The 71,886-nt window shown below is 40.3% G+C and overlaps 5 protein-coding genes and 1 long non-coding RNA gene across 7 annotated transcripts; 4 read left to right on the top strand and 2 right to left on the bottom strand.

Moving 5' to 3' along the window:
* Positions 1–954: 954 nt before the first annotated feature.
* Positions 955–3,081, bottom strand: LOC121970299 (pentatricopeptide repeat-containing protein At4g37170-like). The gene has a single exon (XM_042520909.1). It carries the CDS (start codon positions 3,059–3,061, stop codon positions 1,049–1,051), a length of 2,013 nt encoding a protein of 670 aa, XP_042376843.1. The 5' UTR covers positions 3,062–3,081; the 3' UTR covers positions 955–1,048.
* A 35,070-nt stretch (positions 3,082–38,151) lies between these two features.
* On the top strand, positions 38,152–39,703 carry LOC121970298 (solute carrier family 25 member 44-like). The gene is made up of 2 exons (XM_042520908.1): positions 38,152–38,295; positions 38,383–39,703. Exon 2 carries the CDS (start codon positions 38,432–38,434, stop codon positions 39,440–39,442), a length of 1,011 nt encoding a protein of 336 aa, XP_042376842.1. The 5' UTR covers positions 38,152–38,295; positions 38,383–38,431; the 3' UTR covers positions 39,443–39,703.
* A 7,666-nt stretch (positions 39,704–47,369) lies between these two features.
* Positions 47,370–49,391, bottom strand: LOC121970297. The gene is made up of 2 exons (XR_006108888.1): positions 48,336–49,391; positions 47,370–47,562 (listed from the first exon to the last, which is right to left on the bottom strand). It is a non-coding gene; the product is annotated as an uncharacterized LOC121970297 (long non-coding RNA).
* A 179-nt stretch (positions 49,392–49,570) lies between these two features.
* LOC121970296 lies at positions 49,571–53,965 on the top strand. Its single transcript, XM_042520906.1, has 5 exons — positions 49,571–50,283; positions 50,520–50,594; positions 52,415–52,554; positions 53,201–53,338; positions 53,630–53,965. The coding sequence occupies exons 1-5, from the start codon at positions 49,866–49,868 to the stop codon at positions 53,843–53,845; spliced, it is 987 nt and encodes a 328-aa protein (XP_042376840.1). The 5' UTR covers positions 49,571–49,865; the 3' UTR covers positions 53,846–53,965.
* Positions 53,966–56,069: 2,104 nt separating this feature from the next.
* Positions 56,070–58,417, top strand: LOC121970295 (F-box/kelch-repeat protein SKIP11-like). Of its 2 annotated transcripts, none has more exons than XM_042520904.1 (2): positions 56,070–56,355; positions 56,520–58,417. In XM_042520904.1, the coding sequence occupies exon 2, from the start codon at positions 56,719–56,721 to the stop codon at positions 58,012–58,014; it is 1,296 nt and encodes a 431-aa protein (XP_042376838.1). In that variant the 5' UTR covers positions 56,070–56,355; positions 56,520–56,718; the 3' UTR covers positions 58,015–58,417. The 2 variants fall into 2 exon arrangements, with proteins under 2 accessions (XP_042376838.1, XP_042376839.1); XM_042520905.1 differs by having other exon boundaries at positions 56,070–56,424.
* A 3,961-nt stretch (positions 58,418–62,378) lies between these two features.
* On the top strand, positions 62,379–63,163 carry LOC121973474 (transcription factor ILI3-like). The gene is made up of 2 exons (XM_042524895.1): positions 62,379–62,547; positions 62,685–63,163. Exons 1-2 carry the CDS (start codon positions 62,443–62,445, stop codon positions 62,838–62,840), a joined length of 261 nt encoding a protein of 86 aa, XP_042380829.1. The 5' UTR covers positions 62,379–62,442; the 3' UTR covers positions 62,841–63,163.
* Positions 63,164–71,886: the final 8,723 nt, after the last annotated feature.

Genomic DNA, 71,886 nt, shown 5'->3' with positions numbered 1-71,886 from the left:
ATGGATTAAAGTTGAACATATTACAAGTGAAATTGAAATTGAAACTATTTTTTAAGAAAAACATATCATTCGAAGAAAGAGATAATTTGATGAGATAAACAGTGAAGAAGTGACACAATCTCCTAAAGAATCTTTTCAAGTTAATTTCTTCCTATTTATAATTGATCAAGCTCAGAAGAAACGTTTGGATTTTTATTTAGTTTGGAGAGATTGAAGTCTATTGTTGATAATAGTCTCTTGCACTCATGTGTCAATTTTCAAAATTCTTTAACGCATGATGGATTAGATTTATATCTAGAATTAAAGTTGTTATGATACTCATTACTAAGAGAATCAAAAAGAGCGATTGATGTGAATTATTTGAAGAAAATACATGATTATTATCCAAATACTTACATTGCTTATCGGATTTTGCTAACTATATCAATTACAGTTGCATCTACCAAAAAGAATTTTCTAAATTGAAATTGATCAAAACTTATCTTCGATCAACTATGTTACAAGAAAAACTAATGATTTGACTATGCTATTTATCAAGAAAAAAATGGATGAGAAAATTGATTATATAAACTTAATCAATACTTTCATTTTAGAAACTAAGAGGCGAGCGATTATATATACTGATTCGGAATGAATTTTATATTTTATTTGAATTATATTGCTTATGACATTTTATTTTTGATGATATTTATTGTATATTTCTAAAATTCATGTTAAAAAACGGTTATATTTATATTAATTAAAATATATATAAAGAATATATAAATATCTAGCTGTGAGGGCACCGTTTTTTATGCTGGCCTCATGCCCCTAAATCACAGGTCGGACATGGGTGAAGGTCGTACTTCATCAGAAAATAAGCATATCCGAAATCTTGTCAGGTTCATTTTTCTTGTCGATCTTCATGACTCATTTATTTGCTAAGCATGTTGGTAATTGGTAAACAACAGAATATTTGTTTCCAATCAAACTAAAAAGATAAAATGATAAATAGCTCAAGTTACCAATTGATCCTTTCATTCACCAAAAAGAACGATAAATGGCTCAATTACCAATAATCTCTGCAGGAACACATCCCTTCCTTGAAGTGATGGAACCTACTTGAATCCCTCACTATGATTATTCTTCGACTAATCCGAGAAATAAACTTGATAGCAGTATGGCAATCTCCACAAATTCGTAGATTCTTAAAAACTTTGATAGGCGTATCCTGTGGAGTAGCAATGATCCCAAATACAACTGAGAGCTTTTCACTATGATACGCTAAGTTCTCTTCCTTCTGCTCATCTTCCACATCATGCAGAACATAATCTGTGTCCGGGACATATCCTTCCTCTTTCATTCTCTTATTGAACTTGTCCAATTGCATATAAATATCCTCTGTCATAGGGTGTGACTTATCTCCCACTAAGAACACGTGAAATTTTCTCTTAACCTCAATCCAACTTGATCCAGGCTTCTTGATCACTCCTAACTGGTCCATTGTCTTTCTGACTTTCTCCACTTCATCCCACATGCCAGCAGCCGCATAAATGTTAGCTAAAGTTACATAACTCGCTGCATTCTCAGGTTCTAAGTCAAACAATGCTTCAGCAGCCCGTTTTCCCAATCTAAGATTCTTATGAAGCCTACAACCACCAAGCAACGAGGCCCAGAGGAATTTATCAGGCTTCATTGGCATCTTCTCTATAATCTCCTCAGCTTCCTCAAATCGACCAGCCCGGCTGAGAAGATCAACAACACAAGCATAGTGATCTGAAGTGTGCTCCAGTGAGTGCTCATCTTTTATGGAATGAAATATTCTTAGACCTTTATCGATAAATCCTGCATGAGCACAAGCTGAAAGTACTCCAATGAATACTATTTGGTCTGGTTTGGTACCTGATTTTAACAATAAATCAAAGAATCTTGTTGCCTCCTCTGAATGGCCATTTTGAGCACATCCACAAATTATCGAAGTCCATGAGACCAAGTCTGGCCGAGACATCCCTTTGAAGACAACACTGGCCTTTTCGATATTTCCACATTTTGAGTACATGTGCACAAGAGCACTCACTGAGAATGACAATGGATCATATCCAATCCTTGTCATGTACCCATGGACCTGCCTTCCTAAGCCTTCCATAGCTAAATGCGAGCACGCATCTAAAACTCCTGCAAAAGTGAACTCATTTGGTTGGACGCCTAATCTTAACATCTGCGAAAACAGATAAAACCCCTCCATCCTCTGTCCGCTATCGAAGTACCTCCCAATCATAGTTGTCCAGGAAACAACATCTTTATCAGCAATCCGATCGAACACATGTCGTGCATCATTAATACATCCACATTTGGCGTACATATCCGAAAGTGCACTCCAGACGATCGCGTCCGAGTCAAAGCCCATTCGAACTATGTGGCAATGTATCTCCTTTCCATGCCGGAGGCAAGGGACAGCAGTGGCAGCAGCAAGGGCGCTGGAAGCTGTGAATCTATTACTAAAGATTGCACCTTTTCCGTTACTTGCCCTCAGCATACTGCGGTAGAAGTGGAGTGCCTCTCCCGGGAGGCCACGCCTAGAGTGCGCGGACAAAATGGTACTCCAAGAAAAGTGATCCCTATCGGGCATGCGGTCAAAAAGCCTCTTTGCCTCATCGAGGTCCCCGGCGAAGGAATACCCGGCGAGAAGAGTGTTCCAGGAGCAGACGTCCCTCTGGGGCAATGAGTCGAACAGGAGGCGTGCATCGGGGAGGGCGCCAGACTTGGCAAGCAGGTCGAGAAGGCGGTTGGCGAGGACGAGGGGGAGGGAGACGCCGGAGGAAATAGCGGCGGAGGCGATGCGTCGGGCGGAAGAGGAGATGTCGAGGCGGCGGGGGGCGCTGGGGGGTAGGCGGCGCTGGCAGGAGAGGAGATCGATGGCTTCGGAGAAGAGACCTCGGTCGCAGAGGAGAGTGATAGGATCTTGCGCGGGAGAGAGGGAGAAAGAGGGTGGAGGTCGGGAGGGAGAAGGTAAGGCGGCGGCGGCTGAGTAGGAGACGGTTTTAGAGAGGGAGCAGAGGCGGAGGAGAGGAAGGGGCTTCATGGAAGTCGGTGAACGCGGACGCTAATGGGCGGTGCTACACTGCGCCAATATATATAGATAAACCTGACTTAAAACATAGGTCCTTAAGGTATATTGTCACAGGGGTAATTTCTAACTTAAAAATTTCCTACGTGGTAATCAAGCACCCCACTTGATTCAGTCTTCCAGATGCACCACCAATGTGTTAAAGAATGCACAAGACAAGCATGAATAAGACAAGCCAAACGTATAGGAAAACTCCCAACCTTTTTGTATTAACACTCAAAGGATTACAAGTGACTCTCTTGGCAGAATGCTCATACAATCTCTCTTGTCTTGCCTTTGTCACACCCATGTCTATTTATAATCCATAGGCAAGGTTGGTTTGGCAGTTTACAAACAGTTGCATGATAGTTGCCTCAACTACCATGCCACATGTCTCAAACCGCCAGCCACCTCATTACTGCCTTGGCGCCATGTCAAAGGCTAGCATGCACCCCTGTGCTTTGTCCATGGTTCTACTTCATGGGCTTGGGCCGAAGTAGCCCCTTTGCTGCATCTTTTCTCATGCTGCATTGCATGTACCCGCTGCATGCTATGGCTCACGAATTCTGCAAGTCATGCTTGGCCAAATGCTCTGATTCCGCGTGTCCGCTCTTCGCAACTGTTTGCCACCATCAAGTCGACCTCCCCCTCGACTTGTGCTTGGACAACGCCCGCACACTGCCACAAATCCACCCGTTGTTTGGCATGTCTTGCCCACTATGCTGGATCCAAGGAGCAACGAGTCAATCATTGCGCCCAGCCATGCCGTCGAGTCTAAGGGGCTAACAAACCACCCCCACCAGAAGAAGTCGATGTCCTCATTGATTGCTTCTGTAAGTATGATTGATTGCTTCTCGAATTGCCATAGAATAACATCTCTTTCCCATGTAGCCTCAGACTTGGGTTTTCCCTTCCGCATAACCAAGAATTCTGTTCTTCTATTCTTTTTGCTCATCCCAAATGTTCTATGGTTCAGGATCTCCGCAACATCATCGCTGAATTGTTTCCTTACAACCGGCGGAGCTCTCTTGGCACAACTTCTTGATGGATCCATGTCATCTGCATGATACTTCTTCAAGAAACTTATATGGAATGTAGGATGTACCTTTAACCTTTCAGGCAAGTTCAACCTGTAAGCCACATTCCCAACCTTCTCTACTATTTCGAAGGGTCCGTCGTACTTGGCAATTAGCCCCCGGTGAGCATTCTTGCTGCTTATTCTCTCTTCCAGATTTGAGGAGTAAGTTTCAATAATACCTCGTCCCCAACAGAGAATTCCAAGGATCTTCTTTTCTTGTCAACATACTTCTTCATCCTTCTAGCCGCTTTTCTTAGATTGTCTTGGGCTTCTTCAAGCAACTCCTGTTTTTCCCTTGCATATCTATAGGCTGCAGGGCACTTTCCTCCAGAGTTTTGCTTGACTATGTCCATAGGAGTTGTTGTCTGCTCGCCCAGTACTATTTCAAAGGGACTTTTTTCCGTGGCTGAGGACTTGTGCATATTGTAGCAGAATTGTGCACTGTCCAACAACCCCAACCAGTTCTTTTGACTTGTTGTCACGTAATGCCGCAAGTATTCTTCGAGTACATGGTTGATTCTTTCGGTTTGTCCATCCGTTTGCGGATGATTTGCCGTGGAAAATTTCAGATCGGTCCCCATCATATTGAACAAGGCCATCCAAAATCTCCCCGTGAATCGAGTGTCTCTGTCTTTCACAATGTCATTAGGCAAGCCAAAGAACTTTACCACATGACAATAAAATAATTCCGCAGCAACATCTGAGGGGCAAGCCGAAGGAGCCGCAATGAATATAACATACTTTGAGAATCTGTCCACCACCACCATGATGGAAGACATGTCATCCACCTTCGGGAAGCCACTGATGAAGTCCATAGAGACAGAAAGCCAAGGTTTCTCCGGAATGGGTAGCGGCTGAAGTAATCCCACCTCCTTTTTTCTTTCCGTCTTGTCTTGTTGGCACACAAGATAAGTTTTGTCGTAAGCTTCTACGTCATTCTCCATCTTTGGCCATATGTAAGAACGGGCCAACAAAGCCAGCATCCGCTCGACACCTGGATGTCCAGCCCATTGTGGGTCATGAGTCTCTTTTAGCAACTCTTTCCGCAGACCACCTGTTGCAGACACGAAGACTCCCCCCCCCCCTTGTAAATTAGAAGATCGTCCTCGATCCAGTACCGCCGTATGATCCCGTCTCTTACTTGCTGCACCAACTTCCCATAAGTTGTGTCACTTGCAGCAACAGCCATAATTTTGTCCAACATATCAGATTCTACTCTTGAGATAGAGTAGAAAGTAGCAAAAACTTCCTTCCGACTCAATGCATCGGCCACTTGATTATGTTTTCCAGGTTTGTGCTCCCAAGCAAAGTCGTATTCAGCCAAGAATTCTTGCCAATGGACCTGCTTAGGAGATAATTTCTTTTGGGATGCAAAGAAAGTGCTAGCAACATTATCAGTTCTGACCAGAAATCTTGTTCCTAGCAAGTATCCCGCCAAACCTGTAGGCAATGAACTACTGCCACCATCTCTTTCTCACGGTTAGAGTATTTTTGTTCCGCTGCATTGAGTTTTCTGCTTTCAAAGGCAACGGGATGGCCTTCCTGCACCTGTTGGATCGTAGACGTTCGATAGAGAGGGGGGGTGAATATCGATTATAAAAAATTCGTCGATAAGAGTAAGCGCGGCGGAAAAAGTAAGCTATGCTAACACAGACCAATTTTACTTGGTTCGGAACCTGTGTCGACTCCTACTCCAAGGCCCGCACTCGTTGAGTGCTTTCGATGGGCAATCACTAGCAGTTCGAAAATTATTACAAACTAAGTGTTGAAATGCTGATGAAAATAAAAGCAATATCGACAAAGGAATAAATCGAAAAGGAAAAAGTGCGTTGTCGGAACTCCGTTAGCGTCGCAGGAGCGCAGAGCAGCAGAGCAAGCAGTAGAAGATCTTTTTGTCAGTTGTTGTTTTTAGGCTCCACCTCTAACCCTCCTTTTATATGAGGCTCGGGGCACCCCGGATCCCTTCCGGGCGCCCGGACCTCCTTTCTCCAGAGATTTCTTCTCCTGCAAGACAAGGTTAGTCCGAGGCAAATATATAATATGTTTCCTGCAAAACAAAGTGTTAGCACAGTTTATAAATTCAATATCAAGAGTATGACTTAGATTCTGTCTTTCCGAGACCGGAATCTAGTCACGATCTCGACTTAGATATCTGAAATGGATCTAAGCTGGATCGACGCCTAATGTTCCCTTCCCGGGAACGCGTCCTCACAGTCACTCCCTTCCAGTGACTTACCTTTACTCATCTGCCAGACGTCCGGTCAGCCCTTCAACCCGTCTGGACTTCTCCCCAGCTATCCGGTCAGCCCGTCGACCTAGCTGGACTTCGTGTTAAGCGTCCGGTCAGTCCGTCGACCCATTTGGACTTCGTGCCAAGCGTCCGGTCAGCCCGTCGACCCGCTTGGACTTCGTGTCAAACATCCGGTCAGCCCATCAACCTGTCTGGACTTAGCCTGTACACTCGATCAGAGTGTTAGATAACGACAAACCTAACTTAACCTGATTTGTCATTCATCAAAACTTGAGTTAGATCGTTAGTGCTAACCGCACCAACAATCTCCCCCTTTTTGATGGAATGACAACCTGGTTAAGTTAGTGAAAATATATGAAAAAATCAAGCATGATTTTTGAGGTTTTTAAGGTTTTAAGTTAGTTTCTCAATTTTGCATTTAGTTGCTCTAACTTAACCACCTATCTCTCCCCCTTTGGCATTCATCAAATAAGGCAAGTAACCAATACTGAATTCAGATAGAGTAAAAGTTGTAAGAAATGATGTCAAGGTAACTTGGGGGAGTTTTAAATTTAAACACATAGTAATTTTTGCAAAATTGAATGAATTTGCAAACTCAAAGAGAAAGTTTTTTTTTAAAGCTAATTTTCAAGTATAAGTTTCGGGAAGTTAAGTTTAGATAGTCTAATTTTCAAACATAAGTGTTTAAGTTCCAAATGTAACGACCCGACCCATTTGGCGGCCCATTTGGCGACCCTCGGGTTGTCGACCGTCGATCGTCGGTCGTGTCGTTACTCACTAGGACTTTCCACCCCTGGCCAGTGGATTTTTGCCTCCTCCAGGATTCGAACTCTAGACCTCCAGGCTTAAGTACTAGAGTTTATGAATCATAGTAACCAAATGAAATATATCTCACTTGATTACCAGGATTCATAAACTCTAGTACTTAAGTCTGGAGATCTAGAGTTCGAATCCTGGGGGAGGCAAAAATCCACTTGCCAGGGGTGGAAAGTCCTAGTGCCTTTTTATTGTAACGACCCGACCCATTTGACGGCCCATTTGGCGACCCTCGGGTCGTCGACCGTCGACCGTCGGTCGTGTCGTTACTCACTAGGACTTTCCACCCCTGGTCAGTGGATATTTGCCTCCCCCAGGATTCGAACTCTAGACCTCCAGGCTTAAGTACTAGAGTTTATGAATCCTGGTAACCAAGTGAAATATATCTCACTTGATTACCAGGATTCATAAATTCTACTACTTAACCTGGAGGTCTAGAGTTCGAATCCTGGGGAAGGCAAAAATCCACTGTCAGGGGTGGAAAGTCCTAGTGAGTAACGACACGGCCAAGGATCGTCGGTCGACAACATTAGAGGTCGCCAAATGGACCGACAACATAAGGGTCGACGGTCGACGACATGAGGGTCGCCAAATGGGCCGCCAATGGGCCAAGAGGGTCGGGTCGTTACATGTCAGACGTCCGGTCAGCCCTTCGACCCGTCTGGACTTCTCGCCAGCTATCCGGTCAGCCCGTCGACCTAGCTGGACTTCGTGCCAAGCGTCCGGTCAGCCCGTCGACCCGCCTGGACTTCTCGCCAGCTATTCGGTCAGCCCGTCGACCTAGCTGGACTTCGTGCCAAGCGTCTAGTCAGCCCGTCGACCCGCTTGGACTTCGTGCCAGACATCCGGTCAGCCCGTCGACCTGTCTGGACTTAGCCTGTACACTCGATCAGAGTGTTAGATAACGACAAACCTAACTTAACCTGATTTGTCATTCATCAAAACCCGAGTTAGATTATTAGTGCTAACTGCACCAACAGAAGGAAGTTGGGTCGATGAGCTCCTGATTGTCTTGTGGGCACTTCGCACGACTCCAAAACAGGTGACCGGCGTAACATCATTCCAGCTAGTGTATGGAGGCAAAGCAGTGGTCCCCGTTGAAGTCGGAGTGGAGTCTGACCGAGTATAGCTCTACAACGAGGGGAACACCGAGCAGAGCCTAATAGAGCTCGACTTGGTGAACGAGGCATGGGATAAGGCTATCGTTCGGCTAACGACATACCCACAGAGGATGAGGCAAAACTACAACTGAAGGGTGATCCCGAGGTCCTTTAAGGTCGGTGATATGGTTTGGAAAAGAATAAAACTGGTCGGAGATGTCACCAAGCTTGAAACTCCCTGGGCAGGTCCCTTCAAAGTAGTGCAAAAGCTCCGCTCAGGATCATACTACCTGCAGGACGAAAATGGCAGACAACTCGAGCATCCTTGGAGCGCGAACCATCTTCAACCTTTTAGAGATGGGTGAGAGGTGCGTGAATGAGTCCCAATGTAAATGCATAAGTGTGCCTTGTGAATGCAGGAAAACTATGAATGAAAAATACGGAGTATTCCGGACTCTTATGTCGATCGGACTAGTATTCATCAACGGTCGAGCGGTGACCTTAAACCTATGTCTACGTCATTTAATGATCAAGCGGCGACCTTAAACCCAAGTCTACATTATTCAACTGTCGAGCGACAACCTTAAACTCATGTCTACACCATTCAACGATTGAGCGGGGACTTGAAACCCATGTCTATGTCATTCAACGGTCGAGCGGCGACCTTAAACTCATGTCTATGTCATTCAACGATCAAGCAGCGACCTTAAAGTAATGTCTACGTCATTCAACGGTCGAGCGGTAACCTTAAACCTATGTCTACATCATTCAATGGTTGAACGACAACCTGAAACCCATGTCTATGTTATTCAATGGTGGAGCGGTGACCTTAAACCTGTGTCTACGCCATTCAACGGTCGAGTGGCAACTTTAAACCCATGTCTACGTCATTCAATGGTCGAGCGACGACCTTAAACTCATGTCTACGTCATTCAACAGTTGAGCGGCGACCTTAAACTCATGTCTACACTATTCAACAGTCGAACGACGACTTTAAACCATGTCTACGCCATTCAACAGTCGAGCGGTGACTTGAAACTCATGTCTACGCTATTCAACGATTGAGCGGTGACTTTAAACCCAAGTCTATGTCATTCAATGATCGAATGACGACCTTAAACCCATGTCTAAGCCATTCAACGGTCAAACAGCGACCTTAAACCTATGTCTATGTCATTCAAAGGTCGAGCGACAACCTTAAACCCCTGTCTACATCAACGGTCAAGCGGCAATTTTAAACCCCTGCCTTCATCAATGGTCAAGCGGCGACCCTAAACTCGGGACTTCGATAAGAAATGGTACCGAAGAAAACGGCCAACCAGGAAACGCGCCACTCAAAAGTAATGTTTTTCGCTATAAGGTGGTCGTTTAGCAATCTTGAATTGATCGATCGGATATGAAAGTATAACTCCATCCAGAGAGAAAATGTCAAACGGGATAAGGCTACAAACGAATAAGAAAAAATCGTTGAACGAAGAATTGTGCATTAACACTTGGGAAAGTTCTTACAAGCTTTAGAAAGGCAGTACAAAATAAGGCAAAACTCGCACGAACGAGGTCACTCAATATAATCCAAAACATCGTAGGGCAGCGACTCGATCATCTTGTCCTGGCTGATGACCTTATTTGTCAGCGTGGTCAGAATGTAGCCACCATCCTTCAGTTGGTCGAGCATCCCGTCGATCGCGAGGTTGAAAAGGCGGAGAGCCAGATTGACGGCCTTGCCATTAAAGGTGTCCGAGTGGAGGTAGGCCCTCTTCATAATCTCGAATATGTTACACTTGACTCCCTGATAAGCCATTAGGGTCGCTTGGGAGGTCTCCAATTCCTCCTTCAACGCTACCAACTCTCCATCCTTCGCAGCAAGCTGGGTCTTTACGACAATCTGCTCAGCCGATCGACCCTCTCGCTCGACCTTCAGTGCGGCTTCAGCCTCCTTCAAGTTTTGCACTAAGAGCCGAGCCTCCTTGTTTTTGATCTGCCGAGTGTTGACCGAGTGGATCTTAGACTCAAAGGTACTAGCCTGTTTAGTGAGTCGAGCCAATTGCGTGGCCTACTCAACGCTTTTGCCCTTCTCCACCTCGAGCTGCTTGGAGCTCTTATTCAGATCAGCCTTAAGCTGGGTGATCTCAGCGTTCATCTACTCCAGGTGCTCATGAGAAGCAGTTTCCTTGCCGCTCAAAGTGCGCAGCTGCTCGAGTTCGTGTTCCAAAAATGTGAGCCTTTGGCACATGACCAGGCTCTCTACCCAAAACTATAAAGAAGAAATTTTATAGGTTGAGCGAGAGCAAACAAACATAAGCATAAAATACTTACCCCAGTAGACATCTGGGTATGACTGTTGGCAAGTACCCCAGGAGGCATGACCGTCGCACGAGCTTTGGCATCAGCTCATATCTGGATGAGCAGCCCTTGAATAATTATTTGGTGCTCGAGGGCCCGGGATGCGATCGTATGGGTCGAACCACTCATCTACTTGCAGATGGATGACTATCGTTATGTGGTGCTGGCCGCTCGGACTGGACGAGGTGGAGGTAGATCTACCGGCCGGCTGAGACGATGGTATCGGTTGGATGCGTGACTTTTGGGCCGCTAGAAGAGAGGGAGGCAGTATGAAAGCAATCGATGGTGCGCAGATGGTTCCTCATGGCAGTCCGGACCAGGATGGCGTCCGATCAAATGAAATTAAAGTATAGAGGATGATGACCGTTTGTTCAGGAGCAGGTGTAGAGGTCTCACTCCGCTTAGACGGAGGGTGTGAGCTGGCTCGGGTGGGGGTTGGCATAGCAGAAGTAACGGATCGGGAGGCGACTTCTAAGCGGCGCCTCTTCCGGCTTATCAACAGTTCTCCACAAGAGGCTAACTCTGAGGCTGCGTCGACTGGGAGTGCCAGAAGCCGCCCTGGTGGGGAGATCTGGTGCACCGGCTGCCCCACTACCAGCCATCCGGCTAGCTCCTCCTTCGCTCACCTGTAACAGCGCTCCCTGCTTTCATCGAACGGGTCCTCTTTAGAGCCAACCGGCTGTAAGCCTCGGCTCTCTAACTCTGCTATGCCCACAGCATTTATCTCCGCATCCGTGAGCTTGCATTTGTCAGCCAGACGGGCACGCAACATGATTTGAGCTGCAAAAGAAAGAGACAAATCAGTTAGATTCAAAGGTTGGGAGAAGAAAAAGCATACCTAGATTGGTCGGGAGCTTCGTGCAGATCGGGCTCAGGCCAAACACATAGAGGACGTCATCCAGTAGCAACTTGTGAATATAGTACTTCTGTCCAACCAAACTCGAGGCTGCGTGGAGGTAATCCGATCGGCTCTTGTACTTTTTGAGCGTCGGGGGGGTTCAGCACTTCAAGCTGCCAACCGGTCAGGAAATCTGGCCGCTTGGGAAGGTGAACGAAAAAATAGTAGTCCTTCCAATTTTTATTGGAGGACGACATCTTATCGAAGAAGACCAAGCCCACTCGGGCTTGGAATAAGAAGGTCCCCGGCTCGAACAATTTAGTATAATAGTAGTGGAAGAGCCGAGGGGTCAAAGGAATGTCGTGTAGGCGGAAAAGGACGACGATCCTGTACAGCAGCCTAAAAGAGTTCGGGACTAATTGATAGAGAGAAATACGAAAGAAGGGGTGGACAAGAAAACGCAGAACAACGGTGAATTGATCCCTAAAGAATCATAAACAACCCATTGGTGGTTCACGCGACCGGTCGGAAGCAGAGGGAATAATGATTTGATAGTCAGATGAAATCCTGTAAGCAACTCTCAAACTCTTAGTGCTGCCTTCGTCGAATCTGGACTCGATGGACGTGTACCAGAGCCCAGGGACGACAACGGGAGGTTGTGTGGAGCTTGCCATCATAAACAATGGAAACAAAGAGGTCAAAGAGGAATAATGAAAAGATTTGATTAAAAGGGTGAGGAGGCTTACGGGAAGGATTGTCGGAGAGAAAAAGGAAGTAAAGTGTCGCCAGGAAGGTTGAAGACGAAGAGATGCGAAGTGAGGAAGACGGCGACGCACGGGAGGTTTATAAACCTCGCGGACGATCAACTTCAGTCGTCCGATCCGAAGTTATGAAAACTTAGAAGAAGATCCAATCGTTGAATTTGAAAGGTTGCATGTCACGTCATCAGTAGATATCCACATGTCACGTCAAATGTGCGGCGGTAGAAAGTCGACACGTGGCGCTCAATCATCGGACGACATTAATGAGGCATAATTAAAAGGTATGGTCGCGTGCTCGATCATAATGAGAAGAGATTTGCACTGTCTTCCATAAATTTAGATGATGTCAGCGCACTCGGCCGAGGAGCACGGGGAGCAAGGAGAAAATTGTCGATCGGGCACGGATAAGTGATTATCACACAACCGAACGACAGAAAGACATTTTGCTTCGAAGGCTTGGGTCGAGCTACAGTAACAGACCCAGTCTAGCGACATAAGGGCGAACGACGTGGACATGTGCACCGATCAGAAACTTGAGTATATAGGTCGATCGAGTCTTAGAGTCGACGAAGACATCTTGTCTAATCAATCGAACTTACAGTTTCCTTCGACAAGACTTAAAGGAGAGGCTTGTGATGCGGCGATAGGAGAAGGCCCACCTGGAAGAGGGTCACTCGACGAGGAGGAGGTCAAAGTCAAGATCAACGCCCAAGTGTCAAAGGGTCTAACGGAGGATACATGCAACGACCAGTCAAGACAGGTAGGGCTCAATCAGCGGAAGACATGTCCGCCCGGATAAATCCTTCAGACTCGGGAGAATATCATAGGCAGACGCTCAAGTCATATTACCAAGACGCCGAGGGAGACCGGATAATTTGTCCAAATGGAGGAAGTTAAGTTACTACACACACCGCACGGAAGAGCAACTGAAATTGACAGATCGGAGGACTCCCGGCCGAGCGGATACCCGCTCGACCAAGCAGCGGGACCTGATCATGGACAGAGCGGAGTCTTGGGCCTCCTGGCTGAGCGGTTGATCCCCTCGCCCAAGCAGCAAGACTGCGGTTCTCGTGACATCCTATCATAGGGCATCGTGGAAGACGTGGCCACAAACATATTAGAAAACGTGATCATGAACATATCGGAGAACGTGCCCACACCTCGAGGAGCGTGCACGTCGCCCACCAGGGCTCTATATAAAGGAGGTCCATCATCAACGGAGGTACGTGTGATTAACTATTTGCACATAATTCTACTATTTCACTTCTTCTCCATATTTCAGTAACTAACTTGAGTGTTGGACGATCAACACTAGGAACCTCTTCCCTAACTCGACATTGACATCACCTATTTTACAGAGCGAAGTTGAGTCCATATTCAATTAATAAAATCACCACGAACATTAGCAATTGTATAAGAATTTTCCTCTCTTTTTTCTTTTTAGATACAAACAAAATATCAAATAGCGCTACCATCACAATTCATAAACCCGATTTATACACTTAACAAATCAAAAATATGAATATAGAATCGTAGATTTTTAATACTACATATCTGATTTATTATAAAAAAATTTTATGTACATAAATCAGGTTTCTAAATGGATAAATTAGGTTTTTAAGTGCATTTATTTAGATAAATAATAAATTATATACTTTGTCCGATTTTAGGTCTCATCATTGCACATTACACTATAGAATTAAATGAGCTTGATTGCTACCTAAGAATTATTGACAAATGACATAACTCAGTTTTATTTTCATATGTACTTAATATTTATTTATTATATTTATATAGATAATTGTCAAACTTTAAAATATCATCAAATTAAAATTAAATGATATAAATCAAATTTTATTATTTATTTAATTCTAAGTAATTTTATTTTGATAAAATAGTATAGAATTATATTTTTTATTATTTTAATATAAATATATTTGCTAAAAACTTATGATTCTGAATATACAAAATGTATAAAAAATATAAAAATTTATCCAATCTCAGTAATCGAAATGTGATAGATTTATTATTAATAATTAAAATTAAAACTTAGAAAATAATACACTTATATATATATATATATATATATATATATATATATACACCAGCACAATGAAAAATTATAAATACAAATTTAATAAAATTATTAATTAAAAAATTCAATTAGAGGAATAAATATTTCTGTAAATTTATTAATTGAAAAAAGTTCAATTAAAGGAATAAATAATTCTTTTCCAAATGATGAGACATTTTGCTGTGATTTATTATATTCAAAAATTATCGAAATGTAAAGTTGAGTTGGTTACTGTAAAATAGAGTTTGGTACGTTGGGTAAGGATTGATTCTCGGCAAAGTCGAATGAAAAATCCTTCTTCATATTGTTTAATTATATTTTTTTGATTTATTTTTTCACAAATAGTCGTGTGGTCATTAGGTGGTAAATTTCATCTTTTTTTATTATAATTATATTTAAGTATTATCAAATGGAGAAAAATATGATAGAAAATGATTAATATATTTAAAAGAATTAGATAAAATATTTTACTTTTGTTGTAAATTATTTAGTCAAAATAAATTATTAAAGGCTTAAAATTTTTGTTTGCCTAGGCCTCGTGGATATATTTAAAAGAATTAGTTAAAGTATTTTATTTTTATTATAAATTATTTAGTCAAAACAAATTATTAAAGGTCTAAAATTTTTATTTGCTTAGGGCCTCGTGGAACGTTAAAGACGACCCTGATTGAGAAGATTGAATACATTTATTTATTTATTTTTAAGTCGTCATGGTGAAAAAAACTTTAATATATATAATCAATTTATTTTAAGCTTAATAATATAACTCAGTTTAAAGAAAAAAAAATTACCTGGGACGACTCTTAAAGTGTCGCCCATGCCAAGTGGCTAGGATAAATTATATATATATATATATATATATATATATATATATATAATCGAGTATGAAGATAGATGTAATAGAGGATTCTGTTACATCTATCTTCGTACTCGATTATCCAAATATTCATATCTAATTAATCGATTATTTAATCAAGTTTAAAAAATCTTTCCATACCCTCCTCTAGTTAGGTCGAGTATTGGATCCTCCATAAGATTTAGGTGGTGTTTGGTTCTCTTCTAGGAATCGGAATGGGAATGAATATCATAGTATTGTGGAATAAAAATGGATATGAGCTTGGGTATCATTCCTAAAAATAATGTTTGGTTAGTTGAATATTTTCAATCGGAATGAACTTAAATTTTCTTTTTTACCCTTAGAGGAAAATAAGACAAAAAATTAGATGGAAGATAAAATTGAATGTGAGAGAAACATATGATGAAAGAGAAAATGTGATGAGAGAGAAAGTGTTGGGGGTAAGGATTGGGGGCCCACAGAGGAAGGGGTCAATGACACGGGAGAGTCAAAGGTCCGGCCAAGCAGGGAGGGAGCCTCCTGGCCAAGCGGCCTGAGTAGACCCCGGCCCGGCACGAAGACAGCTCGACCTTGGGTCGAGCTTCCAACACTCTCAAGCTCCTTTATAGAAGAACCGTTAGGCCGAGTAGTTGAGCTGCTAGGCCGAACGGCATAACAACTAGTCTGTGCCCCATCCGAGTATGCAACCGATCGGCCGGCTTACCTGGTCCGAGGTGCGTGTATACCCGGGCACCCAGGAGGTCGAACGATCAGCCCGACCGGCTTGGTTAAAGACAAAGGGTTTAGAAGAGGACAAAAGGGGCAGCTAGTGATATCATTCTCGAGACGTCTGCCGCCGACAAGCAGCATGGTCGGCGGTCGGGCCGTACCAAGGATCGTATAGAGGAAGTTTCCGCTGCCATGACAGAGATATGCTCGGACAATTGAGGTATGGCGTCAGGCATGCTTTTCTTACACAGTTATTCCAAGGTATGCTTTGAGGAAAGTGAATGTCTTGGGAAGCGTGTACGCGCCTCTCCGGGGTCCTATATAAAGACCCTTGGACTTCGACGGAGGTATGATTTTTTTTCTCTTGGTCTACTGTAGCCACAGTGTTTATTTTGCCTCTGTCTCTTCTTGCCATCGCCTGACTTGAGCGTCGGAGGGTCGTCGCCTGGAACCCCTTCTCGGCCCGACTTTGTTGCAGGTTCATCGGAGGCTACGTCGCTGCGAAGATCATCGGGAGGCAGCAGAGAGCGCCACGTGACGTCCCCAGTTTTCATCGACTCAGTGTGTGAACAAGATCAAATTGGCGCCGTCTGTGGGAACGCACCTGAATCCGAGCCGAGAAGATGGAAGAAGCTGGACGTCAACTCATGGTAACGCTCTCTCCCGAGTAGCTCGAAGCACTTATCCAAGCGCGAGCCACAAAGATGGTTGAGCAACAGCAGAAGGCCCAAGCAGAGAGGATAGCGCAACAGGCCGCCTCGGTCTCTGGAGGTCGAGCGGTCATGGAGGACCGGCCGGAACAATATTCTACGTGGGCTCAAAACAAAGGGCAGACCGGCACACCAGGAGACGCGCCGGCCAACCCCATTCTATTTCATCGGGCACTATTCCAGACTCCGTCGGAGCTGGCCCTAGCCAACCAGGGATCGTCCGATAAAGCGCCCGTGCGGGACGCCAGAAAGGGGAAAGCACCTGATCAAATTGGCGCCGTCTGTGGGAACGCACCTGAATCCGAGCCGAGAAGATGGAAGAAGCTGGATGACCGCACACCGTGATCATGGAGGACCGGCCGGAACAATATTCTACGTGGGCTCAAAACAAAGGGCAGACCGGCACACCAGGAGACGCGCCGGCCACCCCCATTCTATTTCATCGGGCACTATTCCAGACTCCGTCGGAGCTGGCCCTAGCCAACCAGGGATCGTCCGATAAAGCGCCCGTGCGGGACGCCAGAAAGGGGAAAGCACCGCGTACAGAGTCATCCCCCGAGCGGGTCAATCGCCAGTTCTCTGAGGCGATTTTACAAGACCCGCTCCCGAAGCATTACGCTCCAATATCGATCGGGGAGTATAATGGCGTAACTGATCTGGATGACCATCTCGGTAAGTTCGATAACGCTGCTACTCTTCATCAATACACCGACGGAGTTAAATGCAGAGTCTTCCTCACTACATTATCCGGCTCGGCTCAACGCTGGTTCCGGAGGTTACCGGACGGATCAATTAAGAGCTTCAGAGATTTCCCAACAGCATTCCTCCATCACTTTGCCAGCAGCCGACGTTATCAGAAGACTAGCGTTAGCCTCTTTTCCATGAAGCAAGGCTCGAAAGAAGCTCTCCGAGCCTACATACAGCGCTTCAACCAAGAAGCTTGTTAGAATGTATACTAAAAGCCTAGCTTTTGGTATAAAACATTTATCTAGAAATAAGAATCACATTGGTCAAATGTCTACATTTGTGATAAATGTAGTTGTTCAATTAATTTATACTGTAGATAACATAGTATGTGGTGTCACATGCAGAAGATGATGTTATCAGTACCTTATAAATTATAAACAGTAGCTCACGACCAAAATGGAAAGGAACAAACCATTAGAAGGTCGTAGTGTAATTAGGTATCAGTTTATCTTGACTGTATAATTACACTAGTACACTTAGAGTGTATTGAGTAGGACCATTTGAGGTCGTTTCTTTTATACTGACTTTATAAAGAAACAAAGACCTCGGTTATTATGGAAGTGTGTGCTCTTAATCCTAATATAATAACAAGCACATATATTTGATATTTATTTCTTTAATTTATCAATGAGTGAGATTTAGTTCGATGAATCAATAAGTCCGATAAGTTGGGAAATGACATCACTTATAGTGTGTGTTGTTGATTATAGAAGGAAACTGTGTCCTAGAGATACTAGGTTGATAATGTCCTCAAGAGGAGCTCATAAGGATTGTCATGTTAAACCCTGCAGGTGGACCTAGTCCGACATGATGATAAGGTTGAGTGGTACTACTCTTGGACTAAGATATTAATTAAATGAGTTGTCAGTAACTCACTTAATTAGTGGATATTCGATATCTTAAACACAGGGAGACTAACACACTCATAATAAGAAGGAGCCCAAAAATGTAATTTGAGATTGGTGCGGTAGTTCAATAATAGTTCTCTAGTGGAATGAATTATTATTGATAAAATTAAATTGTGTGTTCGGGGCGAACACGGGATGCTTAATTTTATCGGGAGACCAAAACCAATTCCTCCTCTCGGTCCCTATCGTAGCCTCTTATTTATACAGTACTATACCCACCTATACCCACCTTCTATACCCACCTAAAGGGGGCCGGCCAAGCTAGCTTGGGAACCAAGCTAGGGCCGGCCTAAACTAAAGTTGGGGTGGCCGGCCCTAGCCATTAGTGGAATTAAAAAAGAATTTTAATTTTAATTTTTATTATGTGGAAGATATAATTTATTAAAGAGAATTAAAATTAAATTATCTCTCTTGTAAAAGATCTACAAAAGATTAAAGAAAGAGATTAGATCTCTTTCCTTATTTGTAGATTGGTGAGATATTTTATTTTCTCTTTAAAAATTATTCACATGTTGTAAAATTAAAATTATTGAAATTTCTTTTTATCAACCATGAATAGATTTTGAAGAGAAATTTTAATTTTAAAAATTTCCGGAAACAAATTAGGAAGTTTTAATTGTTGATTGAAAATTGTCTAATTTGATTTCATGATGTGGCCGGCCATTAGAATTTAATTGGGGAAATTTTATTTTATTTTTCTCAATTAAATCATGTCAAGGAAATTAAGGAAATTTTATTGTAATTAGATTTCCTAATTTGCTTAGGCCAAGGAATATAAAAGAAGGGGTGAGGGTGCCTTCATGAGGAACAACCTCTATTATTTCTCTCCTTCTTTTGTCCCTTGGTGTGGCCGGCCATCATCCTCTCCCTCTCTTCCTCTTGTGGTGGCCGAACCTCTCTCTCCCCTTGGAGCTCTTGTGGTGGCCGGATACTACTTGGAGAAGAAGAAGAAGAAGGAGAGAAAGCTAGCATCTCTTGGAGCTTGGTTGGTGTTTTGATCTTCTTCCTTGGTGAAGCTTCCTTATTGTTGGCCGAACCTAGCTAGGAGGAGAAGAAGGTGGTTGGTGGTTTCTCATCTCGGAAGATCGTTGCCCACACAACGTCCGAGGTTAGAAGAGGAATACGGTAGAAGATCAAAAGGTCTTTCTAGAAGGTATAACTAGTAATTTTTCCTTTCCGCATCATGCTAGTTATTTATGGAAATAATACCAAATACAAGAGGCTTACGTTCTAGTATTTCGAATATGTTTTTCGAAGTTGTTTTCTTTTGTTTTTGTTTTTTTTTCCCTTGTGATTTGATTGTTCTTTTTGGTTAATCTAAAGTTATTTTAGGTAATTAAATATTAGATTTCTATAAAAGGTTTTGTCTAGTCGGTGGTGGTTGCTCCCATATCCAAGAAGGTCATGTGCCTCGCCACGTTAGTACTGGGAACCAATTATGAAAATTAATATTTAATGGAATTAATAACTTAAGGTGACTTGGGTCGAATGTGTTAAGTTCCGCAGGAGATCCAAGTCAAAACCTAAAAGAACAAATAGATTAAGTTTTGGATTAAACGTGTTAAGTTCCGCAGGCGATCCAAAATTTAATTTAAAAGAACACATGGTAGCTAGGAAAAGGTTCAGACCTTTGTACAAAATTTTTGTACAGTGGAACCTCTAGGTTTTCCGAGTAGCAACCAACAATTGGTATCAGAGCTAGGGTTTTGCCTCTGTGTATTTGGTATTAGTTTAATTATGCACATGTCATACATAATTTAGGCAGGTTAATAGTAGGATGTGCTAACTTTGTGGATGCAGGATCCAACTATTATGGCTTATAGTTATTATGTGTGTGATTGGACCCTTGGACATGTCAAGGGCATTTTATTGTGTGTGCATGATTGTATTATAAAATACAGCAGGAGCTGTATTTAGTTTTATTAGGATTTTATTTTTGATCTAGTTATATGTACATTCCTTTTATGGAATTTAGGATCGATGGATGTAAATTTTATTTTATGTTCGATCTAGTTTACATGTACATTCCTTCGAGAAATATAGGATCAAAATATAAAATTCTATTTATGTCGCGGATCGAATCTTGCAAAGCGTGGAACCTTCTAAGGACCAGAGGCGCAGCGGAACTAGGAGCAAGATGGATGCGACAGCTAGACCCGGTGGCAGTGGCCAAATATGGCAGCAGCTTGGGATGACAACACACAGAGGACAACAAGAGATAAAAGTCATAATAGTTGAAAATTAGATTTTCTATTTATTGCTTTTATATTGTGTTGTGTGTGCATGTTAGTTTACATATTTAGTAGGCTAGCATAGTTAAAATTCCTCATTTATAAATAACTAAGTGGGAGAGGAATTTTTAAGTAAATCCCATGGTCTCCATTACTGGTTTGTAAGTGATGCAAACAAGCTTGCGCGTTGGCTCTGAGTGTCTTCCTCCATAACGGATGAGCTTGTTTGTGGATCACTAGAACAGACTTCCATTTTTGGATGACTATAGGAAGTTAATTAAGAGCGTGTGATCTTCTCCAACGGAAGGGGCATAATCTTATTAATGGACTTAGTGTCAAGTAATGGTATACACTTAGACACATCTAATAGTATCCTCCCCATCGGAGCTATTATTTGTGTGACCAAATGATACCAACTATTAATTTTATTTGTCAAAAGTTAGGTTGACAAGATAATAAAATTAATGGGTTAAAACCCTCCTTTTACAAATGTTGAATTTGTATACGTCCACACTAACGTGGCATACAAAATTCACGGTGTTATGAGGTGTTTGTGAAATTAAAATAATATTGTTTGAGGAATCAATATTATTCAAAATTTTGAACCATCAGATGGATCATCAATGATTTTATTTAATTTAGAAAGTAAAGTTGACGAGATAATAAAATTAATGAATAAAATCTTCTCTTCGATTTTGTATACGTCCACACTATCGTGGCATACAAAATTCATGGGGATTTTTAAGGAGTTGATCTTGACCAAGTATTTTTGTGATTCTTAGGATTTAAAATGTTTGTCAGTAGTCATACTATAAGAAAGACTTAGTAATCCCACTTGTAATGATTGAAAATAGGACTTGGACATTAAGGTAAACTGTCTTCTTAGAACTAAGAACAATATATGTGTATTTAATTCATTAGTTGAAACATGTTTAGTGGTGTTATCTACCAGAACCTGGAGTGTAGATACAGATGCCATTAATCATGTCCGCAATTCATTGCAGGGTTCCAGGAAACCCGGCAACTAAATGAAAATTAAAACACTGTCTACATGGGCACTACTGTAAAAATAGTAGTTGTTGCAGTGGGAGATGTTTATCTTTTGATAAGAATAAAATATAGATTTTTGAGTAATTGTCTTTACGCACCAAGTTTAGAAAGAACTAGTTTTCAGTTTCTAAACTATTTAAAGAACTTGATATTCTGCCTCTTTTAATAACAAAGTTGTTATTAAGAAAAAGAGGGAAGTTATCTGTTCCGGTACATTGGTTGGCAATTTATAAATCCAATAACTCTCACGATGCAACAAATGGAAATTAGTAACACATCTTCTAACTTTAAGAGAAAGTAACCTTCGAAAATGAACCAATTATATCTTTGGCTTCTAAGGCTAGGTTATATTAACTTGAGTAGGATTCATTGGTAGCTGATGAACTTTTGGGTTCATTAGTAGTGGAAATCTTTCCAACCTACGAGTCTTACTTGGAAGGAAAAATAACCAAGAAGCTTTTAAGTCTAAGGGGTATGGAGTCAAAGATAGTTTGAAATTGGTTCATTCTGATTTGTGTGATCCTATGACCATCCAGACAAGAGGTAGTATTGAATATTTCGTCTATTTTATAGACAACTATTCAAGATACAAATAAATTTACTTAATGTACCGCAAGACTAAGTACTTTGATTAGTTCAAAGAGTACAAGGCTGATGCGGAGAAATGTTAAAGTAAAAGTCACTATGGTAAGATCGTAGTGGCAGGTACCTCTTGGGAGAATTTAGGAGTCACTTATCAGAAGTAGGGATTCAATCCCAACTAACTGCACCTGATATACCCCAACAGAATGGTGTAGAAAAAGGAAGGTATAAGACTCTTATGGAAATAAGTAGATTGATGAGTTATTTAGAATATTACCAAAATCATTTTAAGGATATACTCTGGAAACGGAAATGAATATAGTACCTTCCAAAGACATAACTCTCTACTCATATAGAATTGCTGAATAGGCGTAAGCCTATTTCGAAGCATATTCGGATTCGGGTAGTCCAGCACATATGCAGAAGAGAGACAATGATAAGTTGGACAGGAATTCACTTGTTTGTGGGTTATCCTAGAGAAATGAAAGTAGATTTATAGTCTTAAAAATCAGAAGGTCATTGTTAGCATCAATGACCGATTTTTAGAAAATGACTATGTAATAAACCATGTGCCCATAAGAAAATTTGTTCTTAAAGAAATAATAAAAGACATGTCTAATCTAGTACCAACTGTACAAGATGAGATACCACAAGGAAACTGCAACACATATCACAAATGATACACAATTACAGAAAGTGCCTTGTCGTAGTGGGAGGGTTGTTAGGCAACCTAAAAAGATTCATGTTTTGGGAGAGTTTTTGGACTCGATCCCTGGAGGACATGGACCTGATCTCCGGACATATGACGAAACACTCTAAGATAAAGATGCAACATCTTGGCAAAGAGTAATGAATAACAGAATTAGAATATATGTATTCTAATAAAATCTGGAAGCTTGTAGAACCACCAAATGGTGAAAAAACCTTTGGGTGTTAAAAGGTCTATAATAGGAAAAGAGGGATAGAAAGGAAGGTAGTAACTTTCAAAGCAAGGCTTGATGAAAAAGGAAACTTTTTCACTGGTATCCATGCTTAAGTCTATCCGGATTCTTTTATCTATTTGGCAAGTGGATGTCAACGTTCCTTAATGGAAGTCTTGATGAAAGCATCCATATAAAGCAACGAGAAGGGTTCATTGCAAAGGACTAAGAGTATCTTGTGTGCAAGCTCGGTCATCTATGGACTGAGGCAAAGCTTCGTTCTTGGAATATCCGGTTTATCAAGTAATCCAGACCTATGGATTTATTGAGTAAACGGATAAGTCTTGTGTATACAAAAGGTGTGATGGAAACGTGGTGGTATTTCTTGTACTATACGTAGATAACATTTTTGGTAGTTGGAAACAATATCAAAATGTTGTCAGAAGTAGGGGTATGGTTGTCCAAATAATTCGATATAAAGGACTTGGGAGAATGTATATATTCTTGAGATCAAAGTAATAAGGGATCGCAAGAAAAGAATATTTTACTTATCCCAAGCTTCATACATCGGAAAAATCCTTGCTCGTTTTAAGCATGCAAAACTCCAAGAAAGGTTTCTTACCTTTTCAGGATGGAGTAACTTTATCTAAAGATATGTCTCTGTAGACATCAAAGGAGATAAAGGAAATAAAGGCAGTTCTTTATGCTTCGGCTGTCGGAAGCCTAATGTATGCTATGCACGAGATCAGAAATCTGTTTTGCCAAGGGCATAGTTAGCAGATATCAAAGTAACCCTGGACAAGGACAGTGGACTGTAGTAAAGCATATATTGAAGTACCTTAGAGGCACTAGAGATTATATGCTAGCTCACAAGGCAGTTAATTTGGTTCTTGTGGGTTGCATGGATTTTGACTTCCAATCGGATAGGAACAATAATAAGTCAACCTCGGGGTTTTGTGTTTACTTTAGGAGGAAAAAGTCATAACTATGGAAGAGTGATAAGCATAGGTGTTTTTCTGGACTCCACCATAGAAGCTGAGTATATGGCAAGCATCTGAGGTAGCCATAAAAGCTGAATGACTTAATAACCTCAAGATAGACTTAGATATGATTTCTAGTTTGTCCAAAGATTATTACAATTTATTGTAATAATAATGGTGCAGTAGCAAACTCGAAGAAACCATGAGTCTATAAGGCAAGTAAACACAATAGAGTGCAAGTACTACCCAATACGAGAAATTGTATAACGAGGAGAAGTTGTTACCGCCTAGATTGCATCAGATGATAACCTAAGGTCCTTAAGGCAAGAGTTTTTTGAAAGGCATGGGAATCAGATGTATGGCAGCAGATATGGCAGCTTAGTCTTTTAGTATAAGTGGGAGATTGTTAGAATGTATACTAAAAGTCTAGCTTTTGATATAAAACATTTATGTAGAAATAAGAATCACATTGGTCAAATGTCTACATTTGTGATAAATGTAGTTGTTCAATTAATTTATACTGTAGATAACATAGTATGTGGTGCCACATGCAGAAGATGATGTTATCAGTACCTTATAAATTATAAACAGTAGCTCACGACCAAAATGGAAAGGAACAAACCATTAGAAGGTCGTAGTGTAATTAGGTATCAGTTTATCTTGACTGTATAATTACACTAGTACACTTAGAGTGTATTGAGTAGGACCATTTGAGGTCGTTTCTTTTATACTGACTTTATAAAGAAACAAAGACCTCGGTTATTATGGAAGTGTGTGCTCTTAATCCTAATATAATAACAAGCACATATATTTGATATTTATTTCTTTAATTTATCAATGAGTGAGATTTAGTTCGATGAATCAATAAGTCCGATAAGTTGGGAAATGACATCACTTATAGTGTGTGTTGTTGATTATAGAAGGAAACTGTGTCCTAGAGATACTAGGTTGATAATGTCCTCAAGAGGAGCTCATAAGGATTGTCATGTTAAACCCTGCAGGTGGACCTAGTCCGACATGATGATAAGGTTGAGTGGTACTACTCTTGGACTAAGATATTAATTAAATGAGTTGTCAGTAACTCACTTAATTAGTGGACATTCGATATCTTAAACACAGGGAGACTAACACACTCATAATAAGAAGGAGCCCAAAAATGTAATTTGAGATTGGTGCGGTAGTTCAATAATAGTTCTCTAGTGGAATGAATTATTATTGATAAAATTAAGTTGTGTGTTCGGGGCGAACACGGGATGCTTAATTTTATCGGGAGACCAAAACCAATTCCTCCTCTCGGTCCCTATCGTAGCCTCTTATTTATAGAGTACTATACCCACCTATACCCACCTTCTATACCCACCTAAAGGGGGCCGGCCAAGCTAGCTTGGGAACCAAGCTAGGGCTGGCCTAATTGGGGTGGCCGGCCCTAGCTTGAACCCAAGCTAGAGGGGCCGGCCAAATTAAATTAAAAAAGAATTTTAATTTTAATTTTTATTATGTGAAAGATATAATTTATTAAAGAGAATTAAAATTAAATTATCTCTCTTGTAAAAGATCTACAAAAGATTAAAGAAAGAGATTAGATCTCTTTCATTATTTGTAGATTGGTGAGATATTTTATTTTCTCTTTAAAAATTATTCACATGTTGTAAAATTAAAATTATGGAAATTTCTTTTTATCAACTATGAAGAGATTTTGAAGAGAAATTTTAATTTTAAAATTTCTGGAAACAAATTAGGAAGTTTTAATTGTTGATTGAAATTTGTCTAATTTGATTTCATGATGTGGCCGGCCATTAGAATTTAATTGGGGAAATTTTATTTTATTTTTCTCAATTAAATCATGTCAAGGAAATTAAGAAAATTTTATTGTAATTAAATTTCCTAATTTGCTTAGGCCAAGGAATATAAAAGAAGGGTGAGGGTGCCTTCATGAGACACAAACTCTATTATTTCTCTCCTTCTTTTGTTCCTTGGTGTGGCCGGCCATCATCCTCTCCCTCTCTTCCTCTTGTGGTGGCCGAACCTCTCTCTCCCCTTGGAGCTCTTGTAGTGGCCGGATACTACTTGGAGAAGAAGAAGAAGAAGGAGAGAAAGCTAGCATCTCTTGGAGCTTGGTTGGTGTTTTGATCTTCTTCCTTGGTGAAGCTTCCTTATTGTTGGCCGAACCTAGCTAGGAGGAGAAGAAGGTGGTTGGTGGTTTCTCATCTCGGAAGATCGTTGCCCACACAACGTCCGAGGTTAGAAGAGGAATACGGTAGAAGATCAAAAGGTCTTTCTAGAAGGTATAACTAGTAATTTTTCCTTTCCGCATCATGCTAGTTATTTATGGAAATAATACCAAATACAAGAGGCTTACGTTCTAGTATTTCGATTATGTTTTTCAAAGTTGTTTTCTTTTGTTTTTGTTTTTTTTCCCTTGTGATTTGATTGTTCTTTTTGGTTAACCTAAAGTTATTTTAGGAAATTAAATATTAGATTTCTAGAAAAGGTTTTGTCTAGTCGGTGGTGGTTGCTCCCATATCCAAGAAGGTCATGTGCCTCGCCACGTCAGTACTGGGAACCAATTATGGAAATTAATATTTAATGGAATTAATAACTTAAGGTGACTTGGGTCGAATGTGTTAAGTTCCGCAGGAGATCCAAGTCAAAACCTAAAAGAACAAATAGATTAAGTTTTGGATTAAACGTGTTAAGTTCTGCAGGCGATCCAAAATTTAATTTAAAAGAACACATGGTAGCTAGGAAAAGGTTCAGACCTTTGTACAAAATTTTTGTACAGTGGAACCTCTAGGTTTTCCGAGTAGCAACCAACAAAGCTATGGACATCCCCACGGTCTCGTCTGAGACAATGATGCATGGCTTTACACAAGGCTTAGTCGATGGGGACTTCTTCCGCTCGCTCGTCAGGAAGTCGCCTCACGACTACGACCACATGCTGAAAAAAGCGAGTGAGTACATTAACGTGGAGGAAGCACAAGCGGCCCGAAAGAAGGAAGCGCCGGGTGAACCCCCATCCCAAACTGAACGGAAAACACATATTAACCAGCAACCGCCAAAAGGGTCACATGCTGAGGGGATGAGGCCACTTCAAGATTTCAGATCGCCCGCCATTCAACACATTGCGGCCGAGCGGCCTCGACAAAAGGGTAAGGTATGGACGCCCATGTTTTGTAAAATCCATCAATCAGCCACCCATAATACTCAAGACTGTCGAAGTCTCCCCCCGGTCAGCCAGCCTGAGCCGAGGATCTATCGTCGACGGTCACCTTCACCTGACAAGCGAACTCAGCATCAGCACGCCGAGCGGCGAATAGTTCGGCGTTCACCCGAGCGACACCATCATCAGTAGCAACAGCGCTAGCCAAGGGCCAGCCCCCGAGTCACCCACGAGCAAGCCAGACCATCTGCTCGGGAGGAAGAAAATAGAAGCAATTCCGCTAGGGGGGAATCAATATCATCGCCAGTGGGCCAACAAGTGGGGACTCCAACCAAGCCCGCAAGTCGTACGCCCGACATTTGGAAATACATGCTGTGGGATGCAACCAAGAGAAGGCGAGCGGGCCGGCGATCAGCTTTGGTCCTGGCGACCTCGAGGGAGTCGAAGTGCCGCACGATGACGCCCTTATCATCCGAGCGGTAATAGCAAACTACACTATTCATCGCATCTTTATTGACACAAAGAGTTCGGTCAACATAATCTTCAAGAAGGCGTTCGACCAGCTCCAAATCGATAGGGCGGAGCTACTACCGATGACCACGCCCTTGTTCGGATTCACGGGGAACGAAGTTAAGCTAGTCGGTCAGATTAAGTTAGTCATTTCGCTCGGGGAAGAGCCACTCAGAAGGACTCGAACTGCTAACTTCATCGTTATGGGCGCTCCCTCTGCGTACAACGTCATTTTGGGCTGACCGGCCCTCAACGAGTTTCGGGCAGTCGTCTCAACTTTCCACCAGAAGATCAAATTCTCCGTGGAAGACCGAGTGGGAGAAGTTAAAGGTGATCAGTTGGCAGCGCGACGTTGTTATGTGGAGATGGTGCGAGCAGAGGCAAGATCCGCTCGGAAAGCTCCCCGTATTGAGGTAAATACTATAACCGAGAAGCCGCCTACTTTTGTTTATGAAGAAAAGGAGGAGGTACAGATTCATCCAGCTCGACCGGAGGCCACGACGTTCATAGCCTCCGACCTGGAGGCAAGCCAGAAGGAGGAGTTGACCAGATATCTCAAACAAAACCTAGATGTCTTCTCGTGGTCGACGCACGAGCTGCCAGGAATCTCGCCGAGCGTTGCGCAGCACGAGCTACATGTCCGACCGGACGCTCGGCCCGTCAAGCATAGGAAGCGGGATTATAGTGCCGAGCAGAACGTCATAATACGGGCGGAAGTCGAGAAGCTTCTAGAGGTCGGCCACATACGCGAGGTGCAGTTCCCAAGCTGGCTCGCGAATGTGGTGCTAGTCTCCAAGCCCGGCAACAAATGGAGAGTCTGCATCGACTTCCGCGACCTGAACAAGGCGTGCCCGAAAGATTTTTACCCACTGCCCCGGATTGACCAAATGGTGGATTCGACCGCCGGGTGCGAACTGATATGCATGCTGGATGCATATCAAGGTTATCACCAGCTACCACTCGCCCGGGAGGATCAAGAGAAGGTCAGTTTCATCACGGCGGACGACACTTATTGCTACAACGTCATACCGTTCAGACTGAAGAACGCGGGGGCTACGTACCAGCGGCTCATGAATAGGGTGTTCCAGAAGTAGATCGGGTGAAACCTAGAGGTATATGTTGATGATATACTCATTAAATCATTCCGAGCAGTCGACCTCTGTGCAGATATAGAGGAAACTTTCCAGACATTACGGGCATACGGGATCAAGTTGAACCCGCAGAAGTGCATGTTCAGAGCAAAAAGTGGTTGTTTCCTATGCTATATAGTCACCGAGCGAGACATTGAGGCCAACCCCAGCAAGGTCAAAGCGCTACAGGATATGCCGCCACCCAGAAACTTGAAAGAAGTCCAACGCCTAACGGGCCGCATAACAGCGTTATCTCGGTTCATCTCCCGGACAGCCAATCGGAGCATGCCCTTCTTCAGGATCCTACGCCGGGCGACCAAATTCCAATGGGATGAGGAATGTGACAGAGCATTTGAAGAATTGAAGGCCTACCTAAACTCATTACCTGTATTAGCTAAGTCATCCGTCGACGAGCCCCTCCGCATTTATTTGTCTTCAACCGAGCATGCGGTTGGTTCGGCACTTGTCAGGCAGAACGGCGAAGAACAGCCAGTGTATTTCCTTAGCCACATTTTAAAGGATGCTGAGTCTCGCTACACTGGTCTTGAGAAGCTTGCCTTCGCGCTTGTTTTAGCCGCTCGAAGGCTCAGGCCATATTTCCTAGGGCATACAATCATTGTCATGACAAATATCCCCTTGAACCGAGTTCTATTAAACCCTGAGGCGTCTGGGCGGCTGATCAAGTGGACTATGGAGCTAAGCGAGTTCGACATACAGTATCAGCCTCGGACGGCAATCAAGGCACAATCGTTGGCAGACTTCGTAACTGAGGTACAAAATCCCGAACCCGAAGCCACCTGGAAGGTGTACGTAGATGGATCGTCCACTCGGCAGGGAAGTGGAGTAGGTGTGCTGCTGGTCTCCCCCCCACGGAGAGCGGATGCACCTATCCGTACGGCTGGACTACAAAGCAACCAACAATGAAGCAGAGTATGAGGCCCTTATAGCAGGTCTGCAGGCTGCTCGGCATATGGGAGCTAGCATTGTGTTAATTTATTCAGACTCACAGTTGGCCGCTCAGCAACTTGCGGGAGCATTTGAGATAAGCAACGTTAGGCTAAAGCTTTATGCGGAAGCCTTCGCTAAACTTAGGGTCGGTTTCCGAGAGGTGGTGGTACAGAAGATGCACGACCAATCAGGCTGCAGATGATCTGGCTAAGTTGGTCAGTTCGATATCACCAATCGTCATTGAGCAGCCGGTCGAGCAAGTGTCCCTGGTCGCCCACATTAACCGAATGGAGGGACTCACATTCCCAAATAACTGGCGAACGGCTGTAACAGAGTTTCTGAAGTCCGGAACAACACCGTCCGATCGGTCAGATGCACATCTGCTCAGAAGAAGAGTCGGTCGGTTCATCCTCATTGGCGACCAGCTCTACAAAAAGGCGTTCTCCAGGCCTCTGCTTAAATGCATCGGCCCGGAGGATGTGGACTACATGTTGCAAGAAGTACACCAAGGCTCATGTGGCGGGCATCCGGGTGGCCGCTCGTTGGCGAGGAAGATTCTTTTGGCCGGCTACTTTTGGCCGACTTTACAGGAGGACGCCGCTCGGGCAGTCGCCAAATGCTTATCCTGCCAACGATACTACAGTTTCTCACATCGTCTTGCGGAAGAGTTAAAAACTTTCACGGTGTCCTGCCCGTTCGATCAATGGGGCATGGACATTGTGGGACCATTTTCAATGGCGACCGGACAGCGAAAGTTCTTGCTAGTAACAGTGGATTATTTTTTCAAGTGGATAGAAGCCGAGCCGCTAGCTAAAATAACCGAGGAAATGGTCAAGAAATTTATATGGCAGCATATCATTTGTTGGTTCGGCATCCCGCGGCGGCTCGTCTCCGATAACGGAAGGCAGTTCGCGGGTCAGCAGCTCAAGGAATGGTGCGAGGGGTACGACATTCAACAAGCCTTCACCTCTGTAGCATATCCCCAAAGTAACGAGCAAGCCGAAGTCACCAATCGGGAGATCTTATGAGTTCTCCGGGCTCGGCTCGACCATGAAGGTGGCAGTTGGGTCGACGAGCTGCCTGGGGTATTATGGGCGCTCCGAACGATGCCCAAGGAGGGAACAGGAGCGACCCCCTTTCACCTGGTGTACGGGGGAGAAACCATCACCCCGGTAGAAATCGAGGTAGAATCCGACCGGATCAAAGTCTACGACGAGAACAATGTTGAGCGGAGGCATTTGGAGCTGGACTTGGTGGATGAGACGCGAGCCAAAGCCGTCGTTCGATTGATAGCGTATCGGCAGAGGATGAAGCAAAACTACAACAAACGGGTAATTCCCAGATATTTTCAGGTCGGCGATCTCGTCTGGAAGAAAGTCAAGTCGGTCGTCGACGTGACCAAGCTGGGAGCTCCTTGGGCCCGGTCGTTCAAGATTGTAGAAAAGCTCCGTTTGGGCGCCTATTACCTAGAAGATGAAGATGGACGGAAGCTAGAGCGACCGTGGAGCGCAAATCACCTCCAGCCGTACCGAGCTGGGTGAAAGGTGTGCCATTGTAACTCATAATGTTCAATTCTGTTGTATCTTTTGACCGCAGGAGTAAAGTCGAAGGAACAATTTATGCCGAACAAAGACCGTCGAGCGGCGACATTAAATCCCAGAGTCGGACTGGCGGCTATAAAAACTCCGGCTTGAAGACCGTCGAGCGGCGACGTTAAATCCCTGAGTTGGACCAGCGATTATAAAAACCCCGGCATGAAGACTATCGAGCGGCGACGTTAAATCCCAGAGTCGGACCGGCGACTATAAAAACTCCTACTTGAAGACCGTCAAGCGGCGATGTTAAATCCCATAGTCGGACCGACGACTATAAAAACCCCGGCTTGAAGACCGTTGAGCGGCGACGTTAAATCCCTGAGTCGGGCCGGCGACTATAAAAACCCCGGCATGAAGACCGTCGAGCGGCGACGTTAAATCCCAGAGTCGGACCGGCGACTATAAAAACCCCGGCTTGAAGACCGCCGAGCGACGATATTGTTAAATCCCTGAGTCGGACCGGCGACTATAAAAACCCCGGCTTGAAGACCGTCGAGCGGCGACGTTAAATCCCTGAGTCAGACCGGCGACTATAAAAACCCCGGCTTGAAGACTGTCGAGCGGCGACATTAAATCCCTGAGTCGGACCGGCTACTATAAACCCCCCGGCCCGAAGACTGCTAAATACCACTCGGGAAGAACGCGTGAGAAGAAGTAACATTAGCAGAGACTAGATTTTATATTGACACAACGTATAAAAGTAGTAGGTTGAAAGTCAAATTGAAGCGGATAATTTTAACTCGCCGAGCGGCGAGCATACAGGTGCAGGTTCAAAACATAAAAACAAAGACAAGCTAAAAACGCTCCTCACTCCAGGACCTCAAAGATGGGCTCGGGGATGGTTTCTAGCAGTCCGGCAAAATCTTTGGGAGGAATAGAGGTCGTCTTCGGGAGTTGGCCCTTAACTTTCAGATAGACAGTTGTCGCCCGGATGGCTTCCTCAAAGGCCAAGACTAGCCGATCGCTAAACTTCTCGCCAAATTCATCCGAGCGGAAATAATTCTGCTTCATCACCACGAAGCGGCCTGATTCACCCTCTTGATATTCCTTTAGTGCAGCTCGGGAAGCGTCAAGAGCGTCTTGGAGAACCTTCTTATCTCCTTGAAGTTTAGCTTCAGCAGCCGATCGGCCTTCCCGCTCAGCGGATAGCAGGTCGGCCAATTCTTTGACGCGCTGCTCCAGCACTCGGGCCTGCACATTCTTTGCTTCTAAATCGACGACGACCCTATTTTTTCTGTTAGTGGCCAGCTTGATCTCCTAGTCGTGGGACTTAACCTGGGCTTCGAGCCCAGCTACCTTGGTTTTCAAGCCAGAGGACTTGTGCCGCTCGGTCACAAGCAATTTCTCTGCTTTAGTCAACTCGAACCGTAGCGTGGCATACAAAGGCCCCTGAGCCAGCGCTCCTCCAGAAATTTGGAGTTTCTTCAACTCTTCCTCCAACGCGGTCAGGCGGTTGCTGACCGCGATGTTCTCTACCCAGTTCTGCGCTCAGATGAAATAATATCAGGAACCAAGGTAAATAGTCATGTAATGTGTTAAGAAGCATACCCCGGTAGCTTGTTGCAAATGACTGTCTCCGAGCTGACCAGGAGTCATCAGGGCAATGCGGGCCCTTGCGTCCTCCCATATCTTGGCGAGCGGTCCACAGATAGTGATCTAATGCTCCGGGGCGACTGGCCGATCAGCCGCCAGAAGAAACTCTTCTGTTGGGAGATGGAGGACGGCCGCTCGGATCCGACTGGGCTGAAACTGCGCGGTCGGACGACTCGCCGATCGGAGCGGAGATTATACCAGAACGCCTAAGCCGAAGATGAGCTCGTGGTTGGGAACTGACGGGTTGCGCTCCAAGGGAAGCCACGGGCAGATCCAGCTGGGAGGGAGTGCGGTCCAAAGATATGGCCTCGACTGAAGCGGGGGTCGGGGTGATTGCGGCAGAGGGGGCGCCGGCCTGCTCTGTCACCGATTCCACTAATGTAGCTGATTGCGTGTGGAGATCTGTCCGGCGCCGTTTGAGTATTATCAATGGGGAGTCTTCGGCCGAGTGCCCCACTTCTTCCGACGCTGGTTGTCCGGCAGACGAGATAGCATCACCGACCGGTGCAGTTGCGAGGACCCGAACGGCCGACTCTCCGACCTCGGGTGGAGCTTCTTCGCTTTCACCCTCGTGTGAGCCGACCGGTTCGATGCCCAGATAGGTCATCTCCTTAGCGGTCGCCGCCTCTACCTCGGCAGCTTTCAGCCTCATCCGATTGATAGGCTTGGCACGCCACATGATTTCGCCTGCATAAAAGAAGAATAAATCAGTTAGACCAAAAGGAAATTGGACGAGGAAAACGCTTACCCATGTTGCTCAGAAGCTTCGTTCGGATCGGGCTCAATCCGAATATGTACAACACCCCCTCGTAGAGTAGCTTGTGGATGTTGAATCTCTGCCCGGCCAGCAAATTGGCTGCATGGAGGTAATCCGGCTGGCTCTTGTATTTGCCAAGGTCCGACAGACTCGGCACAGTAGTCTGCCATTTAGTACGGAAAGATGGCCACTCGGGAAAACGAAGGAAGAAGTAATTCTCTTTCCAATGTTTGTTCGAGGTCGGCATCTTGTCGAAGAAAACAAGACTGATCCGCGACTAGAAGAGAAAAGTGCCCCACTCAGACTATTTGGGATAGTAGAAGTAGTGGAAAGTTTTGGAGACTAAGGGCATGTCGTGCAACCTAAAGAGGACAACTATCCCGCACAGCAACCTAAAGGAGTTAGGGACGAGTTGGTCGAGCGGGAGGCGGAAGTAGTTGCACACCTCAAGCATGAACGGATGAATAGGAAAGCGTAGACCGACCATAAACTGGTCTCGAAAGAAGAAAACAGTGTTGGTCGGAGGGTCGTGTGGCCGATCGGAGGGTGTGGCTAGTATTAGTTCGTGGTCAGATGGAAGTTCAAAGGTTCATGTGAGGCTCAGCACATCCCTCTCGTCGAACCGGATCTCTGTGGCGGTATACCAGAGGTCGGGGGCGAGGTCGAACTGACGAGAGGAACTGACCATTGGTGATAAGGGCCAAAGCAAGAGATGACAAAGGTTAAGGAGAAGGATGGCTGGAACAGTGTCTAAGGGGGGCACGAATACGGAAAAAACGCAAAGAAAAACGCAAAAGAAATGAAAAGAAAGGGGCGAAGGAGCCTTACAGAAGATGTGACCGAAGGAGGAAGCAAGGGATCACCGGAGCGCAGGGAAACGAGTTCGCCGGAACACTGAACGAGACTAAGCAAAAGCCCTCGGATGCGCACGCACGATAACGCAAAGCGGCTGGGGAAGAGGAGATGCCCTTATAAACGTTGGGCTCGATCGACCGGAGTCGTCTGATCCAGGTCACGAGATCCGAGGAGCGAATCCGACCGTCGAATTTGAAAAGCCAAAGGTCACATCAACCCTGACAGCTCGAGCGAGCGATGACGGCTGCGCGACCACGTGACGCCTGCTCACAGGTCGCATTTAATGAGCACCATTATGCGAGCATGGTCGCGTGCTCAGCCTTAATGGCATGGATTTGCACAAATCCCGAGGAGTTTCTAGGGATACTAGCGTTGACCACCGCTGGAGCGGCGTGACAACCACTGGTAAACAAAATTCGCCAAGTGCTAATCGGTGACGTGCCGATGGGCATCACCCATTTGCGTAGACCCCGATCGGGTAGACCCTAACATCGGCAGTCGAGTGGTAGACACGTCACCAAGCCAACTGTCCAGTCAGTCGGACTTACCGCCTCCTTTGACTAGACTTGAAGGGAAGGCATTGTGTGATCCGGTGGTAAGGATTGGGGGCCCATACAGGAAGGGGTCAATGATACGAGAGAGTCAAAGGTCCGGCCAAGCAGGGTGGGAGTCTCCTGGCCAAGCGGCCTGAGTAGACCCCCGGGCCGGCATGAAGACAGCTTGACCTTGGGTCGAGCTTCTGACGCTCTCAAGCTCCTTTATAGCTGAGCTGCTAGGCCGAGTAGCTGAGCTGCTAGGCCGAACGACATAACAACTAGTCGGTGCCCCATCCGAGTATGCGACCGATCGGCCGTCTCACCTGGTCCGAAGTGCGTGTATACCCGAGCACCCAGGAGGCCGAACGATCAGCCCGACCGGCTTGGTTAAAGACAAAGGGCTTAGAAGAGGACAAAAGAGGCAGCTAGTGATATCATTCTCGAGACGTCTGCCGTCGACAAGCAGCATGGTCGGCGGCCGGGCCGTACCAAGGATCGTACGGAGGAAGTTTCCGCTGCCATGACAGAGATATGCTCAGACAATTGAGGTATGACGTCAGACATGCTTTTCTTACACAGTCATTCCAAGGTATGCTTTGAGGAATGTACACGCCTTGGGAAGCGTGCACGCGCCTCTCCGAGGTCCTATATAAAGACCCCCGTACTTCGACGGAGGTATGATTTTTTTTCTCTTGGTCTACTGTAGCCACAGTGTTTATTCTGCCTCTGTCTCTTCTTGTCATCGCCTGACTTGAGCGTCGGAGGGTCGTCGCCTGGAACCCCTTCTCGGCCCGACTTTGTTGTAGGTTCATCGGAGGCTACGTCGCTGCGAAGATCATCGGGAGGCAGCAGAGAGCGCCACGTCCCCAGTTTTCATCGACTCAGTGTGCGGATAGGATCAATAACTATTACAAAGTAGATATTATTGAATTAGCTAAGATTTTATTTCGAGGTGGACTAAATTTAAAATAAATCCTCATTTGTTTATGTATAAAAATATTATTCATATAAAAATTAATGTTTCATATTATTTAACAAGTCTTTAGTATAATAATGATAATATTTCAACAAAATATAAATAAATAATTCAAAAAATAAAAATAAATTAAAAGAGTATAAAGAGAATAATCAATGAATGTACAAACAATACAATAAATCAAGTTCATTAATACTATGTTATACTTTACAAGACTTTTCATCAAACTCATCTATTATAGATTCAACATTTGGGTTAGTTAGAAAATACTTAGACTTTTAGAATTTGGGTTGAATTCAAAGTCTTGGTATAAAGAAGAGGGTATATTGGGTTAGTTAAAAAATATTTGGGCTTTTAGAATTTTGATTAACGAGGGTGTTTGGCTAAACTTATTAAAAACAGCTTATAAGCTCGTATAGCTTATAAGTTGTTAGGTCTTATTTTAAAAATAAGTTGTTAAAGTGTTTGGGTGAACTTATTACAATCAACTTAAAGATATTGATGTGTTTGGTATTATAAGATCTTTTTATTAATAAAATTATCAAAAATGGTATAATACTATTAATAAAGGGTTTTGAGATTTTTATTAATAGAGGGTTTTGGGCGAATTTCTGCACCGGGGGAGAGAAAATTAGAAAGAGACGTTGGCAGAGAAGATGACACAACGTTGAAAGAAAAGTCGACGGAGATAAAAAGATATTAGACTTCTAAAAATTTATGAAGGATAAGATGGGGATCTATGAAATTATATAAGGATATTTTAGAGAAACAAATTATTAAAATAAGATTTTTTTAAAAAAAAAGTAGAATCTTCCATACTTTTTTAAAAACAGCTTATAAGCTCCAAAACAACTTATAAAAAAAAATTATCAAACAAATTTGAAGAACTTATAAACTTCAAAACAGTTTATAAGCTGTTTTAGAGAACTTATAAGTTTATAAGCTGTTTTATTAAATTTAAATTCTTGGTATAGAGAAGAGGGCATATTGGATTAGTTAGAAAATTTATAATATATATAGATAAGATAATATATCCTACGAATAATTTTACTGTTATATATGTTTACATAAATATTTAATATATGTTGTAAGATATTGACATTGTATAAGTGAATAAGAATTAGAAATACTATATTTGAAGACAACCTTGTCATTTTAGAAGGACTAGTTGACCGAGAGTCCTTTTAATTAAAAATAAAAAAAGACTACCTCTCATGATTTTGGAAAAAAAAATGAGACTTCCTCTAGATTTTGCCCTTTTATTTTTAATATTTTTAAAAAATTTAGATAACCAATTAAACTCTTAAAATATGAGAATACAACCAAACTCGTCTCCTGGACTTTGTTTTGTCACATTACATTGAGCTAGTTTATCTCTATATATACAAATGCACATCTCATTCAAGCAAATATAATCCAACAAAAAAAAAATACAAAATGAATGTCACAAAACCAAGATAATCTAAAAAATAAGCACAAATTTGTCCAATTTGTCGAATCCAAACATGTTTGTTCTTCACAATTCGACCCAATTAATTTTATCCTATTTTTGGGGCTCCACCGTTAATTAGGGTGAGCTTTCGCCACACACCGTATAGGAATTCTATGGGCTATCTCTCCTTTGGCGTCCCTGGGAACCACAAAATCCGACGGCTCTCGTTGCATCGGATCGGGTCGGCCCACCGCTTTCAATTGGCAGCCCACCGAATCGTAAAGCAGCAGCAGCAGCAGCAGCAGCAGCGCCGGGGACAAACAAGATCTTCTTCCGAAGCGTACAAAATCCGTACGCCATGGGTTAATCCAATCATCATGCAGGTAAAGCGTGGGCTTAAATGTGTAACGTAACGTTACTCTCCGAATAATTTAGAGATGCTCAACTTGTACCGTGTGCAGCGGAAAGTGTGTTCACCGGCAGATGCCGGTGGCTTGTCGTCAGCTCGGTCTGCCGGTGAACTAAACTGGGCAGCTCCTATCAGCTACTGACTAACTAGACAGCGACGCGTGTCCCATGGCTTTGCGGTCGTGATGTCTATAAATATATGCAATAAAGCCCCTTGTAAATCCAATAACCAGTTCGGACGCCACTAGCGTTAACTGCCGGGAGCGAGGCACCGTATCGTCGTCTTCCCTCTCTTCTTCTTCGTCGTCGATTGTTCGTCCCAATTGTGGATCGGGTTCTCCGCGTGGTTCCTGGCCGGTGAGATTACCGATATGAGGATCACTTCTCGAGGGAGAATCTTCGCTGCTCGTACTTCTTCTTCTTTTACCTTTTTCCCGTGAATAGGTTTTCAGAGATGGAGGAGAGGTTGAGGGTTTGAGAGAGAGGAGGCGAGATGAGCTATATGACCGCCACAGAGGTGGAGGAGGAGGAGGAGGAGAGGGCGTCGGCGACGGCATCGGGAGAAATCCACTTGCCGGCGGAGGTGGACTGGGAGATGCTCGACAAGTGGCGGTTCTTCGTCCTTGGGGCTGGACTTTTCTCCGGCGTGTCTGCGGCTCTGTACCCGGCGGTGGTGGTCAAGACGCGGATCCAGGTGGCGCAACCACCGCCGCCGTGCCTCCGCGCAGTGGCCTCCATTCTCCGCCACGAGGGTCCCCGTGGGTTCTACCGTGGCTTTGCCACCTCCCTCGCGGGTACCGTGCCCGCGCGGGCGCTTTACATGGGCGCGCTCGAGGCCACAAAGAGCGCTGTTGGCACCGTCACCCTCCGCTTCGGGGTCCCGGAGCCTGCTGCTACAGCTGCCGCTTCCGCTGCTGCCGGGCTCAGCGCGGCCATCGCGGCCCAGTTTGTATGGACGCCGATCGATGTGATCAGCCAACGCCTCATGGTGCAGAGCTCCGCTGCCGCTGCCAAGTACCGCGGCGGCGTAGACGCCTTCAGGAAGATCCTTTACTCCGATGGCCTCCGAGGACTCTACCGAGGGTTCGGGATGTCGATCCTCACCTACGCGCCATCAAATGCCGTTTGGTGGGCCTCCTACTACCTTTCTCAAAAACTAATCTGGAGCGGCATCGGCTGCCGCATGACCGAAGGCGGCTGTGAGTTGAGGCCGGGATACGGCACGGTGATGGCGGTCCAAGGGTTGAGCGCTGCGGTGGCAGGTGGAGCGTCGGCGGTGGTGACGATGCCGCTCGACACCATCAAGACAAGGATGCAGGTGTTGGACGGCGAAGGTGAGAGAATGACGATTGGGCGAACTGTGAGGAGCCTTCTCAGAGAAGGAGGTTGGGGAGCTTGCTACCGAGGCCTGGGTCCGAGGTGGGCTTCCATGTCATTATCTGCCACCACCATGATCACCACCTATGAGTTCCTGAAGAGGCTTTCAGCCAAAGAGCCCCGTTAAGGTACTTCGAACTGAGAAAAAAAAAAAAAAACCTTTCCTGTCACCTTCCTTCTTCTTAGCTTCTTTTCCATGTCTATACTTAGTAGCATAATATTTCACAGTTGTTTTAGGTAGGAGGGACAAGGGAGTGAGTTGAATCATGTTATTACTAATGAAATACTTCGATCAGATCAAATCCAACTGTGGATTGAGTTTTGCATCCAATATAACAAGTTGTCTTTCTTCCTTTGATCAACCATAGATTTTTTTTCCTTGTGTGCATGTGAATTATCTTTCTCCATGGATTAAGTTTGGGAAAGGAAGGTGTCTTAAGAGTGTTTTACACAATTGCCAATGATTTAACTTCAGGATTTCTTATCTATTGCATTTTTTCTTTTGGGAAGTGAAATGGATAGAACTGAATCAACTGATAGATTGAAGTTTCTAAGACCAACTTCTCTAGTGGTGCTTCTTAATGGCTTCTAAAGGCAAAGTGCTTGATTAACAAAAGCCATCATATGAATTATTAGAGGAGAAGAATATTGAATTAGAGTTTGGATGAAAGAATCATAGTGATTTGGAAATCTTATATCATTGTGGGACCTCTTATGTGCTCATCAAGCTATTGCCCACTCATTCTGGATTAGGTTTATATGGGACCTTGTCTTGAAGTATGATTGTGATTGATTTTCTCAGCCTACATTTTTTTCATATCTTCTCCTCTATTATCATAACTTCCTATGTTGTTGTTCCTTATCAGATCGAGAAGGAGATGCTCACTATTTATGATTTCCTTCATTTGACTTATTTTCAAAACCCGGTATTAGTAACCTTGGCTACATAGTTTAGCAAAGCTTTTATCTTGGTTGAACTTAACTAGAGTTGATTATGTTAATATGTTTACTGACTTCCCTAGATCAGGCAACTTCATAGAGATTCTAATGGTTAGAAAAAGAAAACATATTGAGCTTTGCAAGAACAGTCAGCCATATGGATACGTTATAATACTTCTCATCAGGCAACCGGTGATTTTTTTTTAATCCGAATCTTTAGCTTTTAGATCAAGAAATGACTATTTTAATTAGAGAGTGGACGTTGATATTGTGCTTATTGAATTCTGAACATCATGAAGTGGTGCCAGATGAAGTCAGACTTTGATGGTCATGAAAACAAAGATAAAGTAGATGATTTTGGTGGATGTTTGGGACATGGATAAAACTGATGCTCATACACTCACACACACTCTCTCTCTGTTTTAACAGAAAAACTTTAGAAATTATCTATCACTGTCTGTTTCATAGCTTTTAATCTCTTCTGTGTTAGCGTGAGCCTTGAGAGAGTTGTGCCTAAACTAAACTAGACTCCCTCGAACTAATTGCTAATAAAACACAATAGATCACAGTGGGGCCTTTAGTTAGACGCAGGTTCTTGTCATTTCTTTTTATGATGGTAGTAAAAAGAGATGTGAAGGGAGATAAATGATGGGTCAGTTTATAATCGATCAGTTGTTAGGCGTGTAAGTTGTTTAGGCATACGGCCGCCAGGTTGTCATTTCATTTGTGAAAGTGTTAAGTGGTGGGTCATTCATGGATGAGTGATGAGTGATTTAGATTTTTTTTTTTTATCATTTTTGCATCTCCCTTCCATCCTCATTTGATCTGAAGGGGTAAGATATGTAGATATTAAGATATGGGTTACGGTGCAATGAAAGGACGTTAAATTATTATCAGTATTTGTGATTTGATCTCTATTTATGATGTATTTATAGATTTTTTTTAAAAAAAAAATAGGACGTAGCACGAATTTATTCTAACGATCCTTATTTGGCCGGACCAGGCGTTTCGATTCGGTGCAAGTTTAGAGGAAAAAATTAAAAGATTCGGTGTTAGTTTAGAGGAAAAAATTAAAAGGGGGTGAAAGGTCTTTTTTGTTCAATAAAAAAAAAGTCAGAAGACGTGTCACTGGATATTTTATTTTAGAAAACTGCTGTAGCAGCAGTTACGATCAATTGCTATCTCATGTAACAGCTATACAAGACTAATGTAAATAAAGAATATTTTAATATAATAATATTTAAAATTTATGATATATGGTTTAATGATTCAACTAAAATCGTGAATAGTTATCGAGTGATTTTGATCAATAAGGAGTTTAAATAATTTTAATTAAATTGATAAAGAATATTTTAATTTAATAATATTTTGTGTATAATAAAAAATAATTAATTTTTCAAATTACAGTAGCTATATAAAAGAGCTGTTATATATTGTAACAATTATAAAATAATTGATATAATAATATTAGAATAGAGGATATTTTAAATACAAAATATCTTATCAGGTTTTATTTTTAAAAAATATCTTTTGACGAATTACATAATTTAACTTGTCTTTTTATTTTTAACCGATCTCGTTTTGTTTCTTCCATCGACTGATGCTAGCACATGACAACTGAGATAGGTTAAATTGTGCCACAGCATGGCTCCTCTCTATTGAGATGATTAGTAAACTTTTTCTCTTTGTTAGGATTGTAAATGAGTCGAGCCGAGTTTTAAGATGTTCAAGTTTGTTTGATAAAATAATCGAGCTGGGCCGAACTTAAAATGAACCAAGCTTTTGAAATGAGTGTTCAAGCTTGGCTTAGTTTATTTTTTATGAGATTGAGCTTGTTTAAAACTTAACTTGAACTTGGTTTATTTAGATATTATCAAACTCTCAATTCGAGCTTGACTTGAGCTTGGTTCGAGTTTGGTTTGTTTAGATGTTATCAAACTCTCAATTCAAGTTTGTTTGATTGTTTGAAACTTTTAATTGTTTGATTGATTATTAAAATTGATAATTTAAATTTATTTATTTATTTTATTTTATTTTATTATTTATTTAAAATATTGAAAAGAATTTTATTTATAAATATGGTTCATGAATATTGTTCACGAACGTTGTTCACGAATATTGTTTATGAACGTTGTTCATGAATATTATTCACGAACGTTGTTCACGAACATTAACGAGCTGAACACATATGTTAAGTTTGTTTGTTTATCTTAATAAGTTGTTCAAACTTGTTTGTTTAATTAATCTTATTTATATTGAACGAACATAAATAAGTTTTTATCAAGTCGAATACTAAGTTTATTCACGAACGTTTGATTCATTTACAGTCCTACTCTTGGTGCAATGGCAAAATACACCGACAGTTAACTAAGCATTTATGAACGATACTTAATTACAGTGCATTGTCGACTAATTTTTTCAGTGGAAAGATAATCTTGAAACTTGGACTATAAAATGATGAGTCATTAGCGTTTTTAAATTTATCATGATGGCCAATGATAAATTTTCATGAAATTGGATAGGTCGTCTAATTTGTTCAAAAAATTAAAAAAATAGATTAAAAAATATTATAAAATGTACCTAACATGTTAGTTGTAAAGTACAACTACATTTAAGTGCGATATTTATGTTATTGAAATGTTTACATCCATGTTTATTGAAGCTTGGTACAATGGTACTTATAAATTTTAGAATTCTTCCTCTGTTTTAGATATAGCGTAGGTCCCATTTCCCACGCAATCAAGGCAAAATGCCTTATTAATGTCTAAGCTTTCCTATACAAAAGACCGTTTTTAGGATAAAATATATTTTATAATTAAATTAATTTGTCTGTATATTTTTATGGGACGGGTGATACCGAACCGTTTAGGATGAATTATATTATTTTTGTTTTCGGATGCTCAGCGTCTGGAGGCAGCAGTCGAGCTGGGTGGTGTAGAGAGGGATGTGAGCTTTTCCCTAATTATTAAAGCATGAACCAGGTTAGTTTGTGGGTGGTTGATAATGGGAGATGAAAGAGATGTGTACCAGAAAAGAAGACGACCCATGAGTCTCCATTATTATGACCTTTTTCTTCTTTACTGGACGACATTTTTGTACCAGTGTACTTGTTGACTTAGAACGGCCGTGTGCGGCGCCGCCGGCCATCGTCGATGATTTAAGAACTCGGCACCGTCCAGGTGCTCATACTCCACCTGCTTCAGCTGCATACATTAGGAGGCTGCAAGCAAACTGATAGGAAGAATTTCATCGTAATAATAAAAAAGATATCCCTCCCGTTTAGTTTGAGAAGTGGATAGAAATCTTCTGTACGTTTTCTGAAGTTGCATGTTGTTTTCCTGAGACTGTATGGAGTCTGTATGCATCAATTTCAAACCAAAAGAGATTCTCCTTGTTCGCCATTTGTGGGAGGATATTCTCTATATGTTTGTCACTGGAGTTCTTTTGTACCAGTTTCATTAAAAAAAAATTGTAAATGATCATAATAATAAAAAGGATTTCCGAGAAATAATGCAAAACTAAAATGACATATTTTTTATTAAAATCTTCGAAAGATATTTTTTTTAAAAAAATATTACCAAAAGCTCATACATTTTATTTTTAAAAAATATTTTTTATTTTAATAGTATTATAGCGCTACACAATTATAACAATTACAATTTGACAATTTAACAAAAAACGTCCATAAATTTTCGAAAGGTATTTTTTTTAAAAAAACATTACCAAAAGCTCATACATTTTATTTTTAAAAAAACATTTTTTATTTTAATATTATTATAGAGCTACACAATTATAACAATTATAATTTGATGATTTATTAAAAGGTGCCCACAAATTTTCGAATTGCACACATTCAATTATGAGTTCTTCCCGTTTTAGCTCTCTGGGCAAATCTATTTTTTTTCTCTGTCATTTGTTTCTCTCTTCTCACCTGTATATGCAATCCCTCTCTTTCCTTTCTTTTCTCTTTTGCATGCTTGCATACATAACGTGAGTATGATATGTAAATTATATTAGGCCACAATATTTAAGATTTAATTAATTTTTTAATAATATTTTAATATATTCGAAGAAGTCGAAATAATTAATGGAGAACATATCATAATCTTAAAAATTCCCAAAACCTGAAATGATTATAATTTGATATTTTTAGATCGATCAATAAATTTTAATCAAAACTAATTAATAAGCCTAGACAAGTCTTATTAGACTCATTTTAGATCCTGTGTATTTTTGAATTTACAAGCAGTCTAGCTACCCTCCATTACTTATTAAGGCTTCTTCAAATGTGTCAAAATATTATAAAAAAAAAATCAATCCAAAATAGATCTAATATGAACCGTGAACATGATATAATTCCATATCAATCAAATTCATTACTTGCTCTATACTCATTTATAATGGAAAAACACATGTACAATAAATTTGAAGATCACGAAATTCAAAAACAAATAAAGGAAAGGGAGAATGAGGGGGTCAAGTCTAAGCTAATATTACACGAAAAGCAAAACAAATTTCTCTTGAATAAACTCCAACAACTTTCTAATAAGGATAGATGAGATTCGATTGGTCGATTGGTTTCAGTTGGAGATGAAATGAACATGTTTATAAATTGAAGAACCCCAGACCTGACTCGCTTCTTTTTACCTAATAGGGCCTAATAATATTCCATATCATGCCCATGTTGTGCCAATTTTTTTATAATATTTTAACACCTTTAGATAAATTGAAATAAGCAATGGAGGACACCATTAGACTCCTTACAATCTCAAAAATCCACAGAACTTGAAATAAGTTCGTCCAGTGAACCAAAACCCAATGATGAACCTAAACAAGTCCAATTAGATTCATTTCGGATCTCGTAGATTTCTGAAGTTGCAAGAACTCCAATGATGCCCTTCATTTATTTTAACTTCTCTATAAGTATTAAAATATTATTAAAAAAATCAAACAAATGTAGATCTAATATGATGGTAAAAGGCGAATACGCTCGCTCCCAACACCCCCACCAACACGTCCCAAGATCAACACAAAGGAGGTAATCATAGACAACTACTAGCCTTTAGAATAGTGACTAACACATAAAGGAGACATTTATCTCAACTTTACCAAGATTCGAGCCTCATACCTCATGATGATAATACCTCATACGTTGACCACTAGACCCATCCGAGAGGAGTATATCAATATAGAACCATATCAAGCCTATTAGGCCCAACAAAATTCATTGATTGCTCCATTCTCATTTACAATAGAAAAACTCAAGTTCATTGTAAGATCACTTAAGGAAAGTAAGTTTGATATAAATTTAGAGTGTTTGTTTTTACACAAAATTCAAAAACAAATAAAGGAAAGAGAATATACGAGGTCAGGCGTAAGCAAATATAGCATGAAAAGTAAAACCAATTTCTCTTAAATGAACTTCAACAGCTTTCTAACAAAGATTATTTCAATTGGAGATAGAATGAATATGTTTATGAATTGAATGACCCCAGACCTAACCTACTTCTTTTACCTAATAGGAGCCTGATATAGTCCTATATAAGATACATGTTAATCAAAACAGGTCCGATTGAACTCATTTTAAATCTTGTAGATTTTTGAAATTACAAGAAATCTAACAATGCCTTCCTTTACTTATTTCGACTTCTCTAATTATATTAAAATATTATCAAAAGAATCAATTCCATGTGAGTTTGATATGAAATCATATTAGGCTCAACAAAATTTGTTAATTGCTCTGAACTCATTTACAATAGAAAACTCTTGTTTATTGTAAGATCACTTAAAGAAAGATTAGTATAAATTTAGAGAGTTTACTTCTACACGGAATGAAAACAAATAAAAATAAAGGAAAGGAAAGATGCAGTAGTCAAATGTAAGCTAATATGACATGAGAAGCAAAAACCAATTTCTATTAAATGAACTCCAATGGCTTATTAAATGAACTCCAATGGCTTTTTAACAAGGATAGATGAAATTGACCAAGTGGTTAGTTAGTTACAGTTGGAGATGGAATGAATGTATTTATGAATTGAAGAACCCCAGACTTAACCTGCTTGTTTTACTTAATAGAGTCTGGTATAGAACTATATCAAATCCAACAATTTAAAATTATTCATGAAACCCTTAACTTTAATTGTTCAACACTATTATCATTCGCAATTCAAAACTATCCATTCAAGATTCAGTTCACAATTCATGATTATCCAAGACAATTCAAGACTATTATTTTAAAAAAATATTTTAAAATTATATATAAATAATAATTTTTACTATACATATAATTTTTTAAAATAAATTATATATATAATTTTATTATTAAAAACTATTTCTTTTTTATAAAAATTACTATCCGAATTAAATAATCCTTATCAAATAAGTTATTTACTTATTTTAGAATTTAATATTAAATAAATAAAATAAAATCATAAAGTTCAGTAAAATTAATAAATTAACAATAGAATAATCCCATATTAGATAATTCAAAAAAACAACTTGAGAATTAAAGATAAAATAGACCACATCAAAAATTGTAAGGCAAATAGGTTAAACATTTTATTTAAATAAAAAGGTAGATTAATCTCACATGATCTAATTCGAGATAAATATGTTAATTAATTTAAATAAAAAATAGCATAGATTAATTGAAGCACACGATCAATATTACATAAATATTACAAATATACTTTTAAAAAAACCATTGAAACGACAGATTGAATCGTCGATTTGAATAGGCGGTTAATTGATCCTCTGAACCATACCATTTACGATTATAGCCTTTTTAACCAATCAACAAGTAAATGGTTCATTACCCGATTAAGCAACCGCCCAAGTCTAGTTTGATTCGGTTCCGTGATAAAGACATCTTCCATGTGTTACTTTAAGTTAAAGGAAATTTGAAAAAAATAAAAATTAAATATATAAAATTATAAAAATACCTTTTAGTATACATATCAAATCTTCCCAACACCATTTTAACATGGAGTGAGATTTAATACATGTATGATGTACCATCAACCTTCTTCTGAAAAGACCTCAATCCTGAAAAGTAGCTTGAAAGAATAGTTATATTGTTTGGATCCCCATTAATAACTAAAGTTTTATCTAAATTCAAATATCAAAATTCAAAACCAAATCATTTCAAGTAATCTCGGTCAAAAATAACCATAAGTTTTTAAATCAAATGGTAACATATATCTAAGATATAAACAAAATAGTATCCATATAAACTCTTCCCTACCAATCTCACAAACGAGCAAAATCTAATGTGCGACCAATCTTATCCTCTTTCAACAGATCGCAATCCTGCAAACTAACTTGAATTGTTAGCTGTCGTGTTCGGATCCAAATAATAACTAAATTTATCTTCTAGTTCGTCTCCAGTAAATCCACATTTTACAAAAAATAAAAAATATATATATTTGAGTAATAAAAAAATAATTCACATTATGATCGTTGCAACTATCTCAAACAAGAAGCTAAGCTAGATAATATGTTAAAAATGTATTACCTAGAGTTATTATCTATTTTTTAAAAGTCATCAAAATTTCAATTGAAAGCACTAGGAACAAATCACTCCTTCCCAAATGAGATTAAAGTTATTCCCCTTAAGATGTCTTCCAACTAAAGACGGACAAAACAATCTAGATCAATAGTGTACTATTTATAAATATCTACCTATCACAGATTTATGAAGACATAGATTTAAGAACACAGGAGATGTCCAGCTATAGACAGATCCTTCGAGTTTATGGCCAATACTATAGCAAGGATGACTACTACTTTGTCATCTTTGATTCATCTTGTATGGGGATGACACATATTAGTAGCTTGTTCAATAAGAGCCAGTTGGATTGCTAGAGAATTTACAAGAGTCTACAAATTCATGTATATAGGACATTAGAAGTAGTTTTTTTTAATAAGGGCCAGTTGGATGAGAGAATTTATAAGAGTGTACCAATTCATGTATATAGGATACCAGAAGTGTATTTAAATCTATTACTAAAAGTTTCAAAAAGAGTAAGCTCAGATGCATTCATCATAAATTAAGAATCAAATAAGAACAGTTGAAACTTTACCTAATGAACACTATCAGCATGCTCAAATAGCAATTTTTTGTGGAAAAACGTCAGAACTGAAGACGGCAAACAGAGCATTCATTGAAAACTTAATCCAAGCAAATTTGAAAGAATGAAGAAATCGATTGTTTCGTGTGTAGAACATTCTGACACACAAAAGCCCTCAGATCTCATAGCTTTTAGCAATCATCGAGGATTAGTTTATGGCATCTCATGTAGCTCGCCTTCACATGCATTGAAAGTGAGAACGTCAAAAGTAGTTAATGGAGGAGGAGGAAGAGGAGGAGGCGGAGGCGGTAACGGAGGTTACGATGAGAATGGAGGTGATAAAATAGCATGGGTCGGTTAACAACATTAGATAGCCATAACTGCCTCTAAATTCATATGTATTTTCCATCATCGGGCTTTCAGAACAAATGTGTGAGATCTGAAGATTCAAAGAAAACCGGAACAACAATAGCTAGAATACGGCAAAGGAAACGATTAATTTCAATGAAAACCTGTTTTTGACAGGCATTTGAGGAAAATAAATTGTCGAGACATCCAAAAAAAATGAAGGTTTGTTGATGTCCATTTACCCCATAAATCGCTTTTGCAGGAAACACTTTCGGTGATACACCCTAACATGCCTCATAGATCAACAAACGCGAATTCCCGCTGTTCATGGAGAGGATGTTAGCAGAAGCAATTGTCGCGACACCCAATAAAAAATTAGGGTTTGCCCGATGTTCCTTTCGCTCAAAAGATCGCTTTTGGCAGGGAACACTCAATGACAATGCATGTACAAGAGCATAAACACCGATACATGACATTCTGCCTCACATTTCATTGGGAGAAAAGAAAGACTGCATCAAACCATCCAATCGAACATGAAAAAAATGAAGAAATCCGTCAGAAACGAAGCCGGTGAAGGAAAAATGGGAAAAGAAGAAAATTTCTCGACGGATTCAACCAAATAAACAGACCCACGTCAAGAAAAAAAGTTTCATAAAACTCGATAGAGAGAGAGACGAACTTGTGAGGACGAGGAACCAGCCAAGAACCTATGCATCCCGGCCGCCATCTCAAAACCCTAGTTTTCGCCTGTTGGGATGGAACGTTCTGGACACCGGGAATTATATAGGATCAGCCCCCAAAATAACGGTTCGTAGACCGAAGAATAACGCCCGTTATATAGCATAAAACAGACTTGCAGGATTCATTATGTCCAGGAAGGTTCCAACGATCTCCATGGCGTCGGAGGCTGCGATCCAGCCCACATCGGGGATGCTTGCCAACTGCTTGTCGAAATGCCTCTATCAGACTTTTGAACATGCAACGGGAGGAGCAGCGGTGCTTGGTGCCTGGTTGAGGCCGGACGACTCTTGCGCTCGCTGGGACCTTCAAGTCTGCGGCGGCTGTAGCAGCGTTTCTTGATACAGGATCTGTTGATGTTTTCCGATTAGGGCGCACTCAATACGTCGTTGAGTCTCACGGTGGATGAATCTGCAAGGATAGGAACAGCGAACAGTCTTTTGGTGGAGTGGTTTGATGGCACGTAGGGAGTTGGGTTCAAACGATGCGGTCCTCTCTTTTCAGCAAGACATTTACCACAACCGATCCTTACCACAAATCGGAACCCTACTTCGGAATTTGATTCTCAGTTCTCCCTTTCTATCCTCTCCTTTAGCCTCCCCCGCTCTCAGGATGAGCAATCTGAGGGCGATCTGCCGCCCCTACTCGGCAGCCATCACCTTGATCTACTGCAGCAGGGGTCTCGGAGGCCTAGAATTCTTGCTCGCCTCCCGGAGCCCTAATCTCCGGATCCCGTCACCCTGCCATGATTCAGCACCGTTTATACTCGAGGGCCACACCAGGATGGGGCCGGCCTCTAGCGCAAGCTCGAGGCGGACGCTCACCACCCGCGTCTCTAATTGGAAATCGGAAAAAACACCATATGAAACTCTCGGTAATTCTCTCAAATATGGTTTTTATTTTGTGCTCAATTGGAAGTTCGCTAGATTGTGTATTCAAGATTCATTTTTTAGTTTAGTGCGTTATGGTCCATAGGTTTGTTTGCTTGAACGAATCAAAACGAGTGTGGTCCTGCTTGTAACTTATAATATATGGATTTCCAAACATTCAGGCCCTTATTTAGATTGTTTCATCATTGATTTCTAATGGTCAGTATCTTTTAACTTGAAGAGCTGGAAAGGGATGCTGATGAAGAGAAGATAAAGGTTGCTTACAGAAGATTGGCTAAGTTTTATCACCCAGATGGTATCCCTTTCACCTCCATTATTCATGAGTGAGAGATCCTTGCACTCTTTTGTTATCTAAACCTCTGTTCAGATAGTCAGTTTTACCATTCTGTCTAAAAATTTGGATTTTGAAGTTATTTACTCTAGTTACTATGATCTGTATCAGTTGCTGAGAAGTAAGACCATTTGATCAAATCAACTTGATGACCTTTGCTCGTCACATTCAGTTTAAATTTTGGCAATTAAGTTAGTTTCTGGGACCTGGAATGGCACCAGTTTTTGACTTTGTTTCTGTATTATTGTCATGATAAAAGAAAGCATCCATGTGAAAACTATATGCTTGAAACTTTTTATACATTGACTTTTAGCAATGATATCTTTGGAAAGTTGCCCCAAAGATCTATTGCAATATATTGTTGACTGTATTGTGTTTATTTTCTTCCTGGTTTTCTTGTCATCAAGATTTATATGAGCACAGTGATATTCCCAGCTTGATGTTTCTATTATTCCATGTTGCCAACGTTAGTGTATGAAAATGATGTTGCACACAAATTACCTTTCACATGTATTCGGTGTTCGAAATGGCGGTTGAGACGGCTGCCTAGGCACCGCCTAGGCGAGAGGCAGACATCAACCGCACCGCCTCAGGCTGAGGCAGTGCTTTAGGCGGTAACTTACCTTCTTCCACCACTGACACGCCTGGAGTTGCCGTTACTGCCGTTTCACTACTACGACACATTCAGATGTATGGCTTGGGGCTGACTATGAGTTAGGATGCGTTGTGACACGTCCGTACGCGTCTTGCAAGCCCGGATGCATCGCCTGAGCTTGGCGATGGGCTCGGAAGCATCGCTCAAGTCCAACAATAGGCCTTGACATGTTGCTTAGGCCAGTGACGCCTTCGAACTCGTCGTGCGGCCTTGACGATGTGTCGAACTCGTCGTCCGACTGAAACAGATTACACGATTAAGTTGTAAGTTAGGATTTAATTTAATTACTTTATGTTAACAAGTTTAATGAATTCCTAACTATGATTGAGGTAATTTAAATAGACTTAATTAAAATCTAATAAAATTATCCTATTATATATATATATATATATATATAATTGTATTTTTTATTTTTTATTTTTAAATATTTAGATTAAATATTTATTTTTTAATTAATATATTTGATTAAAAGCATATATATAATTGTATTTTTTAATTAATATATTTGATTAAAAGTAAATATTATAAAGAATAATGATTATTTATAATATTATGTATAAAAAAATAAAAAATATTCAACCACCTAGACACTACCTAGGAGGCCGAGGCAGTAGGCGGTCACTGATCGCCCCGCCACCGCCTGCCGCCATTTACAACACTGCATGTATTAGTTAATCCTTTCCCCTTTCCCCATTTGCAACGTGACAAATTCATGGATATCTGATTTTCTTGTTCTTTAATGCTTTTGGGATCTCATATGTTCATTCAAATACATCAGTCACATTGTTTTTGCAATATCTATCAAGTTAAAAAGGAGTTGGAGTGATTTTCTGACTTTTTGAAACTTCCTCGTGTGAATATGTACTCTATATTCAGTTAATGTTTGGTTGGCAGTTAATGAAATATGCAATTCATTCATTCCATCCATTTTCAAACTTAGGCAGTGTTAATCGTGCTTACTGTTTTTTCTATTGAACCTCCAGAGCTTTTGTTTGAATTTTCCAAATTCTAAAAATCTTTTTGCTTATCCGTATGAAACTACACATTTTTTTTATATCTTCTTATCTTTTAGTTTATTTCTAATAATTTTTTTAGCTCCCAGCTGATACTATTTCTCTTTCCTTTTAAGTCTATGATGGAAGAGGAAATCTTGTGGAAGGAGAAACCGCTGAAGCTCGATTTATCAAAATACAAGCTGCTTATGAGCTTCTAATAGATGTAGAAAAAAGACGACAATATGACAAAGATCACCGTGTCAATCCTATGAAGGTGTGTATTGTGCAATAAATGTGAATTACAAGTTCAACTTGTTTGATCGTTGAAAATCAACTGAGTGAACCACAAAACTGTCATGGTAAAGTTGAGTAGTGTCAAAAACAATAGCTACGTTTTTTTGAACACCTGCCATTTTGTCATTTAGAAGTAGTTTCATTTGCTTGACTTGTTTAAGTTCGGCATAACTTCTGATTATTTTCTAAGCTTAATTCTGAATTGAACCATCAATTCTTGTTAATGGGATTCCCGGCGCACAACAATTATCAGAACGGAGAGACAGAGAGATACACACTGCCAGCAAGGCTCCAACTGGTGAAAAAAAACAGAGGGAGGAAGACATTCTACTTCTTTTACCCTAATATATGATGATACAGCTACGGCTGTGAGATGATTTATTTGAATGAGTGCAGACATTTTTCACCATGAAGTTTACTTTCACCATTTTTGAGAACGAGGACTGGAAGCTCATTCCAAAGCATTTTTTAATTGAAAGTTTAGCTGATAAAAAATGTGTTGCATAAATAAATTTTTAAGTTTCATCCTAAAGTGTTGCGGTGCTACTTCTGGCCTATTTCATCTCGGTGATGAAACTATTTTATTCCGTGATTTCCCAACATCTCTCTTTTTTTGCATCTATCAGGCTTCTCAAGCATGGGTGGAGTGGTTAATGAAAAAGCGAAAAGCATTTGACCAGCGAGGAGATATGGCAATTGCTGCTTGGGCTGAACAACAGCAGCGCGAGTTGAACCTGAGAGCACGTCGTCTCTCCCGATCAAAGGTTTGAAAGAACAATTGCACTCAAATGACATGTTTATGATAAAAAAGGAACCTGTTATATGTTCCTAACTTAGCCATTATTGTTATTCATCCATTTGATGTTACTTGATTTAGAGGAAATTGATCCATAACCATCTTCATATTTATCTAGCTTCCAAAATATTCTATATATGTGTTCTGGATGTCTTGAATCTATATAACATCGCATGTTATGGTACCCGTTGAAAATTTGTAGTGTGCATAATCTGTTCGACAATCAATACACTTGCTTGATAACTTTACCATATTTCAGATTGATCCTGAGGAAGAGAGGAAGATATTAGCGAGGGAAAAGAAGGCATCTATCGAGTATTTCTCCAGCACCCTGAAGAGACACACGCTAGTACTGAGGAAGAGGGATTTGATGCGGAAAAAGGCAGAGGAAGACAAGAAAAAGGCCATCAGTCAACTTTTAGCTGCAGAAGGTCTTGAACTCGACACTGATGATGATGACGACGAAGCTGTATGATTTTTTTTTTCTTCCCATTATAGGAAATTTGTTGTACATAATCTATTCAACTCTTATTAGTACTAATAATCATTTTCTTAATGGACTAAACTAAACTAAACTAGCTTTGGAACTTGATCAGCCTCTGTGTTGTCCATTTTCTATAGCTCACCGAAAGGCCACTACGCATTGTTTTTCCTTTCCCTCCTCACTCTGAGCCCGTGCCACGAGAAAAAAGTACTTAAATATTTGCATCTTGTTCCTTAGTGTGCTCGAGTGCTCACCTAGAATAATCACAAGTGATTAGGATAATCTATTGATTGTTCTACAAGTAAACAAGGATTGGAGATTTGCATGTGAACCATTATTTATTATTATTTGTTTTGTGCTCCAAGAGAAACTTTTGACTAAACCAACCATTAACTACATTATCTTTTACAAATGGAGTCCTACCAATGCTTTGCTTCACTTCCCAACTCAACCCACTCATGATCTTGTTTTAGTTCATATTAAAGTGTATCTCTTGATATTGTGGAAGTTGTTTCGGTTGGGAAGTGGATGTGGATCCTCACATTTAACTGACAGTGCTAAACGATTAGAATATGGATTTTTTTCTTAATTTTTAGGATTGTTATTGAGGATGTCCAACTAATATCATATTTTATAAGTGAATTATATTTTTTTCAAATATTTTCATATTTAATTTTTAAAAATTATCTCTCTATATTAACGATTAATTGCATTTCTAAAATAGCATCTATTGTTTAAATCTTTGATTCATTTTCTAACTGGTCATGTTAACGGACGTAATTGTAATTTAATTGTCATGTTTTGCATTCAATGTTCAGTTAATTAGGTTACTAACTAAAGGTACCCTCATGTGTCTAAATGCTTAGTTTATTTTGCAAAATATTGAGAGAGACAAAAAATTTGAAGGGTCAGGAATACAGCAATTGACGCACACATAAGGTTGTGAAATTTTTAAAATCATTTCTTTCATCAACCACTAAGGACATCTTCAATACAAGATTTTAAAGAAATTTATAAAAAAAAAAGAGTTGAACAACAAATTTTGAACTATTGTAATGTAAGGTTTGACTTTGTATTTCAAAAGTAATAATGAAACTTCAAAATTATTTTTTTATCATCAATTAATTGATGTAATATACATGTAATCATACAATTACATATTATTAATTAGACCATACAAAAATCATTTAGCTCTAACTATTGAAGATGTTTCAATAGATTTTTAAAAAAATTATTAACCAAGCTAGGTAACGTCGAAGTTGGGGTGATCAGTCCGGCCTCACGAAAGTTTTCCATCGGCCATAAGGGTAAATCGGAAAACGCTTGCAGCGGACTGTAATTTAAGGACAACCGCGGGTGCTTGAATGACAATCTGGATAAGTTAATTTTAAGATTTATTAATAATTTCAACTTTATATCATTTTTAAATTAGAGACGCATAACTTAATTTCAACTATCTACATCACTTTTTCTCATTACCTCAATCCTCATAATCTCTCCATCATTCTCTTCTCTCCTCTTCCTCTATATTTTTTACTACAATTTTCTCCTTCTTATCCTTTTTATATTACAACACATCAATTCATTTGTTTGGACTCTTTTTGCATACAATAAAGTCTTATCAATCCATTTGTATCTCATAATTTTTTTGAAAAAAAATCACAGTCACATCTATCCAATTTTATATCTCATCAATTTTTCAGGTGATATAAGATAGTAATTTAAATTATGATTAATAATTTAATTTCTATTTATTTTTTATATTAAGATTTTTATAAAATAAATCATATTAATATTAAATAATATTATTTAATTAATTAACAATAAATATTTATTTTATATAATTTACCGGTATTTATGTATTATATTAATACACAAACATGCGTGTATGATGACTAATATTAATTAAGAAAGTGGTAACAACACTCACAAGCTAACAATTTGAAGAAATGCTTTTCAAATCATTATAGCATTTGTCTTTGTTAATGTTTCCTAAATCCAAAATAAAGAAGAACAAAATGGGTTAAGATCGTCAACAAAAATCAATTATATCTTATTTGATGCTTAGAGCCAAAATTAAAAATTGTTAAGGCTTTAGGCGTTTCTTCCCACGTTAATTAATTAATTAATTAATTAAGCAATGTGACATCATTAAAGAACTGCGCAGCAACAAAAATATTTTTATTAATTTATTTATTTTCTAGTAATGGGGAAAAGAAGAGAGCCAAGAATCAAACAAATGCACTCCCAATGCAACGCCTCCGATGGCTTCCGGTGAGCGATAGAAGCCGGCGACTGTAGAAGACGACGGGGCTGGCTGCGCTCTCTCGCGGCGAAGAAGACGGCTGGGGCGCAAGATGAAGACTTCTTGGCTCTCCCGTCGCGCCCGATCATAAGTTTTCGTGTTGCTCTTCGTTCTGGTGTTGGGGATCCCGAGTTTTTTATCTGAAAGGAAGGGGCGAACAGAGCTAGTTTTGGGCAAGGATCTGTCGTTCATTTCGGTACGCGACTCCTCCTTTTGCCGTTCTAGTTCCTCCAACTCTGCTTTCGCTGAGTATCATCAAAGCTCTGTGAGTGCTATTATGGCCGGTGCTTTTGCCTCTTTGATGTTTGATGGAATACACCAATTCGATTCAGTAATGAGGTTGCGTTTTTCTTCTTCCAGGTCAATGATTTAACGCTTCTGGTTGTGGACCATCTGGGATGATGCCAAAGATTCGATTTTGATTGAGTTCCTCCAATTTGACACGCGTTCTGGACATGTTATCGCTGACCCTGGATCTCACTTCATTCTAATGTGCACTATGATGTTATTGTTCCAAGAACAACTCGGGAAGATTTATTAAGAGAAAGATACTGAAAATATGTTGAAAGACAAGTCAGAGCTGATCTCAATTGTGCTAAACGATCCTTCAGGGCAAGGATCGAGTTGGGATTGCATCGATTTCGGATTCCTTGAGTCGTCAAGCAGCAGAAAACGGCCACTAGATGATGATATCAATGAGGAGGAAGAAGAAGAACAAGGAGGAGGAGACGACGGTGATCATTGCCAAATTAGGAAGAAGCCACAGCAGCATCGTGATACCCCTGATATCCAAGATGTCCAGCACAAATTCAATGATTCAAGCATGTTCATCAGCCTTCTCGGAAAGGACATGACAATTAACTGTCTCCTTCACCTTTCCCGGTCCTATTATTCTACTGTGGCATCCCTCAATACTTCCTTTCGCTCACTCATCCACAGCGAGGAGCTCTATAGGCTTCGCCGCCAGAGGGGTCTCATTGAGCATTGGATCTATTTCTCCTGCAGCCTCACTGATTGGGAGGCATACGATCCCTACCGAGGATTGTGGTTTCGTCTCCCTCCAATGCCCCCTACCGGAAGTTTCATGTTCGGCGACAAGGAGTCCCTCGCCGTGGGCACCGATCTCCTTGTTTTTGGGAAAGCCATGACTTCTCACATTGTGATGAGATATAGCATTCTGACTAACTCTTGGTCTGAAGGAGTAGTAATGAATTCACCTAGGTGCTTGTTTGCATCTGCTAGCCTTGGCGACAAGGCTATCGTAGCGGGTGGCACCAATGCTCGAAAAGAGATACTCGACTCCGTGGAGCTTTATGATTCTGAGACACAAAGATGGGAGATCCTTCCAAGTATGATCCAAGCTCGAAGTAAGTGTTCGGGGGCTTACATGGATGGTAAATTCTATGTCATAGGCGGCATGGATAGTAACAAGAAGGCGTTGACGTGCGGTGAAGTGTATGACTTTGCAGCTCGCACTTGGAGGTTGATTCATGGGATGTCTCATGGTAATGGTCTCAATGGGGCTAGTGATGCACCTCCATTGCTTGCCGTGGTGAAGGATGAGCTTTACGCGGCACATTATAAGGACAACGAGGTGTGGAAGTATGTTAAGGAGAAGAATTCATGGGAAAAAATTGGGCTCTTACCTGAGAGATCGGGTTCGGTTGATGGTTGGGGAATCGCTTTCCGTTCTTGTGGCAAAAAATTGGTAGTTATTGGAGGACAGAGAGGAAATCATAGAGGGATAGTCGAGCTCAATTCTTGGATTCCAAACAGGGGCGAACCCGAATGGAAATTGATGGCTAGGAGGGAATCCGGAAACTTTGTTTATAATTGTGCTGTTATGAGCTGCTGATTCTATGATTCATTATGACTACATTGTGTACCTTTGGAAGGAATATTGGTTCAGATCTTCTAATTGTGTAACAGTCGATAGTTCTTCCTTCGGGTCATGTTACACCGGAGTTTCAATTCTGAATATATCGAGTCAAGAAGCCTGCTAGCTTTCTGAAAGTGATGCAGATTGATAACCTGAGACAGCAAAGTTTCCGGTGGTTAGAAAATATGATTTTTGTGGTGTCTCTCTCAAGGGCACATGAAGAAGCTGTGTTCGATTGCTGTCGATGATCTGTCTGTGGTTTAATATCGTTGTTTCGACAGACATCGTCTCGAATAATGTCGATGCCGCTGATGTTAGTTACTCCTTGATCTCCAAACTTCATTGAACTTATGATTACTTGGATGATCCAATAAATTGTTCTTTGTTCTTAAGCCTTGAGCCTTGCATCTGATTTCTTCTTGTGTGTTTGAAATAAGCTATATATTAGGTTCTGTTCACTTGCTATTTCTTCTCGTGTGCTTGTTTGGTAGAAATAGGCGAAGAGGGCAGATGTTGAATTGCTGTCTCACGACAAATGTAAGTATAGAGGTAGAAAGCTTCCAATAAACATGGGAGTATAAAATAAAAGAAGAATAATTTATCAAAAATGATAGTTCGGTGCACGAAATTCTCGTCATGTGGGGTCCTGGGGAAGGATTCATTGAATTCATTACCTTATTTTTTACAAGTGGTTATTTCCAGGATTCGAAATCATGATCTTTTAGTCACATGGTAATAACTTTATCGTTGCACCAAGGCTCCCCTTCTAACCTAATAAAATTTATAATGTAATTAATATTATATTATTAGATTTGGTGAAAGAATTATATATTATTTTTGAATGTAATTTATATTATTATAAAATAATAAAAATATCTTGCGATCTCTACTGACGGTCGACGATCATTGCTGCCACCGACAGAGGTCGTAGTCGTCAGTAGAGGTCACAACGGTCGTTGGCTGACGGTTGATAGCGGCAGAGGCAGACAGTGACAGCGATGTCGATGACTAATTGCTGAGAAAATAGATTAAGACTATATTTGATATTTAAATTTTAGTTAAATATTAATTTTAAAATATAATTAGATTATATGATATTGGCGTTGTAATCTAGATTATAAATTTTATTATTTTTTAATTTAAATTATATTACATTATAAGTAAGAACATTCACATTAGTTATCTTATTTAAAAATTTTAGATTAAATTTTGAATAGAGTAGTTAAAATTTTTTTATATCAACTATAAATATATAGTAAAAAATAGATATAGTAATTTTTTTTACCTTAAATTATATATAAAAATAAATCAATATATGATATAGTAAAAAATAGGTATAGTAATTTTTTTTATCTTAAATTATATATTTTGAATAAAAAAATTAACATGAAAATTATCAAATATAATAATTAATATAATATAATCTTAATTACATTATTATTAGTTTCATTACACTACCCTACCAGAAGAAGTCTGAGTAAATATTAAATAAGACGGCATGGGCGGTCACTAAGCCCGGTCGCCTGTGGACTCCACGCACCAACAGCACCAACTGTGGAACTGCTGTCGCAACCGTACTCAATCCTCGTCGATGGATCCTCTTTTGCAATCATGAACCAATGATGCCGCCTTCATCGTCACTTCAAAAAAAAAAACTTTAGCAAATTACAAAAAGCACACTTGAAATTTCAAAATTACTTATTAAATTTTTTTGAAAAACATATTTATTTCATCATTATGATGCTGGATAAATTATAAAATCAATAATCTCATAGTGTTAATTTTTAAAATTAAATGCAGTGCTAAAATGGTAGGAACTCTTTGATAAATTGCCGAAAGAACTTTGCTGTAATTCCAAGAAGAGACAAGATTATTCGAGTCTCTCAAATCTCGCTGTCTCTCTCCCATCACGAGGAAGAAAGAAGAAACTCAGTCCATTTATCTCTCTCTCTCTCCTCTTCTTTCATCTCAATCTCCGGCGCAGTTTCACCTGAAGAAAGAGGCATTCGAATTAAAAGCTCCCATGTGACTGCGCGGGTGAAGAAATTAAGTCGACGAAGCAGGCAAGCTCACGCACCGTGTTGCAGCTCTCTCCCACGTTGCCCACAACGCCTTGTCTCCCATTCAATCGGCCCCTCCACCCTGCAACACCGCACACCTTCAATTTAATTTCTTTTCCTTTTTTTTTAAAAATAAAATAAATAATAATAATAATAATGATAAACAGGAAAAAAAACAAAGGCATTAATTCTCATGTGTCCTTCCACCAATCTCATACCTATCGTAACTACTTTAACCACCTTACTCCTCAACTTCCCATTCACATTAAAGTCGACCCCTGTTTTTCGCACTAATTAGTCGTCCCACCGTGTTTTCATCGCACCGATCCTACAAGCTCAATGCCGTTGTCGCATAGAGGATATATGTTAACGCCCGAGAGAGAGAGAGAGAGAGCTCAATCCAACCAGGGAAAAAGCTCTTTAGATCTTCTCTTCTAGCATTCTACTTCCTTTTCACTAACTCTAAGGTTGTAAGCAAAGATGGAAAGCTCAACTCATCTCTAATTCCTGAATCCGTCCCTGATGGTAAGCTCTTTTTATAAATATGAATTAGTTTAATAGACCTAAAGAAATAGGGTCAATCTTTGATAATTATGAAAATAAGATACTCATTTGGTGATTTTAGAAATAAAGAACACTCTTTGAATTTAGTCTAATGAGTAGAAGCAAGATGTTTTTGTAAGGTGAATAGTACGACTAATACAAATGTTCGTTTCAGTCGTGACTCGAATCTACTTCGATTGGATTAACCGAGCCGATGCACTATGTCCGGGGGCCCGGTTAAATTGGAGATGCCTATCACAAGGCTAGACAACCACCGCATGTCAGTGCTCGAGGAAACAGATTCACATGACCCATGCACAATCAGCTACATTAGAAGCCCTACTACATCGTCTCCTTTCGCGTCTCAATCCCTCAATCCCCATCTCCCAATCTCGGTACCTTAACCTCCACAACCAACAAATTAGGGCCATTAAACTATCCATGCTCACTCACAAGGAACTAGCCCCTCCTCCAAAATTCACAAGCCCTACTAAAAGCTCGAAGAGGAGACAAAGACTAGGAACAAGGCAAGGTGGTGTCCTATACTTTGAGCAGAAGGGACACAAGGCATCTTTCTCGTACAGAGTAAAATGGCTAAACAATAAAACAATAAATGAAGGTGTTAATTAAGTTTAATCGACCGAACCGTTTAAATAAATTTCAATATTATTCCAATCACCTATCTAATTTTCGTAATATTCAAATCAGGTATCATATTTCTAAAATATCTCTCCTCTTTCTCTATAGATTCATTGGGTAGTTTCATTTAAAACTAGATGATGGACTCATAGAACTTTGAATCATTCCAAATCAAAATTAATATACCCTTAAAACATAATTAATGTATGCCATCGAATCCAAATTTGATATAGTGTAGAGTACATTTTTCAAAGTTTTACTCTACCAATTTAAATTTTACCACTTTCAATTTACAATATCAAATTTAAATATGTGAGAGTATAGATATATTTTAAAGATGTTTTTAGAAGTACATAAATGATTTGGAGTTCTCTAGGTCCATCAGTTAGTTTTAGATGAAACTGTCTGATATACCTGCACCATTCGAAAATTTAAAAGTTTCATATTTTCAAATAAAGGGAGTTCTAAGAACACATTTTTGAGAGTGGTTAGTGAGTATCATTATTCTAAACCTTATGATAAACTTGTGACAAATTTTATCGAGTCTTTACTACTTTCAATTTATATTATTGAATTCAAATATGATGACATAAATACATTAAGAAGATTTTCAAGAATGTATTGATTTTGATTTGAAGTGAATTGGAGTTCTCTATATTCATTGATCAATTTCGAACAAAAATGACATATGGAAAAGATGAATATTTTGGGAATATGATATGTGATTTTGAGGTTCATGAGTTGATGGACTTAAAACAAAGAGGGATATTTTGAAAATATGATATGTGATTTTCAAATATTATGAACATCGGATATCCAATTCAATTCAGATAAGATAAGATAACATGAAAATTAAACTGACTTATGCTATTTAGTGAAATGAGTCAGTTTAATTGCTTCCTCTCCTTTGATTTAGGGGTTACGAGAGTATATTAGGAAAGTCAGCTGGGGCTCACCGTGGGCTCATGGGCCATGGTAATTCCTAGAAAGGGAAGACATGTGGGTCAAGTTGGCAAAAGATGACTGTACTCGACTCCCTGCAACCACTTTTAGAGGAGTCAGAAATTATATATGGAGGTATTTCCTTTGCGAAGAAGTCACTCCTCCTACTCCTCCACACTCAAGGCTGAAACAGCAGTGCTACTGAACTTCTAGGCCGATCATGTCGGGAAGAGGCAGGAGGATCACCGACGAAGAGATAAACGAGCTCATCTCGAAGCTCCAGGCGCTGCTCCCGGCCGAGTCCCGGCGCCGGAATGCAGGCAGAGTAAGCCAGCAATTAAAACTCTCCGGCCACAATCTTCCATCTTTCCAATTAATTATCTGTAAGCACGACGCACATTAATGGAAGTCGATTAATTACCCTAATTCTGCACGCCTCTTCCTCTTGATGATCACCTGCAGATGTCGGCGTCCAAGTTGCTCAAGGAGACGTGCAGCTACATCAAGAGCTTGCACCGGGAGGTAGACGACCTCAGCGACCGGCTCGCCGGCCTGATGACCACCATGGACAGCAACAGCCCTCAGGCTGAGATCATCAGGGGACTGCTCAGGTCCTAATTAGTGATCTCTCTGCAGTGATTAGGAACCACACAACTAGCCTTAATTATGATTACTATACTCGCTACGTACGTCATATGCCCTACTAGTTTAATTATCAGGAGAGATCTGAGCAAGATCTTTTTTTTTTTAAATTATTATTTGTATGTGTTGATTTCGATCTGCAGCTTTAATTATGAGATCTGAGGGTAGTTTTAAGTTTTGCTAGCTCTCCAGTTGCTTGTTTGTGCAGGTGTGTGAGTGTTTTCTTGTTTGTAGAATAATGTGTGTATTATACGTGTAGAAGAGGAAGATAGAAGCACAAATTAGTTATGAGATCTATACGATGAACTGTTTTTGAACTGAGATTGAGGGAGAAATTTTAAAAAAAATGAAAGTGGAAAAGGGTTTAATTTTGATGTGATTTAAACATGCATGGGAAAAGTGCATGATCAGTCAAAAAGAGTGGCTCATGCTGACTTTTATTATTATTATTATTATTATTATTTATCTATCTAAAATGAGTTGTACACTGAAATTTTATTGTTGGTGTAATTAAATTTTCTTGGTTGTTTTTGTCTATCTTTTAATTGTTCATAGCTTAAAACTCTTAACTAGTAGTCGAAAAAGAAGAGAAGAACTCACACTATTCCATAGTGTTGTTGGGCACCTTTTTGTGTGTTAGATTAACAATGCCAATAGTACTTGATTCGATAAGTTGATAATGGAAATTATTATTATTATTTTTTTAAATCATCATTGGGGTTGTAAAGTAAAAGTACGGATTGTGCTTAGGGTGGGAAAAAGTTACATGATTGGTTTGGTATTGCTTCTCGTAAAACGTTATGTCCATTGTGCAAATTCTTAATTGGTGAGTAGATTTCTTTTTCGCATCGCATTTAGTAATTTTAAAAAATGTTTATATGTTAAATAGTTTTATTTGCTCAATATATACCGTGAAATTAATAATTAAGATGAATTTGAGCATGCATCATTTTATGATATGACAATATGCCATAAAGTACTTATTTAATGAGGAAGTGTATGTGGATGCATAGATGTGCGGGTTATTAGAACTCAATATGAGTTTTTTTAGTCTCTCATATGTTATCTTAATGTCACATTTATTATAATAAAATCCTCAGCCAACTATGAAATTAATGGCGGAATTATAATTCTACCGTTAATTAACGATAAGAATAATATTCAGTTGTTAATTTAGTGATAGAATTTCAATTCCAAAACAATATCAGTCATTATTAATTAAAATCATATTTAATCTATTTCGTTGCTAAATTAGTCACTAAAATTTAATTCCAACTATTTTAGTGAGGAAATTTATTTCCGTCACTAATGTAGTGAAGGAAATTAATTTTGTCACTATTTCAACGACGGCTATTTAATTCCGTCACTGAAATAACAATGAAAATTAAATTCTGTTGTTAATTCAGCAAATTTATTCCCGACCTGATTTTTTTCTTATCTCATTGATCTTTCTCCTCTATCTCCTCTCGTCGGCGTTGTCCTCTCTGACATGTCATCTACTCTTTGGCACACAGATAATTCTCTTTCCTCTCCCCTCTCCTCCCATCTCCGACGGTGACCATAGACTCTCATTGAGGTCACGAGGCTAGCCACGACCTGTGCGACCTCAAACTGTGGGCTCTTGCCTGATCGTGAGCTCGGTCGCGGTCTCAGCTAGCCCTGGCTAGGAGCTTGCTCTTGGCCGGTCGCAAGCTTGGCCCTAGTCATGAGCTCAATCTCAGGCATTTGCCAATCAACTACTGCAATGCTATTGAACATCAAGGCATAATATCATTTTTCAAAATGATATTACGATAAAATATGTTAATTGATGTTAGAGTTGCTCCCTACTGATAACATAATCAATAACTTCTACAGTATAAAGAAATTGGTTATGAACTTATGTTTATAAATAAGATCGATTACCTATAGAAAAGATTGATTGTTTTATAAATAACTGCATGATCTTTTAAATAAAGATAGTGAATTTATTGAATGCAGAATGTGTAATCACCCTCGTTATATGCAGTGTAGTCGCATATCTGGGTAGAAGAAGAAAATTTTATTGGCGCAATCATGCCCTAGATCAGAAGTTTTAATGATTGATAATTATTTAAATTTAAGTTAATACGTTGGATCTAACTTGAATTACAAGTTTGCAGGATAAAAGAAGTCCAAGAAGGTCTAAGGTCGGATTCTTGGCAAGACAAAGTCCTTGCAGGTTGGAAGACCGGATGTAAGGAAAGAGAAGTCTAAGAAGGTCAAGGGTCGGATTCTTTGCAAGATGAAGTCTTTGCAGGTTAGAAGACTGGATGCAAAACAAAAGAACTACAAAAAGGTCAAGGGTCATATTCTTGACAAGATGAAGTCCTTGTAGGTTGGAAGATCGAATGCAAGCCGAGAGTCAAGGACTAGATTCTTTGTAAACGGTGGGAACCCAAGCAGATCAGACGCTATGGTAGACAAAGACCCGAAGATGAGGAAACTCTAGGCATAAAGTTCAGGGAACATGAGGTTATCTTACATGAGGTAATTGAAATCAATTAATGTGTTTATCAATGGATTGGTAACCGATCATGAGCACTCACTGGTTTCTAAAATCTATTAGCCAATCGATTAGGCATTAATGCAATCGATTTGCATGCTCTCTGTGATGCTTAGAGTTTCCAAATCAATTGACCAATCGATTAAGACTATACTAATCAATTGGTACAATAGATCAGAGATTTTCTATGACTCACAAAGAGTTGTCAAATCGATTGCCCAATCGATTAGGACTATACTAATCGTTTGGTGCAATTGATTAGAGGTTTTCTACGAGCGCACAGAAGAATTGCCTAATCGATTACCCAATCGATTAGGCTATGATGCAATTGATTAGCGACTATCTGCGAACACACAGAAAGTTTCCAAATCGATTAACCAATCGATTAGGCATGACCAATTGATTGGTTTAATCGATTAGCTAGCTTTCTTTGCAAAGAAAAAGGGTGTCAAATCAATTAAGGTTATCAATTGATTGAAGACTCTCACCAATCGATTAAGATTCAAAATGGAGTAATCTCAGCCGTTGATATGAAGTTAGTGACCGTTCAACGGATAAGTCAAAAAGTCCGTAATCAATTAAGAATTCTTTCTAATCGACTAGCGTCAACGAAAAGCTGAGAAACAACTAGATTTCAAAACATTCAAAAGGGAAGATTTAGGTACAAATCAAAACAATTGTTCCATTTGTTCATAAGTGCTCAAGTTTAAGTGCTCAAGCTCTCATCCTTACTACATCTTCAAGCTATTTAAAGAAGGAGAAGCTACACCAAAACTGTAATCTCTTCTCTTCTTCTTCTTCCTTGTGAGCTATTTCATTTGAGAGAGAGAGAGAGAGCTATAAATTGTGTAAGGTTTCTCCATCTTTGGCGTTGTTCCTAGAAAAAGAAGTTTCATAGTGGATGTTGTGATCGTGATGTGGATTCTTGGATTAGTTACCTCAAGGAGAAGAATATCAATAAACACAAGGAGTTAGCATTGCTTCTAAGTTTCTGTCGTGCAGCTAAGAAGATTAAGAAATCGAAACAAGTTATTCACCCCCCTCCTTTAGCTCAACCGGTTCTAACAAATGGTATCATAGTTTGGTGACTTTTGAGAACTCACATCCAAGGAAGCACAAGTTTAGAGCTACAAGATATTATTGAAAGAAGGACACAACACTTCTCGACTATCATTCTTTGAAGATAGCAACTTTTCTTACTAGAAGAGTCACATGGAGTACTATCTCATGACCAAAATTGACAGAAGGAGTCAAGGGCGCCAATCGAGGATGGAAAAATGTCAGTCAAGGGCGCCAGTCAAGGGCGCCAGTCAAGGGCGCCAATCGACTCAAGTGAGCTTTAGCTCATGACAACTCATTTGTATGAGTTCACGGGTAATGAAGTTTAGCTCCTCGGCCAAATAAAGTTGGTCATATCCTTAGGGGAGGAGCCCCTAATGAGAACGTGCTAATTGATTTTTATAGTTGTGGGCGCGCCTTCTCCTTACAACATCATTTTGAGTCGACCGACCTTAAATGAATTCCAGACGGTCGTTTCAACTTTATGCCAAAAGATAAAATTTCATGTGGATGATAAATGGGAGAGGTTAAGGGTGATCAACTTGTAGCACGCAAATGCTACGTGGAGATAGTAAAGACAGAGGTCAATGTTGCTCGAAAAATGCAATGGATGAAGGTCCATACTATTTAAGAAAAGCAGCACGTCCTAGTGTATAAAGAAAAGGAAGAGGTACAAATTTAGGCTGGTCGGCCGGAGGCTACCACTCAGATAGCGATCGATCTAGCTCCTTAGCTTAAGGTCGAGCTGGTAGAGTGTCTGACACGCTCTACAGCGATGTGCTTGCCTAGATGCCTAAAGAAGTAACGGGCATGCCTCCAATAGTCATGGAGCATGCATGTATTCTATGTCTATCTTGATGCTCATCCGATCAAACAAAGAAAATGAGATTTCAGGGTCGACTAAAATAAAATCATTAAAGAAGAGGTGGACAAGTTATTGGAGGCGGGTTACATCAGGTAGGTACAATTCCTGTGTTGGTTGACTAATGTTGTCCTGGTCTCTAAGCTTGGAAACAAGTGACAGATTTACATTGACTTCAAAGATCTTAACAAGGCCTGCCTGAACGACTATTATCCCCTGTCTCGTATCGATCAAGTTATTGATTCTACCTCCTATTGTAAATTCATCTATATATTGGATGTTTATCAAGGATATCATCAAGTTCCGCTTGACAAGGAGGACTAGGAAAAGGTCAGGTTTATAATTGCTAAGGGTACTTATTGTTATAATGTTATGCTATTCAGACTAAAGAATGCAGGGGCTACCTATCAAAGGATTATGAATAAGGTTTTTTAAAATAAAATTGGGTGGAACATGGAAGTCTACGTGGATGATATCCTCATCAAATCTCTTCGGGCTGCAGATTTGATTGATGACATAGAAGAAACCTGCAAAACTTTGAGGCAATATAGACTCAAGCTCAACCCTTGCAAATGCTTATTCAGAGCTAGAAGTGGAAGATTTCTAAGCTACATAGTCACCGAGCGAGGGATTGAAGCCAATCCTAAAAAAATACAAGCTCTACAGAACATGTCTCCCCCACACAACCTGAAGGAGGCTCAAATATTGACCGATCGAATCATTGTGTTGTCTCTCTTAAACTCCTGATCGGTTGATCGAAGAATGCCCTTCTTCAAAATACTCCGTCGAGCAACCAAATTCCAGTGGAATGTCGATTGCGAAAATGCGTTTGAGGAGCTGAAGAATTATTGGTCGAATCTATCGATCCTAGCCAAGCCAATGTGGGTTAAACTTTGTGGATTTACTTGTCAGCTAATAAACATGCTATTAGTTCAGTGTTGCTATTAGTTCAGTGTTAGTTCAGTGTTGTCAGCTAACATGCAACTTGTAAGAGCTTTGAGTGTGTAAAAGGCTTCTCCGCCTTCAGAGAAGGAGACTTTCTTAGTGCGCATATTCAACCGCCTTGGATAACAACCTTCTTAGTTGTAACCAAGTCACATCGCTGAGTTCCTTTCTCTTTTCTGTTAGTTGATTTTGTTTTTATTATTGTTGCACTATTTTAGAGTTGAAAGTTTTGAGAATGGTATTTTTATTTTACAGGCAATTCACCCCTCCCCTCTTGCCGGCCCCACTGCACCAACAATGAGATGACAATCCATAACACATTGATCAACATTATAATGAAATTAAACCCCTAGAACACTCCCCTAGATTAGTTATTCTCAAAGCTTTCTTCCTCTTTCTTGCTTCCTCAACCTTAGTTTGTAGGACTCAATCAACATTTCAATTATCTAGCTAACTAGCCGAATAAGCACATTAGTACTCATCAATCCCTATGGGATTAATATTTTATTATTGATGACATAGTCGTACACTTGCGGCTTTGTAACACCAAACATCTAATCCATAAAGCATACGTCTGGATCACGATCTATTGTAGAACATGCAATAAGCTTGGTAAGATTACTATAAACTTATAAAAGATTTTTTTAATTATTAATGAACTTATTTTATTTTATAAAAAAATTTATGTATGCAAGCTAATACTTTATAGAGACCTCCCACTTGTTGAGAGGTATTTGTTGGAGCAATCTAGGTGTCCTAGGTTTTGATGTTTAGACAAAGGTTTAAATTATGTTCATTGTTGTATTTGATATGCATTGTGAGTGTGCAGGATACAGGTACAACAAGGAAAGTCCAAGTGTGATCTTGGCAAAGGAGGAAAATCCAAGGATGAGTCTTGGCGGTGTAAGTCCAAGTATATAGTCTTGACAACGTAAGTCCAAGTGTGACTTGGCAATGAACCGGAGGTGAGGAGCCTCTTGACAAAGGAAGACCCGACAATAAAGACAAGGCCGAAGGAAGCTCCAGAAGGCAAGACGTGAAGGATGGAGAGACATCCGAGGGACGCGAGGCTGATGGAGGAGGCTAGAAGGCTAGGTCTAGGTTGGTCGGGCGAGGACGAGTGCTGAGTGATTGTACTCGGGGGAAAAATCTTATGGTTTTAGGGTTCACTGTAGCAGTACTGTAGCGACACAGTTGTGACATTGTAGCAGCACGATAGCAGTCGACTGATACACTGTAGCAGTCGACTGGTAGTCGACCGTTGAGTAACAGTCAGCTTCACTTAAAGGACCAGTCGACTGGTGCATCACCAGTCGACTGGTATCGGGAAAATAGCTTAGTGTTTTTCTCTTAGACTCTATTTAATAGAGCTCGAGGTGCTTGGGCATGGTTGACGAAATAGACTTGGTTAAAGCCTATTAGAGTCTCTCAAGCCTTCGTGTGATCGGTGTGCTTGTATTCAAGTGTTTGTGGTGAGGTTTTTCCACCGACAAGGAGCTTGAGCTAGCCAGAGGTTTTTCGGGGACTAATCCACCGACGGATTGAGGGATAGTCCACCTTACGGATACGCCGTGGAGTAGGAGCAAGTTATCTCCGAACCACGTAAACGAACGTGTTAGCGGTTTGCATCTCTTCCTTTGTATTTAGCTTTCATATTTGTATTCATGGTTGTCTTCTTTGTTTTCCGTTGTGCACTAACGAATACGTAGGAAGCGATCGATTTGGGTGAGACGCTATTCACCCCCCCCCCCTTCTAGCTACATTTCGGTCCTATCAATTGGTATCAAAGTGAGGTCGCTCTTCTACGGACTAACCGCCAAGAGAGCAAGAAGCTAGAGGAAGAAGAAGATGGAGTCTGAAGGACCGCTCAGATGGGATATCCGAATTCCACCTCCGTACGACAAAGAAGACTTCAATTATTGGAGGAAGCGGTTGGAGACATGGTTCCAAATGGATTGGAACCAATGGGTTGTCTTGAGTGACCCATTTGAGCCTTCAAATGATAAAAAGGAGAAGTGCCTCCGACGTCGATATTGGACCGAGGAACAAAGGGAGCAAGCGGAGGTGGATAAAAAGGTAACAAAAATTTTGTTAAATTTATTACCCTCTAACATAATTTTGAGTGTAGGTGAGTACGAGAATGCCAACGACCTTTGGAAAAAGGTAATTGCACTTCATGAGAGTCCTACACAAATCCAATAAGAGGAGGAACCCAAGGAGAATGACTCATTGATCCAAGAAGAGAAGGATCAATCGAATGTTGACACGAGTTCAACATCCGAGGAGGAGAAGGAAGATGAGGAGGTATCATTCACATTTTCAAGGGAGGAAGAAGTGGAACCATCCACATCTTCAAGTGAAGAGGAAGAAGAGAAATCCAAGGAAGAAGAGATCTTGGAAGCTCAACCCTCCACCTCAACTACCAAGAGGAGCACAAAGGACCACATCAAATGTTTTGAGTGTGGTAAGATGGGACACTACAAGAGTAGGTGTCCTTCACTTAAGAAGGTAAAGGAGGTAAACCCTAAACTCACTAAAGTTAATTTAGAAACTAATGTGAGTTGTAGGAAGAAGGAGAAGGAGAAGAAGCACATTAGGTTCTTTACTTGTGGTGAGTGAGGTCACTATCACACAAAGAGCCCAAGGAAAGGAGAGCTCAAGAAATTTGTGCACTTGAAGAAGTGGGAGAAGAAGGGAGCTTCCAAGGTAAAAATCAAGGTATCATTTAATGAATCCATTCCATTGACACATGATAAAAAGCATGCTAGAAATAACTCTTATCATCTTAATGCTATTTATCATGAGAATAGGAGGCATGATAACCTTAAGGATAAATATATTCCTCCTCATGCTAGATTCACCACACCTAAGGTTAGGAAGGTAAATAACAACTTAGGCAATAACACCAAGGATTTTAGATATATGCCTAAAAATAGAAATGCTCAAGGATTCAATGAAAAATCAAAATCTAGGGATTTATGGAGTGAAAATCAAGTCTTAAGGACAAGACTTGATACTTTAGAAAGGGCCTTAGCAAGAATGGAAAACATGCTTAGGGGTCAAAATGAGCATAACCTAGGAAAAGCTAGACAAGAGCCATCCAATGGCGATAGGAGTTTGGGATACAAACCTAAAGCCAAGGAGGATGTGACTTCCTTTCATAGGGTTCCATATAGCTATGAGGCCAACCCTAGGTGTAGAGGTCAAGTCAAAGATACTATGGAAGGAATCCCTAAGAGTACTTTTGACAAGACAAATGTGACTAAGACTTCTAAGAAGTCTATAAAGTCACAAAGAAGGTTAAAAGGGAAGTTATTCCTAGAAGTGACCTAGTAGAGGTAACCAAGACTTCTAAGAAGCCTAGAAAGGTCCTTAGGAAGGTATCTAGGGAAGTCATCCCTAGCGAGTATTCAGAGCATCCAAGGAGCACCAATAGGTTATGGGTTCCTAGGAGTATATTCTCTACATTCTCTACATTCTAGATAAATTTAGAGAGTGTCAACTCCAATTGGAAGGCTAGTTAACCCAAACTTGTTAAAGTTGACACTTGAGAGCATTTTCAAGGTTATTGTTAACCTTTGAAAATGAAAAGGATTGTAGGGTTACTCTTTGAAAGAGTAAAATGTGCCATA

This window comes from Zingiber officinale, chromosome 4A (assembly GCF_018446385.1).
Source record: "Zingiber officinale cultivar Zhangliang chromosome 4A, Zo_v1.1, whole genome shotgun sequence".
NCBI classification, from domain to species: Eukaryota; Viridiplantae; Streptophyta; class Magnoliopsida; order Zingiberales; family Zingiberaceae; genus Zingiber; species Zingiber officinale.
Note: the sequence above shows the minus strand (reverse complement) of the source record. Positions and strands in the feature narration are given on the sequence as shown.

Coding starts and splice junctions, on each gene's coding strand:
- LOC121970295 (XM_042520904.1), top strand. CDS start 56,719: ATGTTGAAAGACAAGTCAGAGCTGATCTCAATTGTGCTAAACGATCCT.
- LOC121970299 (XM_042520909.1), bottom strand. CDS start 3,061: ATGAAGCCCCTTCCTCTCCTCCGCCTCTGCTCCCTCTCTAAAACCGTC.
- LOC121970298 (XM_042520908.1), top strand. CDS start 38,432: ATGAGCTATATGACCGCCACAGAGGTGGAGGAGGAGGAGGAGGAGAGG.
- LOC121973474 (XM_042524895.1), top strand. CDS start 62,443: ATGTCGGGAAGAGGCAGGAGGATCACCGACGAAGAGATAAACGAGCTC. Junction 62,548..62,684: donor GGCGCCGGAATGCAGGCAGA/GTAAGCCAGCAA, acceptor GATCACCTGCAG/ATGTCGGCGTCCAAGTTGCT.
- LOC121970296 (XM_042520906.1), top strand. CDS start 49,866: ATGGCACGTAGGGAGTTGGGTTCAAACGATGCGGTCCTCTCTTTTCAG. Junction 50,595..52,414: donor TAAGTTTTATCACCCAGATG/GTATCCCTTTCA, acceptor TTTCCTTTTAAG/TCTATGATGGAAGAGGAAAT. Junction 53,339..53,629: donor GTCGTCTCTCCCGATCAAAG/GTTTGAAAGAAC, acceptor ACCATATTTCAG/ATTGATCCTGAGGAAGAGAG.